The sequence below is a fragment of the Pristiophorus japonicus genome, chromosome 1 (assembly GCF_044704955.1).
Source record: "Pristiophorus japonicus isolate sPriJap1 chromosome 1, sPriJap1.hap1, whole genome shotgun sequence".
NCBI lineage: Eukaryota > Metazoa > Chordata > Chondrichthyes > Pristiophoridae > Pristiophorus > Pristiophorus japonicus.
This window is the reverse complement of record NC_091977.1, coordinates 329366672-329438760: the sequence shown is the minus strand read 5'-3', so window position 1 is coordinate 329438760 and position 72089 is coordinate 329366672.

The window sequence follows — 72089 nt, the reverse complement described above, 5'->3', positions numbered from 1 at the left end:
GGCAAATGCCGCCAGGTTGGCCCGCACAAAAGCCTGATAGATCATCGGGGTGCCGTCTACCAGAGCGCCGAGGTCATATCCCTCCTTCAGCTTTACAGTGCAGAGGGAACCCTTCCCCTGCTTCCCCTGGATGACTGCTGTACCTTCCCCCTCCCCGGTGTCAGCTGTGCCCCATAGACAGTGGTTCCTCAGGTCGACCAGAATTTTCTGGCCGCTGAGGAAATCTGCCCCATGGATGCCTTTACCCACTCCCTCCCACGGCAGAAGGACACACTTCCACATGGTGTAGAGGGTGCCTATGTGTATCTGCAGTGGTTTGGAGAAGAAGCCCTTGCATTCTTCTCCAGTGAAGCTGGTTAGGCAGGAGGGGATCCCACTGGATAGTGGTGAGGTGGTCAGGTCGTCTACATGAACCAGGGTGCACAAGGCCCCTGTGTCCAGCAGATACTCCCCCCAGACCCCCTTAACCACCATCATGACACGTGGTCTGTTCCACGCATCATAGGTGACCGGGCAGAGGTACACGGCTTCCTCGGGGTCTAGTCATTGGGGGGTGTTGGTCTGGGCCTGAAGGACTTCTCCCCTGGTCACGGCTGTGACCTTCCCAGTCTGGGTAAAGAGTGCCTGCAGAGCCATGAGGAGACCCTCGAGTGGGGCGGCAGGGCTGGGCACAGCTGGTTTGGGAGGGCTTGTGGCCGTGGGGACTGGGGCTGAGGTTGGGACCTGTGGACCTCTCTTTTCCTGCCTCGGATCCCGGCATTCCCTCCTCATGTGCACTGTCTTCCCGCACCCATAGCAAACCACCTCTCTGCCTGCCTGCCAATTCCCTTCTTGCCTTCACTCTCTCTTATCAGAACCGGGGCGGATCTCACACACCTTCCCCTTGGTGGGTTTCTCCCCCCCCCACCCCCCGATTCTGCCATTGCGAAAAGAGAGGGTCAGCTGCCTCGGCACCATCTCCTCTGTGGCTTGGGGGTCTCTGAAATCAGTTGGCCTGGGCGTACAACTCAGGTAGGCTGTTTGCCACCAGTGCACGCAGCCAGCGACCATGTTGATGTGCATCCAGCTGGGTTCGGTCCAAATTCCCTCCACTGGCTTCCTCATACACTGACCACAGTCGATCAGCGAATGCCTGGGGGGTCTCCCCGGGTCTCTGGACAGTGGCTTGTACCCGGTCGAACGACAGCCGTCGTTCAACCCCATGGCCTCCAGGATATCCTCCTGGAGAGCGGCCACTGTTCGCTGACCCCTCTTGCTCTCAGCAGAGAGAGCCTGACACAGGGCTGGGTCCAGTGAGAACAGGAGCAGTTTGCTCCGTTCGGCCTCATCGCAGTCCTTTGTGTCTCCTACCTGCTCTACTTCCATAAAGTGGACAGAGGGGTCTCCTTTTCAGGTAGGTTTATTCACATGGGCCACCATCTGCCGCAGCTGGATCACACTGTGGGGAACCACGTACTGGTCCTGTAGCGGACCCTCAGCCTGACTCACTGCGGGTGGTCCGAATCTACTCTGCTTGATGGGGCACGTTGGGGCTGGTCGCAGAGGTTTAGATTCCAGCATTTCACCCTGCCTCTCCTCCGGGATCCCTAATAGAGCTGTGGGAGAGGGCCTGTAGGATTCTTCCTCCCCACAGCCTGTTTCACTATGCTCCCCCCTCCGCACCTCGGCTGGGCTGATAAGGCACACCACTCCTTTACTGGGTGCCTTGCTTTCAGCCCAGCCAAGGGCTTTTGCCTCAGCTAGGGCCAGAGCTTTGGTGTCGGGCAGGGTGGGGATTCGAGTCTCGGGCACTTCCAGAGCTTTTGCTCCGGCTAGAACAAGGGCTGTTTTGACTTCAGCCAGAGCCAGGGTGAGCCGATCAATTTGTTCCTGAAAGGAACGATGATCCGCCTCTGCCCTGCTGTGGCACGCCTGAAGCGCAGCCTGTAGCTGGAGACTCATACCCTCCCCCAACTTTCCCTGGTTCTGAGCCTGGGCAAGTTCCTCCTGCAATCCCCTGATGTGACCTTTTCCCTCAGTTACCTGGGACTGAAGGTACTCCCTGTGGTTGCGATAGCTTTCTCTATCTCTCTCTCTCTTTCCTGCCTCTCCCACTTTAAATCCTGATCCAGCTTTTCCCTTTCTTTGCTGGTCTTTACTAGCTCCTCTCTCTGCTCAGCTAACTCTGTCTGCAAGAAGTCTACCTGCCTGTCCAAAACCTGTATTTGCTTCTGAAAGCAAATCAGCCACACTGCCTTTTCCACTGATCTTTTATGATCTTTACTCTGGGTCCACCTGGCTGCTGCGTCCTCAGGCCGTTCAGCCTTCAGCAGCGCCTGCACCCACTTCCTTGAACAGTTTATCCTTGCTGTTACATACTTAGCAATCCTACCCTCCATTTTATACTCCTCTTCACCAAGACTGACTGTCTCTTCACCCTCACTCATCGCATGTCCCTTCGTGGTCGCCATTCTGTAAGGGGAGCTTGGGGTGTGGGTTCGAATCCACACTCCCCTTGGGTTCTGAACGTGTGATTTATGAGGGTGGGTGAGTAACGAGGCACCAGACACAGTGGGTAAGAGGACAAAGTGGCTAATGTTGTTTATTTAGAATAGCAAGCACAAAGGTAGAGGGCATAGGAAGAGGTCATAAAATGGCAGTAATGGCAAAATTTCATTCAACAACCCGAAAAATCTCACAACAGGGAAGCTGAAAACAAGAGGTTAAAACATCCTACTCACACACAACCACACCTCCCACTCCCACCCTTCCTACCAATTCCTATCCTAAATTGAGTCTGTGAGGGGGTTTGGGCTATACTCTCAATCCTATCAACTCCGGGGTTCTGTAGCACTTATTTCAGCTCGGGGTCCCTCTGGGGTGGGTTTTATGTTGTTGTTCGGTTTTCCTCTTCGATGTTGCGTCGGTTTCTTCTATCTGCCTCTCGGTTATTGTCAGACTACAGCTGTGAATCCAGGTTATTGAACCAGGTGTCCAGGTCTGTACAGCTCTGTGTGCCCCAGCCTGATGCTTCGGCTATTCTCACCCTGTCCAGTGTGTTCAGGGCTAACAGCAGCACCTGCTGCCACTTACTGACCAGGAGGTTGGCTCGTGGGTTTTTAGTCTCGACCAAAATCAAAGTTTGCAAAACTCTCTCAGCTCCTTTCCGCCCAGCAGCCAGCAACCTTTCAAGAACTGACCCCAAACTGTTTTTCCTACTGCTCCAGCTGCATTCCCCCTCCAGCAGCCAGCAGCCTTTTCAAGAACTGACCCCAAGCTGTTTTTCTCCACAACCCCTGCAAGTCTTTTCCTCTCCACACCTTTCCTCCCCTGTGAACTCTGCCCACAACTCTTTTTGGTCCACAACACCCTTCTCTGGTGGTTCTGTGTCCTATATTTGTATTCAATTCAGTTCTGGTCTTTTCACGCTCAAACCCAGTGGGTGGTCCATTGAGTAAGTTTGGGCGGGGAGATAGCTTTGAATATTTAATCAGAAGATGTCACAGGTACACGCAGGTGTGAGGACCAGGTATTGTTACGGGGCACATAGGTGCCTGAAAGTCTGTGGGTCCTTTGTTATTGTCCTGGGAGTCAGTGGGCCATTCCTGCAGTGATTCATAGTTTTGATTCAGAGCTATTGTCCATATTAATTAGGTAGATAATGGCCCACATTCGTAGTTTGATTTGGGGGGGGAAGTCATTTTCAAACTGGGCTGGGGAGTCCTTATTGGTTGAGGATTTCCCCACTTCAGGCCTGACTCGATCGCTGATTGGCCTGCCAGAATGCACTTTTCCCCAGTTGGCCAGTGCCTCTGTCTCGCTTGTGAGCCCAGACTCCACAATGTCTGTATCCAATGTCGCTATCCGCCCATACAATTTCCCAGCCTGCTTTTAACTTGGCCAAAAATGTTCATTTAGTGTATGGAACAATCCCATGTTAGTTTTCTTGTCCTTAGGGTATTTCAAATGCGGCCGTGGATTTTCGAACCTTACAGGGCGAAAGTGTAGATCCATTTAGTTCCCGGTACGCGACCCATCCACCACAAGGCACGGGCGGTACCATATATGATGTGTGAGAAAGTGGAAATTAAACTGGACAGGCTGCAGCGAGAAGGCAGCATCGCGCCAGTGGAATTCAATGAGTGGGCTAGTCCGATTGTCCCAGTACTTAGAGGACGGCACGGTCAGAATTTGTGGGGACTATAAAGTAACGATTAACCGTTTCTTGCTGCAGGACCAGTACCAGCTACCCAAGGCAGACGACCTATTTGCGACCCTGGCTGGAGGGAAGACCTTCACCAAGCTGGACCTGACCTCGGCCTACATGACACAGGAGCTGGAGGAGTCTTCGAAAGGCCTCACCTGCATCAACACGCACAAAGCTTTGTTCATCGATAACAGATGCCCGTTCGGGATTCGGTCGGCCACGGCAATCTTCCAACGGAACATGGAGAGCTTGCTAAAGTCGGTTCCTCGCACCGTGGTTTTCCAGGACGACATACTGGTTACAGGTTGGGACAACATTGAGCACTTGAAGAATCTGGAAGAGGTTCTTAGTCGGTTGAATTGTGTGGGACTCGGGTTGAAACGCTCGAAGTGTGTTTTCCTGGCGCCGGAGGTCGAGTTCTTGGGAAGAAGAATCGCAGCAGACGGCATCAGACCCACCGACGCCAAGACGGAGGCCATCAAGAATGCGCTGAGACCACAGAACGTGATGGAGCTGCGGTCATTCCTGGGACTCCTTAAATATTTCGGTAATTTCCTATCTGGGTTATGCACCCTGCTAGAACCCCTACATGTGCTACTGCGCAAGGGAGACGACTGGGTATGGGGGAATTCACAAGAGGCTACCTTTGAGAAAGCCAGAAATCTGTTGCGTTCAAACAAACTGCTGATCTTGTATAACCCTTGTAAACGATTAGTGCTAGCTTGCGATGCGTCGTCACATGGGGTCAAGTGTGTGTTACAACAGGCTAACGAATCGGAGATTTTGCAACCTGTCGCTTATGCGTCCAAGAGTTTGTCCAAGGCTGAAAGAGACTACAGCATGATTGAAAAAGAGGCTCTGGCGTTCGTTTATGGGGTAAAAAAAATGCACCAGTACTTGTTTGACCTCAAGTTTGAGCTTGAAACTGACCACAAGCCGCTCATATCGCTGTTCTCTGAGAGCAAAGGGATTAACACCAATGCCTCTGCCCGCATCCAAAGATGGGCGCTCATGCTGTTGGCATACAACTATGTAATCTGTCACAGACTGGGTACAGAGAACTGCGCTGATGCTCTCAGTCGGCTACCATTGCCCACATCGGGGTGGAAATGGCACAGCCTGCGGACTTGCTCATGGTAATGGATGCATTCGAAAACGAAAAGTCACTCGTTATGGCCCGCCAGATCAGGACCTAGACCAGCCAGGATCCTTTACTGTCCTTGGTAAAAAAAATTATGTCCTCCATGGGAACTGATCCAGTGTCCCAGCGGTGATGCAGGAGGCCATTAAGCCGGTCCACAGGCGCAAAGACGAAATGTCCCTGCAGGCGGACTGCCTTTTGTGGGGCAATCGCGTGGACTGCCCAAGAAAGGCAGAAATACGTTCATTTGTGAACTGCACAGCACCCACCCGGGCATTGTAATGATGAAAGCCATAGCCAGATCCCATGTGTGGTGGCCCTGCATCGACTCAGATTTAGAATCATGCGTGCGCCAGTGCAACACTTGCTCTCAGCTGAGCAATGCACCCAGAAAGGCACTGCTAAGTTCGTGGTTATGACCCTCCAAACCATGGTCGAGGATCCACGTGGACTATGCGGGCCCATTTCTAGGCAAAATGTTCTTGGTTGTCGTGGATGCTTACTCAAAATGGATTGAATGTGTAATAATGTCTGTAAGCACGTCCACGGCCACCATCGAAAGCCTACGAGCCATGTTTGCCACACACGGCCTGCCTGATGTCCTAGTCAGCAACAATGGGCCGTGTTTCACCAGTGCTGAATTCAAGGAAATCATGAGCCGCAATGGGATCAAGCACGTCATATCATCCCCGTTCAAGCCCGCATCCAATGGCCAGGCAGAACGGGCAGTTCAGACCATCAAGCAAAGCTTGAAACGTGTGTCGGAAGGCTCCCCGCAGACCCGACTGTCCCGAGTGCTGCTCAGCTACTGCACCAGACCCCACTCACTCACCGGGGTTCCCCCAGCTGAGCTGCTCATAAAAAGGGCGTTCAAAACAAGGCTCTCTCTGGTCCACCATGAGCTCCATGATCACATGGAGGACAGGCGGCATCAACAAAGTGTGTCCCATGAGCGCACAAATTTGTCACGTGATATTGAGGTCAATGACCCTGTGTTTGTACTCAATTGTGGACATGGTCCTAAATGGCTCACTGACACGGTCATAGTCAAAGAGTGGAGTAGGGTGTTTCAGTTCAAATTGGCCAATGGACTAACGTGCAGAAAACATTTGGACCAAATCAAATTGCGGTTCACCAACAGCTACGAACAATCCGAAGAAGCCACCACCAACTTTGACCCTCCAACACACACACAAGTGGCAACTGACATCATGGTTGACCACGAAGCCGAACTCACCATCCCCAGCAGCCCAGCAAGGCCGGCTGCCCAGCAGCCCAGTGAAGAACTAACCAACTCACCCACACCCGCATTTGTACTGAGACGATCGACAAGGGAACGAAAAGCCCCAGATATTCTCAACTTGTAAATAAGTGTACTGTTAACTTTACGAGGGAGTGATGTTATGTATTTAACCCCTTACAACCTGTATCACACTACCACCAGAGGGCCTACCTGTTGGAGTCCCAAAGGATCTCAGCATCCCTTGGGAGCACAGTATATAAGCAGGCCACCCACAAGGTACCTGAACTCTGGAGTCTTATTAAAGGAGCTAAGGTCACACTTGCTCATTGTTCACAGTACTCAGTTTCACCCTTTTATTATGAGTGTATCAACTACATACATTAAAGTGCTGGTCACCACATTACAGGAAAGATGTGACTGCACTAGAGAGGGTACTGAGGAGATTTATGATGATGTTGCCTGGACTGGAGAATTTCAGCTATGAGGAAAGATTGAATAGGCTGGGGATGTTTTCTTTGGAACAGGGGAGGCTAAGGGGGAGATTTAATTGAGGTGTATGAAATTATGTGGCGCCTAGATAGATTGGTTTAGAAGCGGCGAGCTGCGGGCCCTGGAGCACCGTGGCGGCCCTGACCTGCAAGAGACTATCAGTAACAGGTTGGGGCCATAAAAGGAGTGGCGAGTGCCCCTGGAGCAGCGTGGCGGCCATCTACTCATAGGTGGTCCCACGAACGAGGATGATTTGCTTCTATGAGTTCACAAGTGTTTCGATGAAGGACCCGATGTTCCCGTCCTCAACTACAATTGAAGGGTGGAAAATGCCTGTGCGTGGATTTTTTTTAATGTGTGGTGACCGTTGCACATCAGCCATCATACGGGCTTGACAGAGTTAGGTCTGGGTCCAGTGGCAAGACAACTGGAGACATACTCTGTTGCACGGACCCAGCGCGCACACATATTGCATTGGGGGCTGGCCCATCTGCCCTCGGGCCCTCGGCTCTTCTGGGCCCCGTGACTGTTGCACTGCTGGGTATCGTGTCTGTCTTGTATAAGAAGCTTGTATTATTGGTGGCGAAAAAAGGTATGCATATGGCCTAATAACGATTAAAAACTGATTAGTCTGAAGTATCTTTAAACCACTACTGGTTAGTCTAAATTAAATTTAAAAGGCTCTAAAACTGTTCTTATTAACTCAAATTATCTCATTACCAAGACAAATGAATAAGCTGTAATTATTGTGCTTAAACAATACCGAGGGAACACTGGACCATTCAGCTGAGTAGTTGGACCAATAATGAACTTATTTTGTATCAGTGAAGAAACTAAATACATGAAGTGGTTCACAATTGCAATGTTTACACAATACTATGTTAGGTAAAATACTGGAAGCCATGCCACCATCGCGTATTTTAACAAAATACTTCAGTATTAAAATCCTCCCATTGATACTCAAGGTTTCAACTATTTTGCAAGGACTTGTAATATGATGAACATACACTATCAAAAAATCCTCCCATTAATGTACTGTAGATGTAAAAAGTACATAAACGAAAAGCTTTCAGAATTTTTACAATCAGGTTATTGGGAAAGTTCACATAGAAAATGAAAGAGAGGACAGTGTTAAAGCTAACTGCCCCTAGATATACAATAAAAGTGCAAGTGTAAAGGAGGCAAAACCAAGTGAAATATAAAATAGTATTTGTGTAATCCATTTAAAAATAAAATCCTATTGTAAATATATTAACTGTAAAATTGAAAGCAGCGAGAATATTCAGCTTTATAAAGTTTAAGGAATTATATTTCACTCATGAAGAAACTTGACAAGCCGTTGAGGCACTGATTTGTGGAAAAGATACTGCCTAATCTCTGTTCCCTACAGTAGCAAATCTACTGTAGGCATACTCAATCACGATGGAATCCTTGCAGATGGACCTGGGGCTTTCAATTTTTAAAATGAGTTGTATGGCTATAGAGTCTGTCCACTCCTCACTTTCAATCACTTTAGGCTAATCAATGTATCTGGGCAAATTGTTCACTACAGGATAGGACACACGTACTAGGGGACATGAAAGATCTAAATAGTAAGGGAAATCAGATGAAAAATTTTCATCCAAAGAGCAATAGTCTTATGGAATAAGTTACCAGGGAAAGCCAATGAAATGGACAGAATAAATGGATTCGAGAGACATCTAGAGAGAGAAGGGATTGAGGGATATGGCAAAAAGGTGGGTAGGATACTTTGATCTATTTAAACCACAGACTTGTGTCTAAAGGTCTTCTCTTTTTCCTTAAAAATCTTAGATTCTCTATGTGCCCATGGTCTAAAAGTATTGGTTCGTCAAATAGAGAAATCCCTACCAACTTCAAGCCAACATCATTCATTTAAGTTGAAACTTATTTTGTTGGAAACATTAACAATTTATCTTGATTTGACACCCGTGGACTATAACCTGTGTAGGTTGTAACTGCAAAAAGAAATGTAGCAGATGATATTCATTTTAATTACCTGGAATCAACATGAAAAAGATGAAACCTCATTGCTACATTGTCCGACTTTGCCCAGATTAAAATTATAAAGGTATTTGCTTTTGTAAAGCAAGACCAGCAGGATTTATTAAACCTTTTAAATACAGCATGAAATGTTTTAAACAGTAGGTGCATAATCTCAAACACAAAGAGAAGCAATTATGAACTGTCAATTAATATTTTTATTGGCCCTGAAATTCCGGCCTCCCTGGATCCGTATGGAGTGTGTACGGACCCGGGAAGGCATCGCAAAAGCCGGTTTTCTGCGCGCAATGCGCATGCGTCGAAAACCGGCTTTTCCAATCTGTCAAGTTCGTGGCGGCCATACCACTGCAAGGTACAGCGCGAGCTGGTGCAGGACGGCATCGGCAGCCAAGAGTGTGACTGGATTGGATGGTATCAAGGTCCAGGTCGGTGATTGGAGCGTGGGCAGATAGAGCAGGAGTGGCGAGGTTGGAGCGTAGGAACGGCGAGAGATCGTAGAGCGACACGATCGGGGCACAGGAAAGGTGTGCGTTTGGGGCCAAGAAGCGGCATGGGCCCTGGGGCAGCACGGGCCAGTCCTCACTGTGATATGTGTGTGCACTAGATCCATGAAGCATAGCTAGTCTCCAGTCGTCTTGCCACTGGACCAAGACCTAGCTCTGTCAAGCCCGTGTGATGGCTGGTGTGCAAAGGTCACCACGTTAAAAAAATCCACGCACAGGCATCTTCCACCCTTCAGGATGTAGTTCTGGACCTGGAATATTAGTGATATGTCCTTACTATACAGTATAAATGCACACGAGACCCATACTTGAGAGAAGATCACTCTGTGACCAGTTACCTTTATTACCAAGACCTCAAGTGATGAAGGTGGGTGGAGCTTCCCCTTTTATACCTGAAAGTCCAGGTTAGGAGTGTCTCCCACAAGTTCGCTCCTTGTGGTCAATGTTCTCAAGGTCAGCTTATACATGGGTTACAATGATAGTTGAATACATGATAATTAGGTCCTTCATTGAAACACCTGTGAACTCATCCCTTTTTGCAGTGGAAGCAAGGCATCCTCGATTCGAGGGACAGCCTATGATGATGGTGGTTTGGAAGGATCTATTTCTCTTAGCAAATAGGTCAATAACCAGGGGGCATGGATTTAAAGTAATTGTTAGAAGGATTAGAGAGGAGTTGAGGAAAACTTTTTTCACACAGAAGTTGGTGGGGGTCTAGAACTCGCTGCATGAAAGAGTGGTAGAAGCAAAAACCCTCGTCACATTTCAAAAGTGCTTGGATATACACTTGAAGTGCCGTAACCTACAATGCTTTGGAGCAAGAGCTAGAAAGTGGGATTAGGCTGGATTTTGACTGGCACAGACACGATGGGTTGAATGGCCTCCTTCTGTGCCATAAACTTCAATGATTCTATGATTTATATAGTGCCTTTCACAGCCTCAGGACGTCCCAAAGCGCTTTACAGCCAATTAACACTTTTTGCAGTGTAGTCGCTGTTGTAATGTGGGAAACGCGGCAGCCAATTTACATACAGCAAGCTCCCACAAACAGCCAGAACACCTGGCTAATATTTATCTTTGAATAGTGCAATGGGATCCTTTACGTGCATCTGAGAGGGGCCCTCGATTTAACATCTCCTCCTAAGCCTACTGTGGTAACAGGGCCTTTAAACTAGGTATCAATCTAGTGGCCCTCCTCTGGCTTTAAATTGCAGTGAGAGGTTAGATGGAGACTAGACTGGCGAGTACTCTCAGCTCTGAAAAATGTCCCTTAACATTTGATATTGACACAAGAATCAAATTAATTCTAATTTTGGTGGGATCCCCTAATTCATTTGTTTCCCCTTCCCCCAATATTTCTCCATTCCCTGATGTCCCTGGATCAAGTGCTGAAAGATTACTTCCACTGATCAGTGAGTCAGTAACAAGGGGATGCAAACTCAGGAGTAATTGTCTAAGCAATGATGGGGAGGTTAGAAAAATTTTTTTTCATGAGATATTAAAGTGGTTATTGAAATCAAACCACTCGAGATTTTAAAAGGGAGTTAAATAAACACTTGAAGAAAAACATTAAAGGGGATGGAAAAGAGCAGGGAGATTATTGCTAAATGGCTTCCTGTGTTTCTAAGATTTTATGTGGCTATGTTTAGCATGTATTTTTGTATCATTTTTATACAGAAACCATTTTATATGGTTGCGATTAGAATTCTGTTCTGATTTTCCATCTAGATTCATGAACCCAGGCCGCCTTCACTCAAAGAATTGTGAACCTGTGGAATTCTCTACCACAGAAAGTTGTTGAGGCCAGTTCGTTAGATATATTCAAGAGGGAGTTAGATATGGCCCTTACGGCTAAAGGGATCAAGGGGTATGGAGAGAAAGCAGGAATGGGGTACTAAAGTTGATAAAATAATCAGCCATGATCATATTGAATGGCGGTGCAGGCTCGAAGGGCCGAATGGCCTGCTCCTGCACCTATTTTCTATGTTTCTATGTTTCTAAAAGACAGCACATCTGATAGTGCAGCCCTCCCTCAGTCCTGGTACCAAGTATGTTGGCCTATGTATACTACTCTAACTTTTAAAGCGCTAAATTCTCTGAAGTTACAATTGTACTTTTTACAATCCAATCAAATAACAAATTATAGAAAAATAGGTGGAAACATTGGGGGTGAATTTCCTCAGGATTTCTCCCGATTCACCACCGTAACTTTGGCGGAAATCCCGTTGATGCATGTGAACGGGGTACCGATTAAGTTACAGCAGTGGAACCGGAGAAGCTTAAGGGAAATTCCCAGCTGTTATCATTGCCACATTATAACTTCCAGTGGGATCAGGATTAACAGACCACAGCGGGTTAACACAACTGCGGTTGAGTTGGTTGAACTAATGTTGCATTGGTAGCAGTTTATTTCAGTTCTGATGCAATTGTGCACATTTTCATTTCTTCAATAATTTCATCTGGGACCGAGTTATGAGGTTTCAGGCTAATTGCTTTTAGATAATGTCAATGAGCCACTCAGGATAGTTCAAATAGTTTACAAATTTAATCCGAACCCTGGTATCAGATTGTAGTCTTTCATTTACTATGATTTATCAATTGATTTGTACAAAATACACAGTCCAAATATTGAAAGAAAAGGGCTGGAATTTTCTCAAAGCGATCAAAGACAAAGGGCTGGATTTTTGGCTTTGTTGATTTTGGGGCGGTGATGGCGGCAGGGCGGTAAAGTTTGCACCCGGGAAAGGTTTGCAACTTATTCATCAAAATTGGGCAGCTGGGCCCTGAGTGTGGGGTGGAGCTCTAAGGGAGGCATTGTACACCTCTCTTTAGGCGCTAGGCCGGCTGAGCATGGGAAAATCCCAAGCTAAAGAGCCGACCATGGAGCACTCTGAGAGAGGCCTGGGAGAAAAAATACCCTGAAAAAAACCCAACGAAAACATTCCCAATCCAAAGCCCATGTCACCACAACATAAATCGCAAGAAAACTTACCTGAGCTCGGCATTACTTACCTCACTGCTGCCGGTATAAGTCGGAAGGCCCGTTTTCACAGGCGGTCCCAGCAGGGTGTGCTGCGCGGCGTATGGGTCGAGAGGGACTCAAAAAGCGAGCCGGTGTCGCAACCAGGAGCGTTGCACACTGGCTCAACTCTGCCGGGCATTACTGCTCTGTGCCCCCGCACAACGGGCCCCGTAAGCCCCCGCAGGGCGCTGGTAGCTGACCATCTGCTCAGAAGACCTCACCGCTGCCATTGCCGCCCCTCTGGGGCAAAAACAGAAGCACAAATCATGGAAAATCCACCCCAAAATCTATTTGGTTGGAGTTGAGAAAGAATAAAGGAGCTATTATGCCAATTGATGTGTTTTATAGGCCACCAAATAGTGGGAAGGAGATCGAAGAGTAGATTTGCAAGGAAGTTACTGAGAGGTGCAAGAACTATAGAGTAGTGATAATGAAAGAAGAGAATAATGGGAGACTTTAACTATCTAATATTGAATGGGGCAGTGATTGTGTTAAGGGCAGAGAAAGGGAAGAATTTAAGTGTGTTCAGGAGAATTTTCTTGATCAGTATGTTTCCTGCCCAACGAGGAAGGAGGCATTGCTGAATCTAGTCCTGGGAAATGAAGTGGGTCAAGTGGAGAATGTCACAGTCGGGGAGCATCTCGGGAATAGTGATAATAGTATCAAAGTATCATAAGGTTTAGATTAGTTATGGAGAAGGTCAAGGAGCAATCTAGAATAGAAGAACTTAACTGGAGGAGGGCTAATTTTAGCAAATTGAGGAGTGATCTGGTCCGGGTAAATTGGAGTCAAAGACTGACAGGCAAAAATGTAATGTAAAGTCAGATTCAATAGTGACTTTCAAAAGGTAATTTGATAAGTACCTGAAGGAAAAAGAATTGCAGGGTTACGGGGAAAGGGCGGGGGAGAGGGACTAGCTGAAGTACTCTTGCAGAGTGCCGGAATGGGCTCAACAGGCCAAATGGCCCCTTTCTGTGCTGTAACCTTCTATGATTCTATGATTTTATAAAAAGGAGCAATCGGAAGCCTTTAAAAGGAGATGGTTTGGGTACAGTCTAGGTACATTCCCACGAGGAGAAAAGGTAGGGCAACCAAAGACAGATCTCCCTGGATGACAAAAGCGTTGGACAGTAGGATGAAAGAGAGAAAGAAAGACTTGAATTTATAAAGCACCTTTCACAACCACCGGACGTCTCAAAGTGCTTTACAGCCAATGAAGTGCTTTTGGAGATGTAGTCACTATTGTAATGTAAGAAACGCGACAGCCAATTTGCGCACAAGCCAACCTCCACAAACAGCAATGTGATAATGACCAGATAATCTGCTTTTTTTTGTTATGTTGATTGAGGGATAAATATTGGCCAGGACACCAGGGATAACTCCCCTGCTCTTCTTCAAAATAATGCCATGGGATCTTTTACATCCACTTGAGAGAGCCTCGGTTTAACATCTCATCTGAAAGATAGCACCTCTGACAGTGCAGTGCTCCCTTAGCACTGCACTGGAGTGTCAGCCTAAATGTTTTTGTGCTCAAGTCCCTGGAGTGGGATTTGAACCCACAACCTTCTTATTCAACGGTGAGAGTGCTACCGACTGAACCACAGCTGGCACAGCTGAAGCAGAAAAAGTGGGCATATGACAGATGTCAGCTTGATAATGTTATGTCCAGAATAAAGTAATATGATTGAGTATTGTAGATGTGAGTAAGTGTGGCCTTAATCTCTTTATTCTAACTCCAGAGTGCTGCTTATATACAGTGCTCCCAAGGAATACTGGGATTCTTTGGGACTCCAACAGATACGCCCTCTGGTGGTGGTAGAATGCTGGTTACATCGGGTTGCACACATAACATCACTCCCTCCCAAAGTCAATAGTACACTTATTTATAGGGTGAGACGATCTGGGGCTTTTCGCTCCCTAGTCGATCATCCCGGTACAAATGCAGGTGCGGGTGAGTTGATTGGTTCTTCGCTGGACTGCTGCACAGCTGGCCTTTTTGGGCTGCTAGAGATGATGAGTTCAGCTTCGTGGTCAACCGTGATGTCGATTGCCACTTGTGTGTGTGTCAGAGGATCGAAGTTGGTGTTGTCCTCTTCAGGTTGCTTGTGGCTGTCTGTGAATCGTAGTTTGGTTTGGTCCAAATGCTTTCTGCAAGTTAGTCCATTTGCGAGTTTAACGTGAAACACCCTACTCCCTTTGGCTATGACAGTGTCAGCAAGCCATTTGGGACCATGTCCATAGTTGAATACAGACACAGAGTCATTGACTTCAATATTGCGTGACAAGTTTGCGCGATCATGGTACATGCTTTGTTGATGCCGCCTGCCCTCGACATGATCATGGAGATCAGGGTGGACGAGAGAAAGCCTTGTTTTGAGCGCCCTTTTCATGAGCAGCTCGGCTGGGAGAACCCCAGTGAGCGAGTGGGGTCTGGTGCGGTAGCCTTCCGACACGCGTTTCAAGCTTTGCTTGATGGTTTGGACTGCTCGTTCTGCCTGGCCATTGGATGCGGCTTGAACGGGGCAGATGTGACGGGCTTGATCCCATTGCAGATCATGAATTCCTTGAATTCAGCGCTGGTGAAGCATGGCCCGTTGTCGCTGACAAGGACATCAGGCAGGCCGTGCGTGGCACACGTGGCTCGTAGGTTTTCGATGGTGGTAGTGGACGTGCTTGCAGACATTATTACTGTCATGTATGTAAACCTGTAAATACCATGTCTAACCACCAGAGGGTTTATCCCTTGGAGTTCCAAGGGATCCCACAATCCCTTGGGAGCACCTGTATATAAGGAGGCCTCACAGGCTGGAGAGACACTCTGAGATCTGCAATAAAGGACTACGGTCACACCTTTGAGCTTGCAGTATCTAGTCTTGCTCTTTATTCAAGACATAATAACTGGTGATGAGATACAAATGACGAACCCCATCGCAACAATGCAGAGAACCGTGGGCATCCTGGAGAAATTTTCAGAGGGAGATTGATAGAGAATTCAAACAGGCTGCATTTCTACAGGTTGAGAAAACACAGACTCCAATGACTACATGCAGTTCAGCATGTTGCATTAAGTCATCAATCAACTTGACATTTTAGGACCTTGGGTAGCGAGCCAATTAAAAGGTTAAAAGACTATTAATTGAGCCAATAAGGTCAAAGAAGGCGAGTTCTTTTCTGTAAATTGATCCAGGTATATGTACAGCTATTTTGACCATGTGGTCTCAGAAGGACAAAGACCTGGCTTAAAGCCAAGAGCTTGTTACTACTGTCTGCTAAAATAAAGTGACATTAAAACTAAAATCGGAGTTCGTATTTCATTGGAAATTAAGAGATTTAACAATTTTGGCGTCACGAACAGGATCGCTGAGGAAAGAAACTGAATTTTGGACATCGGACCTACATACTGAGGTAAGGACTCTTCTTTATAAAAAAGTCCTCGGTCAAAAGTCTAAATTCGCCTCTCCTTCTACGCGATTCCGAAAGCCTCCGGTTTGTGAACCCTCCGGTTGGTAGTCGGCTCGAGGTCCCATAGACGTCTAAACTTCGGCGGTGTGTTAGTTAATTAATCACCGACCCACTGATCGGCTAGAAAGCCTACGACTCGAGACCCCAGTAAAGAAATCAGTATTATGGCAGCAGGAGATAAGAGCAAAAATTGCCTACAACCGTTAAAGGTGGGCAGGCACCACCTGAAGTTTCAATAGATAAAATTCTCGAACAGTTGAAAGAATACATAGAGCAACAATTCAACTTATCTAAAACCTATATTAAGATCGAACAAAAGTACGGAACCTCCAAAGGACAATGGTCCTTGGACGAGATTAAAAAGGTCTGGGGAAAAACGACCCGTATGAAAAATAAAGAGCGAACTAGATGGTCCTTAGCTGTTATGGGAAAGATCCGAAACCGGAATGAAATTATAATGCGTTCCCAACATGATCGAGAACTGACCAGTACAAAGGATCAATTGCAAACTGTTTGTGAATAGCTCCGACAGAAAAAACTTGAACTTGAAAAGTCGGAAGCGGAAGTTAAAGATCTTAAAGGTGAAATTAAAGAATGGAAAAAATCATTAGGTCAAGAGACAGTAATAGGAAAAGGAAAATGTATCGGTCAATTCCTAGGGTACCTATGTTTGGCTAAATTAAAAGCGCAAACCCGAAGACACGACCGAGGAATAGATACGGATTCTGAATCCTCCGACGATACAGGGTCGGAGGATGACGAATTAGGGGTGCGCTTTGCCCCGTTTAAAAAAAAGACGAGTTGTAGTCAAATCAGAAGAGACTGCGGATGAGGGCGGAACCAAAAAAACGAAGAGAAGGGTGTATGCAGAACACTTATTTCATGATCCGGCAGACCCAGAGAAAATTGATAAATGGTCCAAGGAATTGCCCAATCCAAAGAAAGGGGGAGTAAAAACGTGGGACCAATTGGACCGCTTAAGAAATATATATCAACTTCATCCCTGGGACGGAGTGCAAATTATGGTGCCAAAAACACAGGAAAGAAAATTGCACGACAAGGTAGAAGAAGCTTTGGGGCAGGATGAGCAAGAATTAGATGCAGGATGGGAGGCGATTAAACACTGGCTGCAAGCCTTCAGTCCAGCTAAGACAGATTGGGGAAAAATTGCAGCCTGCCAACAGAAAGGAACAGAGGAGGTCCTGGAGTATGACGAGCGGTTTAGATGCACGTGGCTAGAACATTCGGGTATGAATAATACGGATGAGGAAATGGATGAACAAGTGTTTGGACCCCTGAAAGCAGCTTTCGTGGCAGGTCTAAAGCCAGAACTGTCCAAAATGCTTAAGGTACCTGTTACCGGACTGGGAAGGTAGAGGAACTACCTTTGCAGCATTGGTGGATCGATGTAACCAATTAGATCGGGATATGGGAGCTAAAGTCCGAGCTGTACAGGCTATGGGATGGAAATCCCAGGATTCCGATAAACAATCATTAGGAAAATTACCCGGAAAATGTCATTATTGTGGGAAAGAAGGTCACTGGGCCAAGACGTGCAGGGTAAAACAGAAAGGTTGTGGCTGGAGAAGAGGACGCAGCCAGGGATACAATTCAGCCAATAAACCAGGCTTGTCACAAGATAATGACTTCAAAGAAGCATTTAAGTGACTGACAATACAACAACAAAAGGAGTTACTTGGGATAGCAAAAAACGGTTAGAGCCCATCCTGGCCCCCCTCCTCGCACTAATACAACAAAGGGAAGATGGGCTATATATAACTGTGAGGGTGGGCGATAAGGATGTGGACTGTCTTTTAGACACAGGGGCGGAATTAACATGCTTACCCCTACAATATGGAGACGTTTTGCTGTTGGATGGTAGGGCACGTACAGCCTATGGAGTTGGGGGCCATAAAATGGAAATTAAAAGGACAACACCGGTACGAATAGGGCTGGGTCCACATGAACTAACCACGCCGGTCTGGATAGGCCCACTAGATCAACCTCTTTTTGGAATGGACGTTCTAATCCAAATAGATTCATCGTTGCATTTCGAGAATGGTCGGGTGACATGGTCAATTAGAACTTTGAAGAAAGAAGAATTGAAGGAACACCTGATATGGGCTAAAGATAAGAACGATTGTGGCCTACTCCAGATGGAGCCTGCATCATTTACCGGGACCAAGCCTCCATGCACTAAACAGTATCCCATCAGTCCAACTGCCATCGCGGGAATCTTACCGGTTATTCAGCAATTGGAGAAACAAGGGGTGCTTATTAAAACGCATAGCTCCTCCAATAGCCCCGTGTGGCCGGTACAGAAATCTAATGAGACTGGCATTTGACTGTCGATTATAGAAAAGCTAACCAGTGTATTGATCAAAAAGCTCCTTTGGTCGCAGATCCCTCCACCATTTTTAATGCCCTCAAACCGGAACATAAATATTTCTCGGTTATAGATATGGCCAACGGATTTTGGTCGGTGCCTCTGGCACCGGAGGTTCGACAGTGGTTTGCTTTCACGGTCCAAGGACAACAGTATACTTGGACCCGGTTACCGCAGGGTTTCTACAACAGCCCTACGGTATTCCACATGGCTTTACAAAACCATTTGCGAGAATTACCTCCCCTGTCATCCACAGCCATCCAATATGTAGACGATATCCTGCTAGCTTCAAACACGGAAAAACAGCATGAACAAGATTTACGAGCTTTGCTGGACCACCTTTGGCTGAAAGGACATAAAGCCAGCATCGACAAAGCACAAATATCCCAAGAAGAGATTGTATACCTGGGACAAAAGATTTCACAAGGAAAGAGAGAACTTACCCAGGATAGAACTGCAGCCATTCGGGCTGCTAAAAAACCCACCACTATTCAGGAACTAAGGTCTTTTTTGGGATTGTGTAACTTTAACAGAAATTGGATTGACTCCTTCACACAGCTTGCTCAGCCACTGAATGATATTTTAAAGGGGAAACGTGCCTCTAAAGAAGCCATCACCCTCACTAAGGAACAGCAAGACGCCTTCCTGAGTTTGAAAAAGGCTGTGTGTTCAGCACCGGCTCTGGGAATCCCCGACAGTGGTAAGCCATTTACCCTGTTTGTCCATGAGAAGGAAGGATATATGACAGCTATACTGACACAAGAACATGGGGGTCGGCAAAGACCTATTGGCTATTATTCGGCAAAACTGGATGCGGTAGCCCTCGGATGGGGAAGTTGCCTAAGGGCCATGGAAGCTACATGTCGAGCGGTAATGACCACTGCGGGTCTAGTCCTCGACCAAAAGCTGATTGTCAAGTGTCTCCACACCGTACATGCTTTGCTGTCTATGAATAGAATGTCTCAGGTGACAGCAGCTAGATGGACCCGCTGGACAGCAGTTTTGGAAGCTCCTAATCTCCATATCGTCTGGGCCAGCCCGGTTAATCCCGCAACTATGCTCCCGATGTCAGAATCGAGGGAGCAAGAGGGGGGAGAATGTGAAGAGCATGACTGCGTGGAGATTTTAAAAGAAACAGAAGAAGCAGCCTTAGCAGCAGAGGAGCCTCTGCACAACCCAGACCTCATCCTGTTTACAGATGGTTCCTCCTTTGTTGACAATGGTACCAGAAAAGCAGGATGGGCAGTTACAACCTTATATGAGGTAGTGGCAAAAGGATGTTTACCCTCAGGAACGTCAGCACAACAGGCCGAGTTACGGGCCCTGTCAGAAACATGTCGAATAGCAGAAGGACAGACAGCTAATGTCTACACAGATTCGCGTTATGCTTTTGGAGTCGCTCACGACTTTGGTCTGTTGTGGCGGAAAAGAGGATTCCTCACTGCTGCTGGTACACCTATCCGAAATGGAAAGTCCGAGACTTACTGGAGGCCATACAATTACCTCAGGAAGTGTCCATCCTGAAGTGTAAGGCCCATACCAAGGAAAATACCACAGAAGCACAGGGAAATGCCCTAGCCGACCAGGCAGCTAAAGATGCCGCCTTACAGGGCGTTCCTCCAGAAGAGCCAACACAGATGTGCAGATTGAAAGCACTCAGGACTCTGACACGAGACCTTCAAACAATGCAAGGCGAGTGCTCCCGAGAGGAAAAATGGACATGGATTAAGGCAGGAATTAAGCTATGTGAAGATGGTGTCTGGAGACAAAGAGTTACCGACAAGCCAGTCGTGCCACAAGCGCTTATGCCTTTTTTAGCCCAACAGATCCACTCGTGGGGACACTTGGCCTCACAACAGATGACGGCACGGTTCCAGAAAAGCTGGTGGGGTCAGGGATTTAAAAAACATGCCCAGCTGGTAACAGACCGCTGTGTGGTCTGCCAGAAAAATAATTCTGGACCCATCACGGTAATGCCCCAACTGAGGCCCCCTGCCCCTGTCGGACCATTCCAGCATCTGCAGGTTGATTATATATCTCTTCCTTCATGCCAAGGATATACTAACATTCTTGTCATGGTCGACAGATTCTCTAGATGGGTAGAAGCTGTCCCAACTAAAAGAGCCACAGCCAATCACACTGCAAAAGTCTTGTGTAAGGATTACATTCCCCGATGGGGAGTCCCGATTAGCATTGACTCAGATCAGGGAACACACTTCACAGGTGCAGTCTGCCAAAAAGTCTGTAGGTTACTGAACATTACGTGGGATTTACACTGTCCTTATCATCCACAATCATCAGTACAAGTAGAACGAATGAATCGAACTCTGAAACAACGGCTTGCCAAATATCACCAAGCAAGAACACCATGGCCCCAGGTGCTACCAATAGTGCTATGTAGTATTAGGGCAACCCCGAACAGAACTACAGGTCTAAGCCCATTTGAAATTATAACAGGAAGACCCATGTCGCTGCCAGGAACTATCGATTTACGGAAAGCTGATGTTCACTTAATGAGTGACACTTTGCATTTAATGGCACCTATTGGGTGTGTAGCCATAAGGCCTACCCTTGGCTGCCCCAGAATTGGATGGGATCCTGCTATTTAGCCTACATTGTGCCTTATATGTATCATATAAAGTCACTGTCGGAACATTTACACCGTCCTAAGAGAGCTAACACAGAAACAGAGAGGTTCTTTGCCATTCTGATCCCCAGGTATGGGACCGCCAGACTGGCAAGGGAATCCATTAACATGGCATCCGTTGTGAAACAGGTAGCCAATGATACCTCAGAGGCCCTAGTTAAAATCAATGCAGAAATAGTAGCAATCCGCACAGTAGCCCAACACAATAGACTGGCCCTTGATTACATCCTGGCTGAAAAGGGAGGTACTTGCGCCCTACTCGGAACTGAGTGTTGCACATATATCCCAGATAGCTCCGAAGAAATTACCCACTCAGTGGAGCATATCCAAAAGGAGGTAGAAAAACTTAAGCAACCCCCATCATTCACTTTGTGGAGTGGAGCCACTGACTGGCTAGGTTCAATAGGAACTTCATTGGTGGGAGGTTTAATTCTATTTGTTGTAATTGTTTTACTTTTATATTGTTTGTTTATGTTGATTAAATGTTGTTGCGACCAGGCGGCTGTAGCTGCTGTCCCGCAGGTGAGACACCTTGCAGGTCCCAGAAGACCGTCTGTACATGGCACAGGGGTATGTTATGCTTAAGGGAAGGTTGTTTACTGGTTGAATTAAGATATTGATTTGGATTAAATTGGAATAAGGTTAATTAACCTACTAAAAACCAGATTTCCATTGTGGCCACGATGGAACTCGGGTTGGTGTAAATTTGTGTGGAAGCTATTAGTCCGGACATGTGGCGAATTTTAGAAGGAAACTCTATTAACATGTATGAAATTATTTTGTAGCATGTTTAACCAGTGATACCTGATGTTTTATGATTCAGTTTGTGAAAGAATCAAAGCGGGGATTGATAGAGAATTCAAGCAGGCTGCATTTAGACAGGTTGAGAAAACACAGACTCCAATGACTGCGTGCAGTTCAGCATGTTGCATTAAGTCATCAATCAACTTGACATTTTAGGACCTTGGGTAGCGAGCCAATTAAAAGGTTAAAAGACTATTAATTGAGCCAATAAGGTCAAAGAAGGTGAGTTCTTTTCTGTAAATTGATCCAGGTATAAGTACAGCCATTTTGACCATGTGGTCTCAGAAGGACAAAGACCTGGCTTAAAGCCAAGAGCTTGTTACTACTGTCTGCCAAAATAAAGTGACATTAAAACTACAATCGGAGTTCGTATTTCATTGGAAATTAAGAGATCTAACAGAGATGATTGGGAAACCTTCGTGAAGTGACTCGACCAATACTTCGTAGCCAACAAGCTGGAAGGAGAAGCGAATGCTGCCAAATGAAGGGCGATCCTCCTCACCGTTTGCGGGGCACCAACATATGGACTCATGAAAAATCTGCTTGCTCCAGCGAAACCCACAGACAAGTCATACAATGAGTTGTGCACATTGGTCCAGGAGCATCTAAACCCGAAGGAAAGCGTTCTGCTGGCGAGGTATCGGTTCTGCACGTACAAGAGGTCTGAAGGCCAGGTATTGTTGAGCTATGTCGCTGAGCTAAGGCGCCTTGCAGGACATTGCGAATTTGAAGGAAACTTGGAGCACATGCTCAGGGAGGTCTTTGTACTTGGCATTGGCCATGAAGTAATACTTCGCAAACTTTTGACTGTAGAGATCCCAACCTTGAGGAAAGCCATAGCGATAGCCCAGTTGTTTATCGCCATCAGTGACAATACCAAACAAATTTCTCAGCACACGCATGCTGCTGCAAGTACTGTGAACAAAGTAATGTTGTTTTCGAATCGAAATGTACAGGGCAGGACTTACACGCCTGCAGCTGCACATCCGCAGATGACTGAGTCCACCATCAAGGGTGTTGAATACAAGACTATTAACACCTTGTTGGCGCTGCGGGGGGTGATCATCATTTCCATTCATGCCACTTCAAAGGATACATTTGCAAGGGCTGTGGAACAATGGGACATCTCCAACGTATGTGCAGGTGAGCTGCAAACCCTGCTAGTCCTGTAAACCACTATGTTGCAGAGGAGGACAGACCCATGGTGGATCACGATGAACCAGAGCCTCAGACCGAGGAGGCAGAGGTAGATGGGGTGCACACATTTACCACAAAGCGTCCCCGATAATGCTGAAGGTTGAATTAAATGGGCTCCCGGTGTCCATGGAGCTGGATATGTGCGCAAGCCAGTCCATAATGAGCAAAAAGACTTTCGATAAATTGTGGTGCAGCAAGGCCTCAAGGCCAGTCCTGACTCCCATTCGAACAAAACTGAGAATGTACACAAAGGAACTGATTCCCGTAATCGGCAGTGCTACCGTAAAGGTCTCCTATGATGGAGCGGTGCACGAGTTACCACACTGGGTGGTACCGGGCGATGGCCCCACGGTGTTCGGTAGGAGCTGGCTGGGAAAGATACGCTGGAACTGGGATGACGTCCGAGCGCTTTCGGCCGTTGACAACACCTCAAGTGCAGGGACTGAGGCTCCTGCAATCATCATCGTAGGCGGTCCCTCGAACGAGGATGGCTTGCTTCCACAAGAGTTCAGAGGTTTCAATGAAGGACCCGATGTTCCAGGCCTGAATTCCAATTGAGAGGGTGAAAGATGCTTGTGCGTGGATTTTTTTAACGTGAGGAGATCATTGCACAACAGCTACCACATGGGCTCGACAGAGCTGGGCCTTTATCCAGTGGCAAGGGTTAATCAGGACGACTGGAGACCTGCTCTGCTGCACGGACCTCGTGCGCACAACATATTGCAGTGTGAGCAGGCCCGTGCTGCCTCTGGGCCCTCGGTTCTTCTGGGCCCTGTATCTTCATTCGTCGCACCTCCGCCACGGTGCTCCAGGGCCCAGCGTTCCAGCTCTATTTATAGCCCCGACCTGCGGTGGTGTTCTCATACAGGCCAGAGCGGCCCATGATGTGGCCTGCAATACTACCTCCTGGATCCCCATACCTGCCTCACTCGCAGTCACATCCTCCTGTCCCTGACCACGTGTCAATTCTAAAGTATTTAATCCAGAGGGTGTGGCTGCGTCCTGGAGCAAAAGGTCCAGGTAACTTTCTCCCTCCCTGATGTCTCGCAATGTCTGCAGCTCGGACTCCAGCTCCTCAACTCAGAGCCGAAGTTTATCGAGCCGCAGATATAGTCGCCCTGGACCAAGACGTCCAGAAGTTCCCACATATTGCAGCAGCAACACATTTCCTATTTTCCCATTATTTAATTTAATTAATTAGTTTAGTGTTAATCAAAGTATGTACCTTATATAGTTTATTAAATTAGTTAAACAAATAAATGTTAGTTTTTAAAATTTAGTTATATGCTATATGTTAATTTAAAAGAAATATATAATATAAAACCAGAAAATGCTGGAAATCTCAGTGGGTCAGGCAGCATCTGTGGAGAGAAAAACAGAGTTAACGCCTTCGAAGGAACTTCAACCTGAAATGTTAACTCTGTTTTTCTCTCCACAGATGCTGCCTGACCCGCTGAGATTTCCAGCATTTTCTGGTTTTAGTTCAGCTTCCAGCATCCGCAGTATTGTGCTTTTGTATTAAAGTCAACCATGTTGGTGTGGGACTGGAGTCACTTACAGACCGAGATTGGAAAAAGTTGGCAGGTTTCCTTCCCTAAAGGATATTAGTGAACCAGTTTGGTTTTTACGACAATCCAACAGCTTCGTGGGCACTTTTACTGGTACAGGTTGAACCTCCCTTATACAGAACGCCCTTATCCGGAACCAACCCTTGTCCGGCACCATTCCCGGCCGCTCCGACATGAAAAAATTGAACAAATTGAAGTCCTTCCTCGTTGCCGACTCCCACAATCGCTGGCCTGACCCCGTGATCCACCGCCCTCCCCACCACGATTTCTCTGCCGCACTCCCAGCCACAAGCCAGCCAGCCCCGATATCCGCTTGCTCAGTACCTGTACCATCCAATTTAACATGACTTCCCCTCTTCCGGCAAAATCCCTTATCCGACACAGGCCAGGTCCGAAGGGTGCCGGATAAGAAAGGTTCAACCGTTTAATTCCGAGTTTATCAAACTGAATTCAAATTTTCAAACCACCCATGGTGGGAATTTGAACTCACGATCTCTCGATTACTAGCCCTCCAACATAAGCACTATGCTATCGTACTCATCATTAAATCTGCGGAGATAAAGGAAACATTGGCCACAACTGATCAAATACCTTGCTGTTAAACTTTGCACAAAGCATATTGTAAACAGCTCAGGGGGGGGTCACAGTCTCAGGGTAAGGGGTCGCCCATTTAGGACTGAGATGAGAAGAAATTTCTTCACTCGGAGAGTTGTGAAATTTTGGAATTCTCTACCCCAGAGGACTGTGGCTGTTGAGAATGAACGATAAGACAGAAAAGAAAAGGAGGTGGGGTAGCGTTGCTGGTTAAAGAGGAGATTAACGCAATAGTAAGAAAGGACATTAGCTTGGATGATGTGGAATCTGTATGAATGGAGCTGCGAAACACCAAAGGGCAGAAAACGCTAGTGGGAGTTGTGTACAGACCACCAAACAGTGGCAGTGAGGTTGGGGATGGCATCAAACAGGAGATTAGGGATGCGTGCAATAAAGGTACAGCAGTTATCATGGGTGACTTTAATCTACATATAGATTGGGCTAACCAAACAGGTAGCAATACGATGGAGGAGGATTTCCTGGCGTATATAAGGGATGGTTTTCTAGACCAATATGTTGAGGAACCAACTAGAGAGCAGGCCATCCTAGACTGGGTCTTGTATAATGAGAGAGGATTAATTGGCAATCTTTTTGTGTGAGGCCCCTTGGGGAAGAGTGACCAGAATACCATCAAAGTCATGGTCTACAGGGCTGTAGTAATACCCGTCCTCCTGTATGGGTCTGAGGCATGGATGATGTACAGAAGGCACCTCAAGTCGCAGGAGATATATCACCAACGATGTATCCGCAAGATCCTGCAAATCCCCTGGGAGGACAGGCACACCAACATTAGTGTCCTCGACCAGGCTAACATCGCCAGTATTGAAGCACTGACCACACTCGATCAGCTTCGCTGGGCAGGCCACATAGTTCGCATGCCAGATACGCGACTCCCTAAGCAAATGCTTTCTGCGGAGCTCCTTCATGGTAAATGAGCTAAAGGAGGACAGCGGAAATGTTTCAGGACACCCTCAAAGCCTCCCTGGTAAAGTGCGACATCACCACTGACACCTGGGAGACCCTGGCCGCAGACCACCCGAGGTGGAGAAAGTCCATCCGGGAGGGCGTTGAGCTCTTTTAGTCTCGACGCAAGGAGCATGAAGAGACCAAGCGCAGGCAGCAGAAAGAGCGCGCGGCAAACCAGCCCCACCGACCCCTTCCCCCGACGAATGTCTGTCCCACCTGTAACAGGGTCTGTGGCTCTCGTATCGGACTGTTCAGCCATCAAAGAACTCACTTTGGGAGTGGAAGCAAGTCTTCCTCGATTCCGAGGGACTGCCTATGATGATGATGGTAGAATTCTTCATTAAGACGGAGAGTGACACAGTTAATTCAGAGACTAGGATCCTGAATTTAAAGAAAGGTAACTTCAATGATATGAGACGTGAATTGGCTAGGATAGACTGGCGAATGATACTTAAAGCATTGATGGTGGATAGGCAATGGCAGACATTTAAAGATCACATGGATAAACTTCAATAATTATACATCCCTGTCTGGCATAAAAATAAAATCTGGAAGGTGGCTCAACCGTGGCTAACAAGGGAAATTAGGGTTAAATCCAAGGAAGAGGCATATAAATTGGCCAGAAAAAGCAGCAAACCTGAGGACTGGGAGAAATTTAGAATTCAGCAGAGGAGGACAAAGAGTTTAATTAGGAGGGGGAAAATAGAGTATGAGAGTAAAGAAGACACAAATAACCTTCCGGAAATACTAGGGGACCGAGGGTCTAACAAGAAGGAAGAACTGAAGGAAATCCTTATTAGTCAGGAAATTGTGTTAGGGAAATTGATAGGATTGAAGGCCGATAAATCCCCAGGGCCTGATAATCTGCATCTCAGAGTACTCAAGGAAGTGGCCCTAGAAATAGTGAACGCATTGGTGGTCATTTTCCAACATTCTATAGTATGGATCAGTTCCTATGGATTGGAGGGTGGCTAATGTAACCCCACTTTTTAAAAAAGGAGGGAGCGAGAAAACAGGGAATTATAGACCGGTCAGCCTAACATCGGTAGTGGGGAAAATGTTGGAATCAATTATTGAAGACCTAATAGCAGCGCATTTGGAAAGCAGTGACAGGATCTGTCCAATTCAGCATGAATTTATGAAAGGGAAATCATGCTTGACAAATCTAGAAATTTTTTGAGGATGTAACTAGTAGAGTGGACAAGGGAGAACCAATGGATGTTGTGTATTTGGACTTTCAAAAGGCTTTTGACAAGGTCCCACACAAGAGATTAGTGTGCAAAATTAAAGCACATGGTATTGGGGGTAATGTATTGACGTGGATAGAAAACTGGCAGACAGGAAGCAAAGAGTAGGAATAAACGGGTCCTTTTCAGAACGGCAGGCAGTGACTAGTGGAGTACCACAAGTTTCACTGCTGGGCTCCCAGCTATTTACAATATACATTAATGATTTGGACGAAGGAATTAAATGTAATATCTCCAACTTTGCAGATGACACTACGCTGGGTGGCAGCGTGAGCTGTGAGGAGGATGCTAAGAGGCTGCAGGGTGACTTGGACAGGTTAGGTGAGTGGGCAAATGGATGGCAGATGCAGTATAATGTAGATAAATGTGAGGTTATCCACTTCGGTGGCAAAAACAGGGAGGCAGAATATTATCTGAATGGTGACAGATTATGAAAAGGGGAGGTGCAACGAGACCTGGGTGTCATGGTGCATCAGTCATTGAAAATTGGCATGCAGGTACTGCAGGCGGTGAAGAAGTCAAATGGCATGTTGGCCTTCATAGCGAGAGGATTTGTGTATAGGAGCAGGGAGGTCTTACTGCAGTTGTACAGGGCCTTGATGAGGCCACACCTTGAGTATTGTGTACAGTTTTGGTCTCCTAATCTGAGGAAGGACATTCTTGCTATTGAGGGAGTGCAGCGAAGGTTCACCAGACTGATTCCCGGGATGTTAGGACTGACATATGAAGAAAGACTGGATCGACTCGGCTTATAATCACTGGAATTTAGAAGAATGAGAGGGAATCTCATCGAAATATATAAAATTCTGACGGGTTTAGATAGGTTAGATGCAGGAAGAATGTTCCCGATGTTAGGGAAGTCCAGAACCAGGGGTCACAGTCTAAGGATAAGAGGTAAGCCATTTAGGACCGAGATGAGGAGAAACTTCTTCACTCAGAGAGTTGTTGGCCTGTGGAATTCTCTACCACAGAAAGTTGTTGAGGCCAGTTCATTAGATATATTCAAAAGGGAGTTGGATGTGGCCCTTACGGCTAAAGGGATCAAGGGGTATGGAGAGAAAGCAGGAATGGGGTACTGAAGTTGCATGATCAGCCATGATCATATTGAATGATGGTGCAGGCTTGAAGGGCCGAATGGCCTACTCCTGCACCTATTTACTGTGTTTCTATGTTTCTATATGCTGCGATAGATAGATAGATTTTTGGGCGCTAATGGAATCAGTAGTTATGGGGATTGGACAGGAAAGTCGAATTGATGTAAATGTTCAGCTATGATTTTATTGAATGGCAGAGCAGGCTCGAGGGGCCCTATGGTTGACTCCTGCTGCTATTTCTTGTGTCTTATGAATATTGGAATAAACGGGACGAGGCATATGTGGAGTGGTGTACTGCAGGGAGGCTGTCAGTCTTGATGCTGGAGCCGGAATGTTCTCTTTGTAATTTATTGCTAAGGCACAGTTCCTGTAATGTATTCCGAACACACCGCAGGAGTTGTACAAATTCATCACTTGATTCCGAAGCTACTTCATGACAGTAATGTTATAAACAAAAACATGAAAAATAAAAAGTTGCTTATAAATGTATCTTTATTACCTTGGGATTCTGCTGTGCATGAGATGTGCTTAATTCATGAATTATCAAAAGAACAATTTTGATCTCCTACCGCACTGAGGGAATTATCCCTCAAAGTTACTATGAATCAGAATAGATTCAGCTATTACCTATCAATACTGAGATACTTTTATGATCCCATTATAGCCTAGAGCAATGTCCTGCTTGTGATTAAACACGAAACATGGAGGCTTTGCCTTGTGTCCTTTAAAAATGAATGCCCTTGAACAGTGATTTATGACGGTCATAAAATTGTCACCCCAATTTTAACTCCTCACACCCTCCCCCAACTGATGGCAACTGGAGCAGGAGTTTGGTGGGGTGGGGCGAGGAATGACAGTTAAAATGAAAGAACAGCATAACCCCTCCTGTCCTGCTTTCTTCCCGACAGGCCCCCAGTTGGCAAGGTCATCTGGAACATCATTGGACCTGATCTGCTATTTTAGTCCCAGGCCTGAGCAGGGGAGAAGGGGAGGCCTGAGCGGGGGAGGGGGGAGGCCTGAGGGGAGGAGGGGGAGGCCTGAGGGGGGGAGAGGGGGAGGCCTGAGTAGGGGAGGTGGAGACCTGAGTGGAGGGAAGGGAGTCTGAGTGGGGTGGGGAGGGGGAGGCCTGAGCGGGAGAGGGGGGTCCTGAGTGGGGGAGGAGGAGGCCTGAGTAGGGGAGGAGGGGGCCTGAGTGGGGGAGGGGTGGCCTGAATGAGGGAGGTGGGAGCCTGAGCGCGGGAGGGGGAGGGGGAGGGGGCCTGGGCTGGGGAGGGTGGGGCCTGAGCGGGGAAGGGGGAGGGGGAGGCCTGAGCAGGTGAAGGGTGGACTGAGCGGGGGAGGGGGAGGGCCTGAGCGGGGAAGGGGGATCCTGTGTGGAGGAGGGGGATGGGGAGGCCTGAGTGGGCGGGGCCTAAGTGGAGCAGCGGTGACCAATGTTCCCTCTAAGGCTGTGCGTCAATCGCGAAGTCCCACGCAGGCCGCTAACCACCTACTGCTGCTCGAAGAGATATCGCACATGCGCGGCCACACAGCAAATTTAAAGAGCTCGCTCAGGAAAAAGAAAATGAGGGGAACATTGGCTATGACAATTTTTCTGTCAGGCCAGACTTATCCAAGGTGGTTGGGAGTGGGGGTTGCGGGTGCGGGATCATGGGCCAGTTGTGGGCCGGGCAGGTAAGTTATGCCATTTTTTAGTTTTGCTTGTGGTCCTGGGTGAGCAGTGGTGTGCGCTCCGGGCCTCACAAGGAAAACTTGGGCCTCCCTTGCCCCAGGCTTCTCGCACTCCCTCGATCGCACCCCCACTCCCCCTGCCTACGCCCCTCCCATTAACACTTAACTGACTGCTGGGCACCGATCCTGGGGGTCCTCCAGTGTGTGGCCTCCTGCCTGTGATCTCCCGCTCCCGCCAGCCAGTACCAATAGCCATGTTTGGTTATGGCCCGAGCCACCACTTCCCTGCACTCCCTGGGGATTGTTGCCTCCTTTGAAGCTCCCACTAACCGTACCCGCCCCCACCCCTGCTTTAAAACAGAGTTCTCTGTTCCTGGAACAGACCCTCGCCTATATTGGACAATCGGCCGGAGAGGCTAATTTGCCCAATTCCCAGTAGTCCAGATTTTTCAGTTATTGGTCGCACTGGCAGGAAGCTCGGGCAGGTTGGTGATGGGGGGTAGGTGGGGGCGGGGGGGTTGCTGCCAATCGAGGTTCCTGAAAACCATGGTCGGTTCTCTGAAATAAAATCAGAAAAACACTGGAAACACGCAGCAGGTCAGGCAGCATCTGTGGAGAGCTGAAAGGGTCCGAAATTGCTCTCTGCCCATTTTCGGCGGATAATTCAAATTAACTGGTGAATTTCTGCCAGTACTGATGGGGTGGGGAAAAGAGGGATATTGCCCACTTTTGTCTTTAAAAATCAACGGGGCGGTGTTGGGGGCGGGAGATGGGCGGAGCGAGTCGGGTGTGGGGCGGAAGGTGGGCGGTGTCATCAGCGTGACGCAGACGTCCCGCGTCGTGCCGATGCGTAGCAACATCGCTCCCATTCACTTAAAGGGAAGGGACACTGCGATGCCTGGCAAGGCCTCCTTGGCACTCACTGAGCTAACAGAGAGGGCTTCGGCCGGGCCAGCGGGCTAGGGGGGGGTTCCCAGGCTGGCCAAACCTGTGGCCACCATTGTCGGGCTGACAGCAAAGTCGGCTGACAATTAAAATAAATGCCGACCACGGCGGTGCACCCTCCCCTTTAAAGATGTATGCCCCGCCCAGCCACTGGCAGCTTCCCACTGCGCTGAGCTGTTGGAGGCACTGACTGATGGCGGTCATGCTCCCGCCGGGCAACTTCCCTCGCGGGGTGGAAAGGGGTCCCCGCTCGGCCACCAATGGGGCGGAGCACAGGCGGGGTGGGAACCCACAGACCATCCACCTGCACCCCCTTAAAAAAGGGGGCAATTTCCTCCCACCCAAAAGAGATATGTTTCAGGTTGGTGACTTTTCATCAGAACTGGAAAAACTTTGAGATGTAATAAGTTTTAAGCAAGTGCAAAGGCAGGGAAAGCCAATGTAATATATTCTTAAGACATCACTAACAGAAGCATACACACAAGATGGCTCTACACAGAATCTGTCATCATGTGACCTTGCCACATGGGCACTTTTTTTCATCAGTAGTTGCAGTGCACCAGTATTCCACTAAGTGGAGCTCTCTATTACAGTGTGTAGCATCTACAAGATGCACTGCAGTAACTCACCAAGGCTTCTTTGGCAGCACCTCCCAAACCTGCGACTTCTACTACCTAGAAGAATAAGGGCAGCAGGCGCATGGGAGTACCATCACCTGCAAGTTCACCTTCAAGTCACACACCATCCTGACTTGGAAATATATCGCCGTTCCATCATCGTTGCTGGGTCAAAATCCTGGGACTCCCTCCCTAACAGCACTGTGGGAGTACCTTCACCACACAGACTGCAGCGGTTCAAGAATGTGATTCACAAACACCTTCTCAAGGGCAATTAGGGATGTGCAATAAATGGTGGCCTTGCCAGCAACTACACATCCTGGAACGAATATATTAAAAAAATCTCCAGCTTGACATCATCTTCTGATGCACTGATCCTCTGATTCTGAATTTCTGTGCATCCTTTATCTCACCATCGATGGCAAAGCCTTTAGCCATTACACTCCTACTCTTTGAAACTCTCTACTTTAATCTCTGCCCCTCTCTTTCCATCTTTAAAAGTCTCCTCAAGACCCATCCCGTTGATCAATTCCTTCCTGCTCAGTGTCCAATCCTCTCCTTATTTGTGAACCGCTTTGGGATGCTTTTTTACATTAACGGTGCTATATAAATGCACATTGTTGCAGATAATATACAACCCCAGCCTCACCTAGTAGCTGACCATACCTTTCTGTATATATTAATTTACATGTTCGAAGGTGTTAGCTGTGGCTCAGTTGTAATGGAAGGAGGGAAAATGAATATAGTTTGTGCACTGTAGAAAAAAAACATGAGGATAAGTGTTCACCTTCAGTGCTCCAGGAGCATTACATGTTGGGAATGCGGGTGAGGGATGAAATTCCTGATATGCTCTCCCAGTGTGCAAAGCTTTGCACCATGCTCCTGGGGTCTATGCTGAAATGATGGAAATAAGATGGACTCCCACATCTAAGAGCAGGACATGCTCTGGTGGTAAGGGGGGCTGTGGTTATCCATTTGTTCAGCATCAGTTTGAGCTTGTTGCCAAATAAATGGGAGCTATCTCCACATTAATGCTATTAGTTCTCCATATGCTGCTTATATGCAATGTGTGTTGCTAGGCATTATTAATAACACAACTGACTGCACCAGGAACTTGTTGATTTATGACTTGACAGATAATAATTCACGAATGTTATTAGTTTTTATCATGTAATAAATAAGACAATTCACACAGACAGAAAAAACACATTGACTGACTCTCCAAAGTATTAGCTTTCCTTCACTGTATGCGAGCCACATTGGTGAACTAGAAAAGAACCATAGCCAGGCACTTGAGGTAGATTAGACCATTGTTTCCATGTTATCTCCCTTTTCTCCAGTTAAATAACACTGGGTAGAACTCCGTACATCCAGAAACAATGATGGCTTTCTACAAAAAATACCAAGTTCACCTTATCGTTCTCTGTCGATTAGTTTACAACAGACCCAGACATGAGGCAAGGAAAACCCCCAGTGGTGGACAGCTTTGGAAACCATAGGTCCAAAGTCACTGTTTTCATCTCAGTGGTCAAGAGAGCTTCCTGTCTGCCAACCTATTCTTTATCCACGTCAGTGCATTAACCCCAATACCATGTGCTTTAATTTTGCACACCAATCTCTTGTGTGGGACCTTGTCAAAAGCCTTTTGAAAGACCAAATACACCACATCCAATATTTTTCCCTTGTCCGGTCTACTAGTTACATCCTCAAAAAATTCCACAAGATTTGTCAAGCATGATTTCCCTTTCATAAATCCATGTTGACTTGGACCGATCCTGTCACTGCTTTCTAAATGCACTGCTATTTCATCTTTAATAATTGATTCCAACATTTTCCCCACTACTGATGTCAGCCTAACCGGTCTATAATTACTCGTTTTCTCTCTCCCTCCTTTTTTAAGAAGTAGTGTTACATTAGCTACCCTCCAGTCCATAGGAACTGATCCAGAGTTGATAGACTGTTGGAAAATGATCACCAATGCATCCACTATTTCTAGGGCCACTTCCTTAAGTATTCTGGAATGCAGACTATCAGGTCCCGCGGATTTATCAGCCATCAATCCCATCAATTTCCCTAACACAATTTCCCGCCTAATAAGGATATCCTTCAGTTCCTCCTTCTCACTAGACCTTTGGACCCCAAGTACTTCCGGAAGGTTATTTGTGTCTTCCTTTGTAAAGACAGAACAAAAGTATTTGTTCAACTGGGATGCCATTTCTTTGTTCCCCATTATAAATTCACCTGAATCTGACTGCAAGTGACCTATGTTTGTCTTCACTAATCATTTTCTCTTCATATATCTATAGAATCTTTTGCAGTCAGTTTTTATGTTCCCAGCAAGCTTCCTCTCATAATCTATTTTCCCCCTCCTAATTAAACCCTTTGACCTCCTCTGCTGAATTCTAAATTTCTCTCAGTCCTCAGGTTTGCTGTTTTTTCTGGCCAATTTATATGCCTCTTCCTTGGATTTAGCACTATCCTTAATTTCCCTTGTTAGCCACGGTTGAGCCACCTTCCCCGTTTTATTTTTACTCCAGACAGGGGTGTACAATTGTTGAAGTTCATCCATGTGATCTTTAAATGTTTGCCATTGCCTATCCACTGTCAACCCTTTAAGTATGATTTGCCAGTCTATTCTAGCCAATTCACGTCTCATACCATCGAAGTTACCTTTCCTTAAGTTCAGGACCCTAGTCTCTGAATTCACTGTGTCACTCTCCATCTTAATAAAGAATTCTACTGTATTATGGTCACTCTTCCCCAAGGGGCCTCACACAACAAGATTGCTAATTAGTCCTTTCTCATTACACATCACCCAGTCTAGGATGGCATGTTCTCCAGTTGGTTCCTCGACATATTGGTCAAGTAAACCATCCCTAATACACTCCAGGAAATCCTCCTCCACCGTATTGCTACCAGTTAGGTTAGCCCAATCTATATGTAAGTTAAAGTCACCCATGATAACTGCTGTACCTTTAATGCACGCATCCCTAATTTCTTGGTTTATGCTGTCCCTAACCTAACTACTACTGTTTGATGGCCTGTACTCAACTCCCACTAGCGTTTTCTGCCCTTTGGTATTCCGCAGCTCCACCCATACAGATTCCACATCATCCAAGCTAATGTCCTTCCTTACTATTGCATTAATTTCCTCTTTAACCAGCAATGCTACCCCACCTCCTTTTCCTTTCTGTCTATCCTTCCTGAATGTTGAAATCCCCTGGATGTTGAGTTCCCAGCCTTGGTCACCCTGGAGCCATGTCTCTGTGATGCCAATTATATCATATTCATTAATTGCTGCCTGTGCTGTTAATTCGTCCACCTTATTACGAATACTCCTCGCATTGAGGCACAGAGCCTTCAGGCTTGTCTTTTTAACACACTTTGCCCTTTTAGAATTTTGCTGCAATTTGGCCCTTTTTGATTTTTGCCTTGGGTTTCTCTGCCCTCCACTTTTACTTTTCTTCTTTCTATCTTTTGCTTCTGCCCCCATTCTACTTCCCTCTGTCTCCCTACATAGGTTCCCATCCCCCTGCCATATTAGTTTAACCCCTCCCCAAAAGCATTAGCAAACACTCCCCCTAGGACATTGGTTCTGGTCCTGCCCAGGTGCAGAGCATCTGGTTTGTACTGGTCCCACCTCACCCAGAACCGGTTCCAATGTCCCAGGAAGTTGAATCCCTCCCTTCTGCACCACTCCTCAAGCCACATATTCATCTGAGCTATCTTGTGATTCTTACTCTGACTAGCACGTGGCACTGGTAGCAATCCTGAGATTACTTCCTTTGAGGTCCTACTTTTTAATTTAACTCCTAGCTCTCTAAATTCAGCTTGTAGGACTTCATCCCGTTTTTTACCTATACCGTTGGTACCTATGTGCACCACGACAACTGGCTATTACGTATTTTCTGCTGTCAACTTAACTTGCACTTCACTGATCTGCTGTCCAACGTGCCAGCACTCTGAAGTGAGAGTTGACAAACATCTTTTAATATTAAAAGCCACAGAAGGGAATGTTCAACAACAGATGTTGACACGTGTGTGAGATACAAACCAATTCTTTGTGATGTTTTTTTGCATAAAAAGTCATCACACTCTATGTGGGTGTTCAGAGTGCTAGGCTACATCAGCAATAAGCTTAAAGAAAGAATATAGCAAATATTATCTTAAAATTAAAGTTAAGCACTCACTCCTATTTCTGTTGTCTACATTTGTCATCCTAAAGCAGTTTACTTTGGTTGCTAACGGAGACTGAAAATCAATGTTTTCACTGTCCTGTTGAACTAAGCTAACTCTATTGCATTGTTAATGGGAAAACCAATCATGTATTACATTATTTTATTATTCCCTGGTTTTCTATTCATTTCACAATAAAATATTTGCCCCTACCAATTGACTGATCTTTATATATTTTTATTTAATCTCGGTGTCACTGGCAAGGCTGGCATTCATTGCCCAGCTGCCCTGATGACTGAGTGGCTTTCTCGGTCACTTCAGAGGGCAATTAAGAGTCAATCACATTGGTGTGGGACTGGAGTCACAAATCGGCGTAGACTGGGTAAGGATGGCATGTTTCTAAAGGGAGAGACCTGGGGTGTATGTGCACCAATTGTTGAAGCTGGCTGGGCAGGTTGCGAAAGCGATTAAAAAAGCTTACAGGATCCTGGGCTTGATACATTGAGGCATGGGCCGGAATTTTGCTGTTGCTCAGAGCACGGGAACGGTGGTGAGTCAGCTATTCAATTTAAAATGATTGACAATGGGTCGGGACGCTTAACAGACCCGAAAGGTAGTGGCAAGGGTGGCAAGTTACGTTATTATGATCTTGTTCAGAGCCTATTAAAAATAATTTTGAGCTGAACTTACCATCTTACCACGTTGTCCACGCGGAGCTGCTTGGGGATCATTTCAGGTAAGGACATCGGGAGTTGTGACGCCATGAATTCATTTCTTTATTTGACAGCTACAATTGTGCTATAAAAGCTCCCATCTCACAACTGTTCACTTTCCAAGATCAAAAGCTCTTGCTTACAGCATTTGGAAGGCACATTGAGCTTTATGCAGGTTGCAAGTCTTTGGAGCAATCTCTCTATCCAGTGTCACCTCATTGGAACAACCTCTCTCACCACTGGCAGTTCACCTGCCATCTATTACATTAGCATCAGTGCCCTTGAAACTCTCACACCTTGTCCTCAGAGTCCTACAACGATCAGCCACAACACCAGCAGCATCAACAACAACACCAACACCAACCTTCTCTGCAATCACCTGATGCTGCATCAGCACCCAACCACATTGCTGTATGGGACACCAGGGATGGCCTCAACATGGCCAGATTTACTTCACTTGATGTGGTACACCCTGGCTGCCACATGATGCTCCAGATTGGCACCATCCTGCACCAACACCATAAAGCATCCCTACAATGTCCAAGCAATTCCTTTCACGCTCAGCACCATTGCGGGGTTACCGTTAAGTCTCATCATTCACTGCAACTCACAAAGCCACTTCCAAAGGTGCACACAAATCTGTCCAAGAATGCCATGGCCCTGATATTGGTGGCCTTACTGCCCGCTGCCACCTGCTGGCGCCGCCTGCCGCCGACTTTTGATGCTGTTTTCCTCTCGTCGTGATCCCCGAGCAGCACCTCATGGAGAACATGGTAAGATGATAAGTTCAGCTCAAAATTCTTTTTAATAGGCTCTTAAGGTCATAATAACCTAAATTGCCATTTTCCACTTGGGCTGGAGCGGGCAGGAGGGGCGTACCGTCAGGAACCACCTGCTGACATACTCTGGCGGCCAAGTAGCATAAGTAGCCTCCTGCCCACCTAGCCAGATTGGTGCGGGTGGGAGTTGGCACCAGCAGGGCGAAGGGCCACCATGTGGAGGCTGTTCTAACCCCAACGGTAGGTAAGCAGAAGGGAAAAAAAGGTTAGTGAAAATATTGTAAAACATTTTTTTACAGCAATTTACCTGGATGAAGTCCCCTGAAGGTGTTCTGGTGTTTTTTTTTGTTTCCTTTGATTTTATTTTCAGGTCTTCTGGGCCCGACTCCATCCTTGGCGGCACTTGGGCGGCAAGAGCCTTTGCTGCCGGTGTAAAGTCCTTACTCTACCGCATGAAACCACACGAGGCACATTCTGGGGACAAGGTCACTCCATGACCTTAACTCTTTATTTACAGGACTCCAAAGACGATGACCCTGCACGGGACCTCCCTTTTTATACCTGTGTGATCAGGTAAGGAGTGTCTCCCACAAGTTCACCCCTTGTGGTCAAGGTGTGCATCTAGGTTGAGAGTAATCAGTAATACAGTGGTGTTACATTGTGGTTACATACATGACATCACCTCCCGCCCCCCGCCAAAGTCTTATTGGGATCATAGGTTTAGTCTTTCAGGTGGTCTACGCTCCCTCGTGGAGCGCCACAGTTGGGACTCTGGTTGTTGGACACTGACGTGAGTGTCTGTCACCCGTGGTGATTCCGACCTGTCCGGGCTGACCGCAGGGACTGTGCATTCTTCTGATTGCTCTTGTTGCTCGTTCACTGGCGGTGTTGTGAGCTCCATCTCATGGTCTTCTTCAGGTTCCTCCATGTCGATGCTGAACCTTTGTTTTACTTGGTCCAGATGCTTACGGCATATCTGACCATTGTTGAGTTTTACCACGATGATCCTATTCCCCTCTTTGTCAATTACAGTGCCCTCAAGCCATTTGGGCCCCATGGCGTGATTAAAGATGAATACAGGATTATTTATTTCTATATATCTCCCTCTCGAATTACGGTCATGGTACTCATTTTGTGCCTTGCGCTTGCCCTCAACTATGTCGGTCAGTACTGGGTGAATGAGGGACAACCGAGTTTTGAGTGTCCGTTTCATTAGTAGCTCTGCGGGCAGGATCCCCGTGAGCAAGTGCGGTCGGGATCTATAGGCCAGCAGGAGACGCGATAGGCGGCATTATAGGGAGGGTCCTTGAATCCTGAGGATACCTTGCTTAATGATTTGGACCGCATGTTCCGCCTGGCCATTGGAGGCCGACTTGAACGGTGCAGTCCTGACGTGGTTGATGCCATTGCCCAACATAAACTCTCGGAATTTGTAGCTTGTGAAACATGGGCCATTATCACTAATCAGGATGTCCGGCAAGCCATGGGTTGCAAAGATCGCACGTAGGCTTTCCACAGTGGTGGATGACGTGCATGAATTCAGAATGATGCACTCGGTCCATTTCGAGTACGCAGCTACCACAATAAGGAACATCTTACCCATGAACAGGCCCACGTAATCAACATGAATGCGTGACCATGACCTGGTGGGCCAGGGCCACGGGCTGAGCGGGGCCTCCCTGGGGGCATTACCTAGCTGGGCACATGTCATGCACCTGCAAACACAGTGTTCCAGGTCTGAATCAACCCCAGGCCACCAAACATGTGACCGGGCAATGGCCTTCATCAGCACAATGCCTGGGTGCTCGCTGTGGAGTTCCCTGATGAATGCCTCTCTGCCTTCTGGGGCATAACTACCCAGCTGCCCCATAGTAGGAAGTCGGTTTGGATGGAAAGCTCATCCATCCGTCTATGGAATGGTCTGACCTCCTCAGGGCACGCTCCGTGTGCGGGCGCCCAATCCCCAGTCAGGACACATTTCTTAATCAGGGATAGGAGGGGATCTCTGTTTGTCCAGATTTTGATCTGACGGGCTGTGATGGGGGAGCCTGCGCTGTCAAAGGCTTCGATAGCCATAACCATCTCGGCGCTTTGCTCCGCTGCCCCCTCAGTGATGGCCAGTGGAAGCCTGCTGAGTGCGTCAGCGCAATTTTCAGTGCCGAGCCGGAGCCGGACGGAGTAGTCATAAGCAGCCCACGTGAGAGCCCATCGCTGTATGCGAGCTGATGCATTGGCATTGATAGCCTTGCTGTCTGACAACAGGGATGTTAATGGCTTGTGGTCCATCTCTAATTCAAACTTCCTACCAACGAGGTACTGATGCATTTTTTTTTTACACCATAGACACATGCAAGCACTTCCTTCTCGACCATCCCATATCCCTGTTCTGCTTGAGAGAGCGACCTGGAGGCATACGCCACAGGTTGTAGTTGACCCTCAGCATTGCCCTGCTGCAACATGCAACCAACCCCATAGGACGATGCATCACATGTCAGAACCAATTTTTTACCGGGGTCGTACAGGGTCAACAACTTGTTTGAACAAAGTAGGTTTCGCGCCCGATCGAAAGTCCGTTCCTGACAGTCCCCCCAAAACCAATCGCAACCCTTACGTAGGAGCACGTGTAGTGGCTCCAACAACGTGCTCAAGTTCAGCAGAAAGTTCCCGAAATAGTTCAACAGTCCCAGGAATGAACGCAACTCTGATGTGTTGCAGGGCCTGGGTGCTCGTCGAATCGCCTCTGTTTTGGATTCGGTGGACCGAATCCCATCTGCAGCAACCCTCCTGCCCAGAAACTCAACCTCAGGAGCTAAGAACACACATTTAGACTTCTTGAGTCGCAGGCCTACCCGTTCCAGTCGACGTAGCACCTCCTGCAGGTTGTGGAGGTGTTCCTCGGTGTCTCTACCCGTGATTAGGATGTCGTCCTGGAATATGATCGTTCCAGGAATGGATTTAAGCAGGCTTTCCATGTTTCGTTGAAAAATCACAGCCGCTGATCGAATGCCAAATGGGCACCTGTTATAAACGAACAGTCCCTTGTGCGTGGTGATGGTGGTCAGTACTTTAGATTCGTCGGCTGGTTCCTGGGTCATATAGGCTGAAGTGAGGTCCAACTTGATGAACAGCTTGCCACCTGCCAGCGTGGCGAAGAGGTCCTCCGCTCTCGGGAGCGGGTATTAATCTTGTCGGGACATCCAGTTGATGGTGGCCTTGTAGTCACCACGGATCCTGACAGAGCCATCCGCTTTTAGAACGGGAATGATGGGGCTCGCCCAGTCGCTGAATTCAACAGGCGAGATGATGCCCTCTCTCAACAGCCGGTCCAATTCGCTCTCAATCTTTTCCCGCATCACATATGGCACCGCTCTGGCTTTGTGGTGCACTGGCCTGGCGTCCGGGGTGATGTGTATCATTACTTTAGTGCCTTTGAAAGTCCCGACGCCAGGTTGGAATAGTGAATTGAATTGTTGTAGGACTTGCGAGCATGAACTTCGCTCCACAGATGACATTGCGTGAACATCCCCCCATTTCCAGTTCATCTCGGCTAACCAGCTCCTCCCCAACAGTGCGGGACAATTCAGAGCGGCAGTCGATTCACTAACCCATTGTGTGTGACAGCCAACATTGCACTGCCTAGCACCGGAATGATTTCTTTAGTGTAAGTCTGTGATTATGTCTCAATACGTGCTACTTTGGATCTACTGGCTTTAAGTGGCCATAGCTTCTCAAATTGCTGAACGCCCATGAGTGACTGGCTGGCCCCAGTGTCCAGCTCCATGCGTACAGGGATACCGTTTAATAAAACCCTCATCATCATTGGTGGCGTTCTGGTTTATGAACTGTGAATATTCGCCACTTCGTCCATCGATTTGCCCCAAAAGTCATCCTGCCTTAGAGAACCTCTACTGGTCCATCCGCCTCATATATTAGTCTGGTAGCAGACTTCCTGCACATTCGAGCTAAGTGGCCACTGAGATTGCAGTTCCTGCAGGCAAACTGTTGAAATCTGCAAGATCTAGCTGAGTGTTTTCCTCCACACCTCCAGCATGAGTTAAAGTTTCCATTGTTGGGAACAAAGGAACTATAGCCAGGCATTCCGCGCTGACTGTCCCTTTGACTGCTCTGAAGTACCCTATTAGTGGGTTCAATGGCCCCATCCCGGGCCGCATTGTCCACTGTGGTGGCGTGAATGTCCGTTCAACCTGCCACTGCCTATGTTGAAGTCCTACTCTGGGGTCTATTGCTGCCTGGGGAGTGTCGGACTGCCCCTGCCTGCCTGCGGGGCTCTGAGTTGCATTGATGATGTTGACTCCCTGATCCATCGCCGCGTTAGAGGCAGAATTGCGCGTGTATATTATTTTCGTCTCTTCCTCCCCCGCCTTGAAAGTTTGAGCCATCAACGCCACCGCTTCCAAGGTTAAATCCTTGGTCTCAATTAATTTGCGGAAAATTCCCGCATGACCAATGCCTTCGATAAAGAAGTCCCTTAGCATCTCCCTAGCATCTCCCCACTGCAGGCATCTGTGAACTTACAGAGGCTGGCCAAACGCCGGAGGTCCGCTACAAAGTCCGGTATGCTCTGTCCTTCACGACGTCAGTGTGTGTAGAATCTGTGTCGGGCCATACGTATGCTACTCGCTGGTTTGAGGTGCTCCCCAATCAATTTGCTAAGTTCTTCAAAGGTTTTGTCCGCCGGCTGTTCGGGTGCTAGTAAGTCCTTCATGAGCGCGTAAGTCTTTGGTCTACAGCTGGTCAAAAGATGAGCCCTTCGCTTGTTGGCCACTGCATCCCCCAGCCATTCTTTCGTAACGAAGCTTTGCTGAAGCCTCTTGACAAAATCGTCCCAGTCTTCCCCAACACAGTACCGTTCCTCTGTGCTACCGGTGGCCATTCTCGTGGGTCGTGAATTCCCGTTTCTCGTCGCCAATGTAAAGTCCTTACTCTACAGCATGAAACCACACGAGGCACATTCTGGGGACAAGGTCACTCCGTGACCTTAACTCTTTATTCGCAGGCTCCAAAGATGATGACCCTGTTTGGGACCTCCCTTTTTATACCTGTGTGATCAGGTAAGGAGTGTCTCCCACAAGTTCACCCCTTGTGGCCAAGATGTGCATCTAGGTTGAGTGTATACAGTAATACAGCGGTGTTACATTATGGTTACATACATGACAGCCGGAACTGAGAGCTCCCACCCACTGCCACCCAGATTGAAGGTGTAAGCCATTGTTTGGCCGCCGGGCGGTACTGCCACGTCTTTTAGAGGAATCTTCCAGGCAAAGTACTGCCCGGTCTCTTGGCGGCCATCGGCAGTCCTTTGGGCGGCACTTGGGCGGGCCTTGGCCTTCATCAATTTCAGCCCTAAAGTGTTGAAAATAAAGATTTCAATGTTTGACAGCACATTAACAGAAACTTTACATGAACATTGGCTAAAACACCCAAGAGCCTACCCTTGTGTGTTGTAAGTTGGTATGATTGGACTAGGATGAAGGTGATTGTGAGGTGAGAAAGTGATAATGTAGATAGAGAGGGATGGGTGGAGGTGTGAGTACGTCAGTGTGAGTAAGGATGTGCAGGAGTAGGGTAGAGAAGACAGAGTGATGGGGATGTGATGAGTGGCACAGTAGGATGAAGTTGAGTATGGTTTTGCAGTAATGTTTCATGATCTACTGAGATCATTGAAAGGTATGCGCGACTGCAGCCTGGTCTTTCTAACAACATCCCGGCTTGTGTCCTCCTGTGCAATGTGTAACCAGGCTGCATTAATCTCTTTATCTTTCAAAAGGGAATTGGATATGTCCTGAAAGTCGATCATCCGACCGGATCATGGATCCATGCGGTAAGAATATAAAAAAAATCACAGGTTCACCAGTTTTCTTGCGCTACTAAATTTCGGCCCCTTAGTGTTCCTGGAGAATATGTGAAGTATTTAATTTTCTCCAACAATCCAGCAGCTTTTATGGTCAAACGAGCCACACTCCCTGCTGCCGGCAAACTCTCAGCATGATGCTCAGCATGTGTAGCTTGCAATTGATCTCCAGCTGAGCTCTCTGTCGGTCCCCAAGTTGCTGCTGCAGTAGGTGGCAGAAGTGGACCGGATCCCCCGATAGGAAAAATAGGGGTGGGCAATAATGTAAGGCAACAGAACCATTCGCAGTGCGCACTCCCAGCAGACAGCATGACACACATCTGTATTAAGTGTAGGCTCTGCTTCTTCACAAACTCTTCCTGATAAAAAACAACAGGCAGTGCAATTTTTAACATCATTAGTTTGAAAGAATGAGTGTACATGAATTTAAATAAGTCCCTTTCTAATCATGTTGCTGGCAGTCAAACATAAAGCTTTGGAAATATTCATTAACTCAGTCAGGCGTATCAATATCTAATTCCCTTTCACTTCTGCACATCCCATGAGCACAGCGTTATTTGCGATTTACATCCGAATTCTACTCAGTGGTGTCAGCGCCCTACTCTGTGTGGGAAGCACCTGGTAACACCTTTCCAGGGGGCAACTGTGACTGTCAGAGGGAAGGAGCTGTGATTCCCTCCTCTTGTTGTTCATAGAGCAACGTGATGGAATTGAGAATATAGAAACATAGAAAATAGGTGCAGGAGTAGGCCATTCGGCCCTTCGAGCCTGCACCGCCATTCAATATAATCATGGCTGATCATGCAACTTCAGTACCCCACTTCTGCCTTCTCTCTATACCCCTTGTCCCTTTAGCCATAAGGGCCACATCTAACTCTCTTTTGAATATATCCAACGAATTGGACTCAACAACTTTCTGTGGTAGAGAATTCCACAGGTTCACAATTCTCTGGGTGAAAAAGTTTCTCCTCATCTCGGTCCTATATGGCTTACCCCTTATCCTTAGACTGTGACCCCTGGTTCTGGACTTCCCCAACATCGGGAACATTCTTCCTGCATCTAACCTGTCCAATCCCATCAGAATTTTACATGCTTCTATGAGATCCCCTCTCATTCTTCTAAATTCCAGTGAATATAAGCCTAGTCGATCCATTCTTTCTTCATATGTCAGTCCTGCTATCCCGGGAATCAGTCTGGTGAACCTTCGCTGCACTCCCTCAATAGCAAGAATGTCCTTCCTCAAGTTAGGAGACCAAAACTGCACACAATACTCAAGGTGTGGTCTCACCAAGGCCCTGTACAACTGCAGTAAGACCTCCCTGATCCTCTCGCTATTTGCCATTTGCCTTCTTCACTGCCTGCTGTACCTGCATGCCTACTTTCAATGACTGATGTACCATGACACCCAGGTTTCGTTGCACCTCCCCTTTTCCTAATCTGTCACCATTCAGATAATAATCTGCCTTCGTGTTTTTGCCACCAAAGTGGATAACCTCACATTTATCCACATTATACTGCATCTGCCATGCATTTGCCCACTCACCTAACCTGTCCAAGTCACCCTGCAGCCTTTTAGCATCCTCCTCACAGCTCACACTGCCACCCAGCTTAGTGTCATCTGCAAACATGGAGGTATTACATTCAATTCCTTTGTCTAAATCATTAATATATATTGTCTAAACTCGTCAATGATTTTCGAGAAGTCAAGTCCTCTCAGTACTTCGCTCTCGATGTTCATGATTGAAAGACTGTTAAGTCGATCTTGTCCCATTTTTGTTCCTGACCTCATCATTGATGCGTTTTAGTTTTGAGAAGGCCCGCTCACCACTGTAATTTGATACCATCACCGACAGATATATCCGAAGAGTTATTTCAATGTTAGAAAAAGGCTTGGGCAAGGGCGTGTGTATCGAGGAATTGGTATATTCTCAGCTCTGCTGACTTAGTTTGTTTGACACAAATTGAGGTTTGAAGCTTTGTTGAGGATGCCACCAAGCTAGAAAACTGGATGAATTCACTTTCAATCATAGGTTCCAGATCTTTGCGATAGGAGCAGGCAAGATTTGCTGTGGCTTGCTTGATCTCATGAGTCGAGAGAGCAGCTAGCTTGGACAAGAATTCAAACTTACAGTTGATTTCCTGTATGCTTCAATGCAGTGTTTCAAGGTACTTTTTTTTTTTTTTTCGTTGCCAATCTTTCCAATTCTTTGTCAAATCACAAACGCCAGAGGTCACCTTGCACACATCAAGGATCACTCTGCGCCAATGCTCTTAGCCAAAAGGCCGAGAGCCACTGCACCGTTCCTGGAAGTACTGCAATATCAGGTTCGTGCCATGGAGGTGGATGGGTCAGGCCCCCCACACACCTCCGTGGAGATGGATGGGTCAAGCCACTTGTTTCAAGGTACTGATTAGTTGATCAATGATAACAAGGAACACTTTAGTTTTGAATTTCTCCTTGGGTGACAGTACAGTGTTTTCAGCACCTTCATTATCATAGCGGCGGTTGCATACCCTGATGCGCCTCTGAGCTGAATTGTACTCATTGTGGCCACACAGTTTAATCCCTAGGTCTTCGAAGCCCTCAAACTCTGTCTGCTGGGTTTTGACAAAATCGTAAAGGGACTTGAGTAAGGACACCGTGACATTTAGATTCAAGCCGGTCTCTTGAAGCGAGAGATTGGTCAGGTGAAAGCAATTCAAGACTGTGTTCAAAATAACAATGAGAATTGTTGAATCCAGTTCGCCCAGTTTGTCAAGGATCAACTGAGCTTCATTTCGGCATTCAACTTTCTGTTTCACATCAGTTGCCAGGGATTCCAACACTTCGCATATGGGACTGTAACCTTTGAGCAGGGCTGATGCTGCTTCATACCTTGCTGACCATCAAGTAGCAGAAAGCTTTTTGACAACAGACAGCCCTAAAGGCTTTAGTTTTTCATAAAGCAGTCACCAGTGATAGGTCGATGCAGAGAAGAAAGTTGTACAATGTCAAAAAATCTGGCAATCACTAGGCTGCATTCAGCATTGCTTTTCCCCCACAAGGTTGAGTGAGTGCGATGCACATAGTATAAATGTCACATATGGGCATTGCTCTTTGATGATAGTTTGGGAACCAATGTATTTCCCACTTATAGTTGAAGCATTATCATAAAATTTTCCACAACAAGTTTGTATGTCAATCCCGTTCTCATCCAGAAACGCCAGTATTATTACTGCTATTTCTTGCCCAGTATGACCGATTATCGGCAAGAACTTTAGAACCCTTTCCTTAGGAGCAGTTGGTAGAACATAGTGGACAACAAATGTCAGCTGATCTGAGTGTGTGACATCTGGCGTTGAATCAACAAATATTGAATAGAATTTCGCTAATTCCAATTCCTGGATAAACGTCTCAAGTACTTTGCCATCTATCAGACTAATCAATTCTTCACAAGTGGTGGAAAACAAGTATGAAGTATGCCCTTACATTTGTTGGCGAACTGCTTGATGTGTTCAGCAAGTAATGCATCGTAGTTTGTGAGAACCTCCAACACACCCAGATAATTGCCATTACTTGGAGACCCAACGATTTCGTCTCTGCCTTGCAATGAAAGACCTTGTTCACAGAGAAACGTTATCACACAGACAGCCCACTCTAGCACCTTGCGCCAGTACTGCCATTTATTTTCAAACTGGAAGACAATATGACCATCCACACAACCAGTGCCTGCTTGTCTAGTGCACATTACTACCATGGCTTCTCGATGCTGGTGGCTTTTTTCGTGAGATGAAATCCTCTTATCTCCATGCTTCCATTCATTAAACCCATGAGTAAAGTGGCTACTTGTTCGTGTTGTGACCTTGCAAGCAAAGCAGTATGCTCTACCATTTGAAGGTGAATAACAAAGCCACGTTCGCTCCCCTGTCAGCTGGTGCACATGTGTGACGAAGGACTTCAAGCAGTATCGGCGACATCTTTCCTTGGCATGAATCACATCGGAGTTTTGGAAGTCTTTATCAGAGTTTCGGCAGTCCTCACTACCTTTCACAATCCAGTGGCTTTGCATGTCTTCTGAGATATTGTCTCCCCACAGCCCAGTGTCATTCATAAGTTGCACCTCTTTCAGCTCAGTATGCACCAGTTGGTTTTCATCTTCTTCAACTTTTTGGACTTGGAGCTCCAACTTGGCCAACTCCGGGTCTGGTGCCACTAGTGGTTTTGTTGTTGAAGTTGACTGAAGTTGTCTTGGCCTTCATCTTTATGATCTTCAGTTTTTGTTGGAAAAAATTATCTAGTTTAAGCAGTTTAGCTACTTCTCGCCTCTTTTGCTCCTCGCGTAGCTGGTGCTCTTTCCTTTTTTTTCCCCTGATTTATATGTGGAATGCATCTCTAAAAAAAGTGCATCGAGTGTCTGTTTACATCAAGTCGAGCAAACATGCGCCAAAGGCCTCACGGCTTTGCTCCGCTCTTGCTACATCACTTATGTCAATACTGTTTACCCTTACCCTTAATCTGACCCTGTATGGCCCCTACTCTAAGCTTGGGCCCCGGGTGACTGCCCCATCTGCCGCCCTTAATCCATCCCTGTGCCCATTGATTCCTGGATAATTGATAGTAATGGTCTGGCCCATCTATTTCCAGTCTTAGAATCATAAGAATCATAGAATGGTTACCGCACAGAATAAGACCATTCGGCCCATCATGTCCGTGCCAGCTCTCAGCTAGTCCCACTCTCCCACCCTTTCCCTGTAGCCCTACAATTTTTTTCCCTTATACTTATCCAATTTCATTTTGAAAGATAAGATTGAGTCTGCCTCCGCCACCCTTTCAGGCTGTGCATTCCAGATCTTAACCACTCGCTGCGTAAAAAAGTTTTTTCCTATGTCGACTTTGGTTCTTCTGCTAATCACCTTAAATCTGTGTCCTCTGGTTTTTGACCCTTCCGCCAATGGGGACAGTTTCTCTCTATCTACTCTGTCTAGACCCCTCATGATTTTGACCACCTCTATCAAATCTCCTCTCAACCTTCTCTGCTCTAAGGAGCATAACCCCAGCTTCTCCAGTCTATCAATGTAATTGAAGTCATTCATCCCTGGAATCATTCTTGTAAATCTTTTCTGCACCCTCTCGAAGGCCTTCACATCCTTCCCAAACTGCAGTGCACAGAATTGGACACAAAACTCAGTTGGGACTTCACGCATGAACATGCATGGCGTACGCCTACTACCCATATAAATACGTTCTTCCCCAGCGGAATTCTGAATAAATCTGAAAGTATCACTCAGTTCCTGCTGTCAGGAAGTTTGCTACAATAAATCAGAGGAGGGTACTGGGCTAACTCTTTATCCATACCCCGTATCTGAACCTATGTCTCCCTTTCTCTCCCACCGCATTCCCAAGTCTGAACTTGTCTCCGTAAAGTTCTGTGGTTTTCCCTCATCCCCCCCCCAAATTAGGTACAGTTCCCAAGCCACCCTAGGTGATCAATATTCCTTAACAGTGTGGATCTCTACTGGTGTTGCTCATGTTAACTCACTGCATACCTTGTCTGTTTTACCTTTCTATGTCACATTTGGATTGCTTTGTTTGTGAGTGTCTCCTCTCCACTTCTCATTCTCGTTTTGTCAGCCCATACGCACCTCTCTCCACTGTTCACAGTCCATCCCTACCCCCTCACTTAACACTCTGACATAGGAACATCAGTAGGCCATTGAGCCCTTTGGGCCTGCTCTGTCATTTAATTAGATCCTGTCTAATCTGTACCTCAAATCCATTTACCCACATTTGCTCCATATCGGTTGATATCCTTACCTAATAAAAATCTATTGATCTCTGTCTTGAAAGCTCCAATTCACCCCCCAGCCTCAACAGCCTTTTGGGGAGACAGTTCTAGATTTCCACTATCCTTTGTGTGAAGAAATGGTTCGTGACATCACTCCTGAACGGCCTAGCTCTAATTTTCAGATTATGCCCCTTTGTTCTGGATGCCCCCCACCAAAGGAAATAGATTTTCCCTATTGAATCCCTTTTGTCATTTTAAATACCTTCTAAACTCAAGGGAAAACAAGCCAATTTATGTAATCTGGCTTTATTTACCCTGTCCACACGGTGCCTCTCCGGTTTAGGTGAAGGCCATCCCATCTGTAAAGCCTACTCTGGCCCCAAAAGTAGTCACTTTTCGTCCAAGTGTCCCAGGAATGTGGAACCTTCCCTTCCAGGCATGTGTTGACAATCCTAATCTTTCTCTCCCTGTCTCAGGCAGGCTGTGATAACGGGAGTGATCCAGAAATTACTAACCTGGAGGCTTTATTCTTTAATCTAGAATTTAACACCTTGAAATCTTTTTGCAGAACCAATCAATGTCATTCATTCCCACATGAACCCTGGCCTCTGCTTGCTCGCCCTTCCATTCCAGAATCTTTTGCCCTGAGATGATGCATCCCGATCCGCTCACCTGTCACTGTGACCCATCCCAACCCCCTCACCTGCCACTGTGACCCATCCTGACCTGTTCATCAGTCTCTCCTGTCAGGACTGCATTGGATAAGCTTCTGTTAATATTCATGATGGTTCAGCACATGTGAGTTGTGAGCACATTTGTACGGGTGCTCCGTATTCAATTGTGTACTTCAATAGCTTTTCTCAACTCAGCCATCTTTTTCTTGCCCAGTGTCCAGGCCTTGGTTTACACCAATAATTTCTGGGGGGCTGGGGGAGGGGGGGGGGGGAGGATTTGCCGATTGTTATATATGTAAACTTGTATTTACTCTGTACAGCCACCAGAGGGCTCATCCCCTGGAGCCCAAAGGGATTAAAAAAGGGGGCAGACAAAAGGCAGGTAACTATAGGCTGGTTAGTTTAACATCTGTAGTGAGGAAAATGCTTCAAGCTATCATTAAGGAAGAAATAGCGGGACATCTAGATAGGAATAGTGCAATCAAGCAGACGCAACATGGATTAATGAAGGGGAAATCATGTTTAACTAATTTACTGGAATTCTTTGAGGATATAACGAGCATGGTGGATAGAGGTGTACCGATGGATGTGGTGTATTTGGATTTCCAAAAGGTATTCGATAAGGTGCCACACAAAAGGTTACTGGAAAAGATAAAGGTACGCGGAGTCAGAGGAAATGTATTAGCATGGATAGGGAATTGGCTAACTAACAGAAAGCAGAGAGTCGGGATAAATGGGTCCTTTTCAGGTTGGCAATCGGTGGTTAGTGGTGTGCCACATGGATCGGTGCTGGGACCACAATTGTTTACAATATACATAGATGACCTGGAAGAGGGGACAGAGTGCAGTGTAACAAAATTTGCAGATGACACAAAGATTAATGGGAAAACGGGTTGTGTAGAGGACACAGAGAGGCTGCAAAGAGATTTAGATAGATTAAGCGAATGGGCTAAGATTTGGCAGATGGAATACAATGTCGGAAAGTGTGAGGTCATCCACCTTGGGAAAAAAACAGCAAAAGGGAATATTATTTGAATGGGGAGAAATTACAACATGCTGCGGTGCAGAGGGACCTGGGGGTCCTTGTGCATGAAACTCTTTTAGAGTCTACCTGCAAAACATAAAACATGTATCCATGCCACCCGACCTGGATGACACACACAAGACATTTACAAGGCCCTTTTTTGTTTTTTTTTGTGTTTTTTTTTGGGCACTAAAATCAAATTTTTCCTTTTTCCAGTGCCCCCTATAAAAGGAGAGGGGGACACTAAAAGCACCGGCAATTAAAACAAATTAAACTTTAAAACGTAAAATCAAATTAAAATTTGGTTGCCGGGCGTGATGATGCACTCCAGTCCCTCCGGTGCCCACCTCTCGCGGAAGGCCGCGAGCGTACCGGTGGACACCGCGTGCTCCATCTCCAAGGACACCCTGGACCGGATGTAAGAGCGGAAGAGAGGCAGGCAGTCAGGTTGAATGACCCCCTCGACCGCCCGCTGCCTGGACTGGCTGATGGCACCCTTGGCCGTGCCCAGGAGCAGTCCTACGAGGAGGCCCTCGGACCTACCCGCTCCCCTCCGCACAGGGTGCCCAAAGATCAGGAGAGTGGGACTGAAGTGCAGCCAGAATTTCAGGAGCAGCCCCTTCAAATAATGGAACAGGGGCTGCAACCTTGTGCACTCAATAAAAACATGGAACACAGACTCCTCCAGACCGCAGAAATTGCAGGCGGCCTGGGAGTCCGTGAACCGGCTTAAAAATTTGTTGCACGGCACTGCTCCGTGCACCACCCTCCAGGCCAAGTCCCCGATGAATAGTGGGAGGACCCCTGCGTAGAGTGCCCTCCATCGGGGACCCCCGTCTCCTCCGGACGGCAAGATGGTACGCCATGGCGTGTCCGGACGGCCGGCGAGGATGGCAAAGTTGAGGGTGTGCAGGAGCAGCCCGTACAGGAAACCCCTCCGCGCGGAACTGAAAGGCACGGAGGGGATTTCCCCGAGGCGGCTCAAGTTGTGAGGCGCCGGCCCCCGAGGGAGGTTCCGGGGTTTGGCGCCGATGAGGAATTCCGTCCGGACGGGGGTCAGTTCGGACGGGATCTCCCCACGTGCTTGAGCCTCCTCGATGCACCTAACGGAGTCAGGGCCCAGAGCTGTTTTTAGCGACTCGATGGCATCGGCCGCGTGGCGGACGTTGGCAGAATTTAGGCGCCGCGCCAGCGTGTCTGGCGCCATCCAGCCCGCTCCTCCGCCATCGAGCAGGTCCCTGACCCTGGTCACCTCACCAGCCACAGCCCTCTCTTCCGACCGCCACATAAAACCTCGGCCGCGGAGGTACGGATTCCCGAGCAGCGGTTCCTGCAGGACGGCCGCCACTCCAGCCGGCGGAGAGCTGCGCTTGGTGGAGACTTTGTTCCAGACCCTGATGAGTTCCCTGTAAAAGACAGGCAGCTCCCGGAGGGCGGTCCTGGCACCCCCCAAGTTCACAAACAGGAGCTGCGTGTCATAATTGAGGTCGAGCTGCTGGCGGAAGAAATACCTCGCCAGAGCACACCACCTAGGAGGGGGCTCGACGTAAAGGTATCTCTGCAGGGTCTGAAGACGGAAAGTCGCGAGCTGGGCGCTGACGCACACCAACGACTGACCGCCCTCCTCAAGCGGGAGACTCAGGACCGCGGCAGAGACCCAGTGCTTCCAGTTGTTCCAGAAGAAGTCCATCAGCTTCTTCTGTATCTTGGCGACAAACGCAGGGGGAGGGGTCAAAGTGACCAGCCGGTACCACAGCATTGCGGCCACCAGCTTGTTTATGACTAGCGCTCGACCCCTGTAGGACAGCACTCGGAGCAGTCCTGTCCAGCGCCCTAGGCGAGCGGCGATCTTGGCCTCCAGCTCCTGCCAGTTCGCCGGCCAGGCTCCCTCGTCGGGGCTAAGGTAGACTCCCAGATAGAGGAGATGGGTCGTGCTCCAGGCAAAAGGCCTGAGCTCCTCCGGCAGGGAGTCCACCCGCCACTGACCCACCAGGAGTCCGGAACATTTCTCCCAGTTGATCCTGGCGGAGGACGCGGCCGAGTAAATCTCCTGGCACTCACGCATCCTCCGCAGGTCAGCGGGATCCTCTACCGCGAGGAGCACGTCATCGGCGTAAGCCGAGAGGACGACCTCCACGCCCGGCCCTTGCAGAGCCAGTCCCGTCAACCTCGTCCGCAAGAGGCGCAGGAAAGGCTCCACGCAAACAGCATATAACTGGCCGGACATGGGGCATCCCTGGCGCACCCCTCTCCTAAAGCGAAGGGGCGCCGTCAAGGACCCGTTAACCTTAATCAGACACTCCGCGGCGGCGTACAAAAGTCGGATCCGGGCGACGAAATGCGTCCCGAACCCGAAAGCGCGCAGAGTTCCGAGCAGATAGTCGTGATCCACCCTGTCGAACGCCTTCTCTTGGTCGAGGGATAGGAAGGCGACCGACAGACCAGCCTCCTGGGAACAATGGATGAGGTCCCGGACCAGATGGATGTTATCGTGGATTGTCCGGCCCGGGACCGTGTAGGACTGGTCGGGGTGGATCATGTGGTCCAGCACGGCACCAAGGCGAGCAGACATCGCCCTGGCGAAGATTTTGTAGTCCGTGCTGAGGAGGGAGACCGGGCGCCAGTTCTTAAGGAGGCGGAGATCGCCCTTCTTAGGCAGCAGGACGATGACTGCCCTGCGCCAAGAGAGGGGCATCTCCCCGGTCGCCAGACCTTCCCCCAGGACCCGCGCGTAGTCGCTCCCCAGGACGTCCCAGAACGCCCTGTGGAACTCCACGGTCAGCCCGTCCAGCCACGGGGATTTTCCCCTCGAGAGCCGGGCGAGGGCACCGGTCAGCTCCGCCAGGCTTAGCGGAGCTTCCAGATTTTCGGCGCCCTCCGGGCTGACCTTCGGCAGGTCCTCCCACAAAACTCGACGCGCTTCCTCGCTGGACGGATCCAGAGAGAACAGAGCCCCGTAATATTCACGGACCCTGTTGTTGACGCCCTCCGGATCCGAGACGAGAGAGCCGTCGTCGGCCAGCAGCGTCAAGAGCTGCTTACGGACACTCTGCCTTTTTTCCAGCGAGTAGAAGAAGGGGGAGCCGCGGTCCAGATCCCGCAGGAACCGGATCCGTGACCTCACGAACGCGCCTCGGGACCCGACGAGCTGCAGGTCCTTCAGCGCGGCCTTCTTCGCTTCGTACACCGTCCGCAGGGCCGGGTCCTGGACGACTTGACCGAGACGGGCTTCCAGGTCGAGCACCTCTTTTTCTAGGCGCCCGACTCTGGCCGCCCGCCTCTTGGTCGACCCCCTCGCGTACTCTTGACAGAAGACGCGGACGTGAGCCTTGCCCACGTCCCACCATAGCCTCAAGGAGGGGAAGCCCCCCTGCTTCCTTCTCCAGTCGGACCAGAATCGACGGAACGAGTCCTGGAACCGCACGTCCTCCAGCAGCCGGTTGTTAAAGTGCCAGTACGCGGACCCCGTCCTCGCGCGGAGCGAAGCGAGCTCCGCCCACACCAGGTGGTGGTCCGAACATGGCACCGGCCGAATGGAGGCCGCCGGGACGCAGGAAACGTACGCCCGAGACACGTAAAGGCGGTCGACTCTAGACCATCCAACTCCAGGCCTCACCCAAGTAAAGGCGCTGGAGTCGGGGTGGAGATTTCGCCAGACGTCCACCAAGTCGAAGGACCCGACCAGGTCCCTCAACTTCTCCATCGCCGTCATGCACTGCGGGGCACCAGAGCGGTCCCGCGCCTCGAGGGTGCAGTTAAAATCCCCCCCGAGGACAATGCAGTCGCCGACGTCGACGGAGCCAAGAAGAGCGGACACCTCTTCAAAGAAGCGCGTTTGCTGCGGGCCGGGCTGAGGGGCGTACACGTTCACGAGATGGAGCGGCACGTCCCCCAGGCGAACCGTTACGTGCAGCAAGCGGCCTGGCACGGGCTCCTCGACCCCCAAGATCTCCGGCTGAAAATGCGGGCCCAGCAAGATGGCCACCCCACTAGAAATGGCGGTGAGGTGGCTCATGCGGACCTCTCCTTGCCATTCCAGGAGCCACGTGGCTTCGTCTCCCGGAACGGTGTGGGTTTCTTGCAGGAAGCACACCGCATATTTCCCCTCCCGCAGGAGCGAAAAATTGTCAAATCTACGGCGTGCCCCTCTGCCGCCGTTGATGTTGAGGCTGGCTATGGTTATCTTCATGGCAAAAGCATAGTGCAACCTCTACCTTAACCTATTGTGGGGGAGGGAGCGGAGTCTTTTGTTGAACTCCGCTCCCTCCGCAGCCCAGCGAGGAGTCCCTCGAGCTCGCGCAGCTCAAGGTGTTGCGCCTTTGTCAAAGGCCCGCCCGTGGCCAAGGTTTTGACGGCGGCGCGGACGGACTCCTTGATCAGCTCTGGCTCGGACCATTTTTCCAGGGCCAGTCGGGCTTGGTTGCAGCGACCCCGGCTCTGGGCCAAAAAGTCCCGGAGTTCCCTTGCAGGAATGAGGATGGTCTCGGCGGCGGCCGCGAGCAGATCCACCGCCTCGCTGGCGGTGGTCTCTAGGTCTTCACCCGCGTCCCCCACCGAGTCCCCGTCCTCCTCCGGGAGGTGGCCGCCAGCAGCCGGCCCATCGACCGCACAAGGTACGGCAAATGAACCGGCCGCTCCAACTGGCCCTGGCTCTGCCCCGATCCCACCCCCAGGATCGTCGGCAGAGGAGTCGCCACTGGGCTCTTTTAAAAATGGTGCTGGGCCGGGAAATGACAGCGGAAGGGGTTCCCCCTCCGCCCCAGGAACTGGGGAACAAGGATAGACCCGGCCATAGGAAATCCCCAGGCTCCCCAAGTGCACCAGCTCCAAAGTAAGGGGCGAAGGTGGGTGTTCCTCCCCCTCCCCGCTGCCACCCCCCGGCCCAGCATCTACAGTTTCATTAAAATCAGTAAATTGTGTTTCTGCCGGGTCGAGCGACTCCCGGGGGAAGTTGGGTATTGGCTGGGCGGGCTCAGGTTCGGCCTTTTCGGCCCCGCCCGCCTCACTCCCCGGGACGCCCGGCCCGGCGGCAATGCATTCTTCCGCTGGCCCCACGCCCCCCACGACAGGCAGATCTTCCACGCCATCCCCGGGAGGCAGAGGCTGGGCAGCCTCGACTGTCTCACCCTCCCCGGGGACAGACTCTTCGCGCCTGCAGCGCAATTTGGGAGCGCTGGTGGGGGACGCGGGACACGCGGCGGGCACCGACTCCTCCGCGGAGGGATGTTGTTCCCCCTCCGCCTCATCGGAGCCGCGCCTCCTTTTGTTCCTGGGGGCGCGCGGAGGCAGGGAGACCCCCATGTCTGCCGAGGCCTCCCGCTCCGCCCCCCCCTTTTCCTTTCCTTTCCCGCGCCCGGGCCCCTCTGTGGTGTTATTCAAGGGCTTGGGCACGGGCTCGGGGCACCACGCGCTCGCCGGTGACTGGGTTGGGCTGAGCGCGGTGGTCAAACTTTCCGGCGCACTGAGGGGACCCGCCTCTAGATGTTTCGTCTTTTTCCGCGCCTTCCTTCCGTTCGGACGCTCTCCCTCCCCCCCGCCGGAGGCCCTGAAAACAAAGGCCCCCGACGATGCCCGCGCACCCATGGCTCCCGGCACGCGGACGCAACTAGGGGGAGGGGTGGCGGCGGCGCCAGCCTTGGCCGCCTTCGGTGGTTTGGCGGCCTTGGAGGCGGGGCAGTTCTTGCGAACGTGCCCCACCTCCTTGCAAGCATGGCACCGCACGCCGTCCGACGTCCAGAAGACGCGGTAGGCAGTCCCCTCGTGCACCACATTAAAACTTCCCTCCGTCGTGTCCTCCCGCGCCAGCCGGACAAAGAGCTGGCGGCGGAAGGAGAACACGTGGCGCAGGCTGTTCTCCCTGAGGCCGAGCGGTATGGGGTTGATCCCTGACCTTACCTCCCCCAGTTGTTGTAGGTGAGGGAGGAGGAGCTCAGCGGGAACAAAGGGCGGGACGTTCGACACGATGACCCTCTGCGTGGTGGCCTCGAGAGGGTCCACCGGCAGGAACGTCCCGCCCACCGTGAGCCCCCTTACGAGGGCCAGGGACACCGCTCGCTCCGACCCCAGGAAGAACACAGCCTTCCCAGACATCTTGGAGGCTGCGACAATGGCCGAGGGGCCGACTACCCCAGCCATCGCCCGCACGCACTCCTCGATGCTCATTGTGGGGTGAGTGTAGCTCTTGACCCCGTTTTTCCTGGTTATAAGTCTGAAAGGTGGCAGGGCAGCGGGTGGCGCAGGAGGTGCCGTGGAAGCGGTTGCCACCTGTGCATACGTCTTCGCTGGCCCTGCCACCGGCGTGGATGGGGTCGCCATCACGAGGTCCCTTTAAGGGCTACACCCACCCCAAAGTCACAGGCCTTAATGGTCTTTAATGGCCTCGTTTGGTTTGACTGAGCAGAGGAGCTCTTAATGAGGCACCTCTCCCCTAGTTGGTAATTGGGGAGGGGCCTTGCTCCCTCTGCTCAGTTGTCTTAATTGGTTTTTTTTTTTTAAATTAGGAAGAAAGGGCTCTCAGAGAGAGAGGGGAGAAACAGAGAGTAACGGAGAAAGAGAGAGAGTGGGGTGGGAAGGGGGGGGGGGACTGCGAGGGCAGGTCTCCCCTCGCAGCTGTGGGTGGGTGCACTCCCCAGATGGCAAAACACACTAGCACAGTCTTTGGGTTGGTCTTCAGGTGGGGGGAGAAGACGTCTTCACCTGGGGTAGCTAGAGCCACCAGGCACACACTCCTAACGATGTTAATTGGTGATTTAAAGAAACTTCAGCCTGGTAGCTCCAGCTATCCCAGGCTAGGCAAATGTGGGGGGTGGGGGGGGTTCCAATTGTGGGGGGGGCCTAGTTGTAAGCAAGGCCCCCACACACACTTCCACACACACACACACCCCCCGCGATGTTCCGGCCCTCAGTGGTCTTCTTTCCTCTCCCCACCGATACAACAAAGTATTTTTGGGAAATGCACCGACACCCACCTGTAGAAGATGTAGAGTCTCCCTCCTTCCACACTGGGTGTTGTTTTGGTCTTTTCCCCCTCTCTCCAACTCCTTGCAGAAATGGTAAAGTTGTTAAAAAAGTTTTCTGTTCTCCTCCTCTCCCTCTGGGTAAAAGTTGGTGGTGAAGCCCCTTCCCTCCTTCTCCTCCTGGGCTGGTCTCAGGGCTCTCCAGGCAGGAGCTCAAGTTGATAGCAGCTCTCCTCACTGCTCACAGCTCCAACTGAGCAGGACACGCCTCCACTGCTCTACCATTGGTCCTTGTGCATGAAACTCTTTTGAGTTAACCTGCAAAAGATAAAACATGTATCCGTGCCACCCGACCTGGATGACACACACAAGACATTTACAAGGCCCTTTTTTGTTTTTTTTTGTGGTTTTTTTTTTTTTGGGCACTAAAATCAAATTTTTCCTTTTTCCAGTGCCCCCTATAAAGGGAGAGGGGGACACTAAAAGCACCGGCAATTAAAACAAATTAAACTTTAAAACGTAAAATCAAATTAAAATTTGGTTGCCGGGCGTGATGATGCACTCCAGTCCCTCCGGTGCCCACCTCTCGCGGAAGGCCGCGAGCGTACCGGTGGACACCGCGTGCTCCATCTCCAAGGACACCCTGGACCGGATGTAAGAGCGGAAGAGAGGCAGGCAGTCAGGTTGAACGACCCCCTCGACCGCCCGCTGCCTGGACCGGCTGATGGCACCCTTGGCCGTGCCCAGGAGCAGTCCTACGAGGAGGCCCTCGGACCTACCCGCTCCCCTCCGCACAGGGTGCCCAAAGATCAGGAGAGTGGGACTGAAGTGCAGCCAGAATTTCAGGAGCAGCCCCTTCAAATAATGGAACAGGGGCTGCAACCTTGTGCACTCAATAAAAACATGGAACACGGACTCCTCCAGACCGCAGAAATTGCAGGCGGCCTGGGAGTCCGTGAACCGGCTTAAAAATTTGTTGCACGGCACTGCTCCGTGCACCACCCTCCAGGCCAAGTCCCCGATGAATAGTGGGAGGACCCCTGCGTAGAGTGCCCTCCATCGGGGACCCCCGCCTCCTCCGGACGGCAAGATGGTACGCTATGGCGTGTCCGGACGGCCGGCGAGGATGGCAAAGTTGAGGGTGTGCAGGAGCAGCCCGTACAGGAAACCCCTCCGCGCGGAACTGAAAGGCACGGAGGGGATTTCCCCGAGGCGGCTCAAGTTGTGAGGCGCCGGCCCCCGAGGGAGGTTCCGGGGTTTGGCGCCGATGAGGAATTCCGTCCGGACGGGGGTCAGTTCGGACGGGATCTCCCCACGTGCTTGAGCCTCCTCGATGCACCTAACGGAGTCAGGGCCCAGAGCTGTTTTTAGCGACTCGATGGCATCGGCATGTGGCGGACGTTGGCAGAGTTTAGGCGCCACGCCAGCATGTCTGGCGCCATCCAGCCCGCTCCTCCGCCATCGAGCAGGTCCCTGACCCTGGTCACCTCACCAGCCACAGCCCTCTCTTCCGACCGCCACATAAAGCCTCGGCCGTGGAGGTACGGATTCCCGAGCAGCGGCTCCTGCAGGACGGCCGCCACTCCAGCCGGCGGAGAGCTGCGCTTGGTGGAGACTTTGTTCCAGACCCTGATGAGTTCCCTGTAAAAGACAGGCAGCTCCCGGAGGGCGGTCCTGGCACCCCCCAAGTTCACAAACAGGAGCTGCGTGTCATAATTGAGGTCGAGCTGCTGGCGGAAGAAATACCTCGCCAGAGCGCACCACCTAGGAGGGGGCTCGACGTAAAGGTATCTCTGCAGGGTCTGAAGACGGAAAGTCGCGAGCTGGGCGCTGACGCACACCAACGACTGACCGCCCTCCTCAAGCGGGAGACTCAAGACCGCAGCAGAGACCCAGTGCTTCCTGTTGTTCCAGAAGAAGTCCACCAGCTTCTTCTGTATCTTGGCGACAAACGCAGGGGGAGGGGTCAAAGTGACCAGCCGGTACCACAACATTGCGGCCACCAGCTGGTTTATGACTAGCGCTCGACCCCTGTAGGACAGCACTCGGAGCAGTCCTGTCCAGCGCCCTAGGCGAGCGGCGACCTTGGCCTCCAGCTCCTGCCAGTTCGCCGGCCAGGCTCCCTCGTCGGGGCTAAGGTAGACTCCCAGATAGAGGAGATGGGTCGTGCTCCAGGCAAAAGGCCTGAGCTCCTCCGGCAGGGAGTCCACCCGCCACTGACCCACCAGGAGTCCGGAACATTTCTCCCAGTTGATCCTGGCGGAGGACGCGGCCGAGTAAATCTCCTGGCACTCACGCATCCTCCGCAGGTCAGCGGGATCCTCTACCGCGAGGAGCACGTCATCGGCGTAAGCCGAGAGGACGACCTCCACGCCCGGCCCTTGCAGAGCCAGTCCCGTCAACCTCGTCCGCAAGAGGCGCAGGAAAGGCTCCACGCAAACGGCGTATAACTGGCCGGACATGGGGCATCCCTGGCGCACCCCTCTCCTAAAGCGAAGGGGCGCCGTCAAGGACCCGTTAACCTTAATCAGACACTCCGCGGCGGCGTACAAAAGTCGGATCCGGGCGACGAAATGCGTCCCGAACCCGAAAGCGCGCAGAGTTCCGAGCAGATAGTCGTGATCCACCCTGTCGAACGCCTTCTCTTGGTCGAGGGATAGGAAGGCGACCGACAGACCAGCCTCCTGGGAACAATGGATGAGGTCCCGGACCAGATGGATGTTATCGTGGATTGTCCGGCCCGGGACCGTGTAGGACTGGTCGGGGTGGATCATGTGGTCCAGCACGGCACCAAGGCGAGCAGACATCGCCCTGGCGAAGATTTTGTAGTCCGTGCTGAGGAGGGAGACCGGGCGCCAGTTCTTAAGGAGGCGGAGATCGCCCTTCTTAGGCAGCAGGACGATGACTGCCCTGCGCCAAGAGAGGGGCATCTCCCCGGTCGCCAGACTTTCCCCCAGGACCCGCGCGTAGTCGCTCCCCAGGACGTCCCAGAACGCCCTGTGGAACTCCACGGTCAGCCCGTCCAGCCCCGGGGATTTTCCCCTCGAGAGCCGGGCGAGGGCACCGGTCAGCTCCGCCAGGCTTAGCGGAGCTTCCAGATTTTCGGCGCCCTCCGGGCTGACCTTCGGCAGGTCCTCCCACAAAACTCTACGCGCTTCCTCGCTGGACGGATCCGGAGAGAACAGAGCCCCGTAATATTCACGGACCCTGTTGTTGACGCCCTCCGGATCCGAGACGAGAGAGCCGTCGTCGGCCAGCAGCGTCAAGAGCTGCTTACAGACACTCTGCCTTTTTTCCAGCGAGTAGAAGAAGGGGGAGCCGCGGTCCAGATCTCGCAGGAACCGGATCCGCGACCTCACGAACGCGCCTCGGGACCCGACGAGCTGCAGGTCCTTCAGCGCGGCCTTCTTCGCTTCGTACACCGTCCGCAGGGCCGGGTCCTGGACGACTTGACCGAGACGGGCTTCCAGGTCGAGCACCTCTTTTTCTAGGCGCCCGACTCTGGCCGCCCGCCTCTTGGTCGACCCCCTCGCGTACTCTTGACAGAAGACGCGGACGTGAGCCTTGCCCACGTCCCACCATAGCCTCAAGGAGGGGAAGCCCCCCTGCTTCCTTCTCCAGTCGGACCAGAATCGACGGAACGAGTCCTGGAACCGCACGTCCTCCAGCAGCCGGTTGTTAAAGTGCCAGTACGCGGACCCCATCCTCGCGCGGAGCGAAGCGAGCTCCGCCCACACCAGGTGGTGGTCCGAACACGGCACCGGCCGCATGGAGGCCGCCGGGACGCAGGAAACGTACGCCCGAGACACGTAAAGGCGGTCGACTCTAGACCATCCAACAACAGGCCTCACCCAAGTAAAGGCGCTGGAGTCGGGGTGGAGATTTCGCCAGACGTCCACCAAGTCGAAGGACCCGACCAGGTCCCTCAACTTCTCCATCGCCGTCATGCACTGCGAGGCACCGGAGCGGTCCCTCGCCTCGAGGGTGCAGTTAAAATCCCCCCCGAGGACAATGCAGTCGCCGACGTCGACGGAGCCAAGAAGAGCGGACACCTCTTCAAAGAAGCGCGTTTGCTGCGGGCCGGGATGAGGGGCGTACACGTTCACGAGTTGGAGCGGCACGTCCCCCAGGCGAACCGTTACGTGCAGCAAGCGGCCTGGCACGGGCTCCTCGACCCCCAAGATCTCCAGCTGAAAATGCGGGCCCAGCAAGATGGCCACCCCACTAGAAATGGCGGTGAGGTGGCTCATGCGGACCTCTCCTTGCCATTCCAGGAGCCACGTGGCTTCGTCTCCCGGAACGGTGTGGGTTTCTTGCAGGAAGCACACCGCATATTTCCCCTCCCGCAGGAGCGAAAAATTGTCAAATCTACGACGTGCCCCTCTGCCGCCGTTGATGTTGAGGCTGGCTATGGTTATCTTCATGGCAAAAGCATAGTGCAACCTCTACCTTAACCTATTGTGGGGGAGGGAGCGGAGTCTTTTGTTGAACTCCGCTCCTTCAGCAGCCCAGCGAGGAACTTTTTGAGCCGGCGCAGCTCAAGGCCTTGAGCCTTTAACAAGGGCCCGCCCGCGGCCATGCTTTTAGCGGCGGCGCGGACGGACGCGACGAGCAGCCCCGGCTCGGACCATCTTTCCAGGGCCAGACGGGCTTGGTCGCGGCGACCCCGGCACTGGACCAAAAAGTCCCGGAGTTCCTCTGCGGGAATGAGGAGGGTCTCAGTGGCGGCCGCGAGCAGATCCACCGCCTCACTGGCGATGGACTCGAGATCTTCACCCGCGTCCTCCACCGAGTCCCCGTCCCCCTCCGGGAGGTCGCCGCTAGCAGCCGGCCCGTCGACCGCACGAGGTACGGCAAACGGCCCGGCCGCTCCATCTGGCCCTGGCTCTGCCCCGATCCCACCCCCAGGATCGTCGGCAGAGGAGTCCCCACTGGGCTCTTTTAAAATTGGTGCTGGGTCGGGAAGCGACAGCGGAAGGGGTTCCCCCTCCGCCCCAGGAGCCGGGGAACACGGAGAGACCTGGTTTAGAAAATTCTCCAGGTCCACCAAGTCCCTCAGCTCCAAAGTAGGGGGCGAGGGTTGTTGTTCTTCCCCCTCCCCGCCGCCTCCCCCCAGCCCAGCGTGTACGGATTCATTAAACTTTTCCATTTTTTCAGTTTCTACCGAGTCGAGCAAATCCCGGGGGAAGTTGGGTATTGGCTGGGCGGGCTCAGGTTCGGCCTTTTCGGCCCCGCCCGCCTCGGTCCCCGGGACGCTCGACCCGGCGGCTACGCATTCTTCCTCTGGCCCCACGCCCCCCACGACAGGCAGATCTTCCACGCCCTCCCCAGGAGGCAGCAGCTGGGCAGCCTCGACTGTCTCACCCTCCCCGGGGAAAGAATCCTCGCGCCTGCAGCGCAATTTGGGGGCGCTGGTGGGGGACGCGGGACACGCGGCGGGCACCGCCTCCTCCGCGGAGGGATGTTGTTCCCCCTCCGCCTCATTGGGGCGGTGCCTCTTTTTGTTCCTGGGGGCGCGCGGAGTCAGGGAGACCTCCATGTCTGCCGAGGCCTCCCGCTCCGCCCCCCCCTTTTCCTTTTCTTGCCCGCGCCCGGGCCCCTCTGTGGTGTTGTTCAAGGGCTCGGGCACGGGCTCGGGGCACCCCGCGCTCGCCGGTGACGGGGTTGGGCTGAGCGCGGTGGTCAAATTATCTGGCGCACTGAGGGGACCCGCCTCTTGATGTTTTGTCTTCTTCCGCGCCTTCTTTCCGGTCGGACGCTCTCCCTCCCCCCCGCCGGAGGCCCTGAAAACAAAGGCCTCCGACGATGCCCGCGCACCTACGGCTCCCGGCACGCGGACGCAACTAGGGGGAGGGGTGGCGGCGGCGCCAGCCTTGGCCGCCTTCGGTGGTTTGGCGGCCTTGGAGGCGGGGCAGTTCTTGCGAACGTGCCCCACCCCTCTGCAGGCATGGCACCGCACGCCGTCCGACGTCCAGAAGACGCGGTAGGCAGTCCCCTCGTGCACCACATTAAAAGACCCCTCCGTCGTCTCCTCCCGCGCCAGCCGGACAAAGAGCTGGCGGCGGAAGGAGAACACGTGGCGCAGGCTGCTCTCCCTGAGGCCGAGCGGTATGGGGTTGATCCCCGACCTTACCTCCCCCAGTTGGTGTAGGTGAGGGAGGAGGAACCCAGCGGGAACAAAGGGCGAGACGTTCGATATGATGACCCTCTGCGCGGTGGCCTCGAGAGGGTCCACCGGCAGGAACGTCCCGCCCACCGTGAGCCCCTTTTCGAGGGCCAGGGACACCGCCCGCTCCGACCCCAGGAAGAAAACAGCCTTCCCAGACATCTTGGAGGCTGCGACAATGGCCGAGGGGCCGACTACCCCAGCCATCGCCCGCACGCACTCCTCAATGCTCATTGTGGGGTGAGTGTAGCTCTTGACCCCGTGTTTTTTTGTAATGAGTCTGAATGGTGGCAGGGCAGCGGGTGGCGCAGGAGGTGCCGTGGAAGCGGTTGCCACCTGCGCATACGTCTTCGCTGGCCCCGCCGCCGGCGTGGATGGGGTCGCCATCACGGGGTCCCTTTAAGGGCTACACCCACCCCAAAGTCACAGGCCTTAATGGTCTTTAATGGCCTCGTATATTAACTGAGCAGAGGAGCCCTTAACGAGGCACCTCTCCCCTCGTTGGCAATTGGGGAGAGGCCTTGCTCCCTCTGCTCAGTTGTCTTAATTGGTTTTTTTTTAAATTAGGAAGAAAAGGGTTCTCAGAGAGAGAGGGGAGAAACAGAGGGTAACGGAGAAAGAGAGAGGGGGGTGGGAAGGGGGGGGGGGGGCTGCGAGGGCAGGTCTCCCCTCGCAGCTGTGGGTGGGTGCACTCCCTAGATGGCAAAAACACACAAAAAACACAGTCTTTGGATTGATCTTCAGGTGGGGTGAGAAGACGTCTTCACCTGGGGCAGCCAGAGCCACCAGGCACACACTCCTAACGATGTTAATAGGGTGATTAAACGATCTTCAGCCTGGTAGCTCCAGCTATCCCAGGCTAGGCAATTGGGGGGGGGGGGTTCCAATTGTGGGGGGGGCCTAGTTGTAAGCACGGCCCCCACGCACACTACCACACACACACACACCCCCCGCGATGTTCCGGCCCTCAGTGGTCTTCTTTCCTCCCCCCACCGATACAACAAAGTCTTTTTGGGAAATGCACCCACACCCACCTGTAGAATGTAGAGTCTCCCTCCTTCCACACTGGATGTTGTTGGTTTTTCCCCCTCTCTCCAACTCTTTGCAGAATGGTAAAAAGATGTTGAAATGTTTTCTTTTCTCCTCCTCTCCCTCTGGGTAAAAGTTGAAGGTGAAGCCCCTTCCTTCCTTCTCTTCCTGGGCTGGTCTCAGGGCTCTCCAGGCAGGAGCTCAAGTTGATAGCAGCTCTCCTCACTGCTCACAGCTCCAACTGAGCAGGACACGCCTCCACTGCTCTACCATTGGTCCTTGTGCATGAAACTCTTTTGAGTTTACCTGCGAAAACATAAAAACATTAAACGGTGCCACCCGACCTGGGTGACACTCCAGACATTTACAAGGCCCTTTTTTTCCCCCCTTTTTTTTTTTTTTGTGTTTTTCTTTTTTTGGTTTTTTTTTGGGCACTAAAATCACAATTTTTCCCCAGTGCCCCCTATAAAAGGGAAGGGGACACTAAAAGCACCGGCAATTAAAACAAATTAACTTTAAAACGTAAAATCAAATTAAAATTTGGTTGCCGGGCGTGATGATGCACTCCAGTCCCTCCGGTGCCCACCTCTCGCGGAAGGCCGCGAGCGTACCGGTGGACACCGCGTGCTCCATCTCCAAGGACACCCTGGACCGGATGTAAGAGCGGAAGAGAGGCAGGCAGTCAGGTTGAACGACCCCCTCGACCGCCCGCTGCCTGGACCGGCTGATGGCACCCTTGGCCGTGCCCAGGAGCAGTCCTACGAGGAGGCCTTCGGACCTACCCGCTCCCCTCCGCACAGGGTGCCCAAAGATCAGGAGAGTGGGACTGAAGTGCAGCCAGAATTTCAGGAGCAGCCCCTTCAAATAGTGGAACAGGGGCTGCAACCTCGTGCATTCAATAAAAACATGGAACACGGACTCCTCCAGACCGCAGAAATTGCAGGCGGCCTGGGAGTCCGTGAACCGGCTTAAAAATTTGTTGCACGGCACTGCTCCGTGCACCACCCTCCAGGCCAAGTCCCCGATGAATAGTGGGAGGACCCCTGCGTAGAGTGCCCTCCATCGGGGACCCCCGCCTCCTCCGGACGGCAAGATGGTACGCCATGGCGTGTCCGGACGGCCGGCGAGGATGGCAAAGTTGAGGGTGTGCAGGAGCAGCCCGTACAGGAAACCCCTCCGCGCGGAACTGAAAGGCACGGAGGGGATTTCCCGGAGGCGGCTCAAGTTGTGAGGCGCCGGCCCCCGAGGGAGGTTCCGGGGTTTGGCGCCGATGAGGAATTCCGTCCGGACGGGGGTCAGTTCGGACGGGATCTCCCCACGTGCTTGAGCCTCCTCGATGCACCTAACGGAGTCAGGGCCCAGAGCTGTTTTTAGCGACTCGATGGCATCGGCCGCGTGGCGGACGTTGGCAGAATTTAGGCGCCGCGCCAGCGTGTCTGGCGCCATCCAGCCCGCTCCTCCGCCATCGAGCAGGTCCCTGATCCTGGTCACCTCACCAGCCACAGCCCTCTCTTCCGACCGCCACATAAAGCCTCGGCCGTGGAGGTACGGATTCCCGAGCAGCGGTTCCTGCAGGACGGCCGCCACTCCAGCCGGCGGAGAGCTGCGCTTGGTGGAGACTTTGTTCCAGACCCTGATGAGTTCCCTGTAAAAGACAGGCAGCTCCCGGAGGGCGGTCCTGGCACCCCCCAAGTTCACAAACAGGAGCTGCGTGTCATAATTGAGGTCGAGCTGCTGGCGGAAGAAATACCTCGCCAGAGCGCACCACCTAGGAGGGGGCTCGACGTAAAGGTATCTCTGCAGGGTCTGAAGACGGAAAGTCGCGAGCTGGGCGCTGATGCACACCAACGACTGACCGCCCTCCTCAAGCGGGAGACTCAAGACCGCGGCAGAGACCCAGTGCTTCCTGTTGTTCCAGAAGAAGTCCACCAGCTTCTTCTGTATCTTGGCGACAAACGCAGGGGGAGGGGTCAAAGTGACCAGCCGGTACCACAGCATTGCGGCCACCAGCTGGTTTATGACTAGCGCTCGACCCCTGTAGGACAGCACTCGGAGCAGTCCTGTCCAGCGCCCTAGGCGAGCGGCGACCTTGGCCTCCAGCTCCTGCCAGTTCGCCGGCCAGGCTCCCTCGTCGGGGCTAAGGTAGACTCCCAGATAGAGGAGATGGGTCGTGCTCCAGGCAAAAGGCCTGAGCTCCTCCGGCAGGGAGTCCACCCGCCACTGACCCACCAGGAGTCCGGAACATTTCTCCCAGTTGATCCTGGCGGAGGACGCGGCCGAGTAAATCTCCTGGCACTCACGCATCCTCCGCAGGTCAGCGGGATCCTCTACCGCGAGGAGCACGTCATCGGCGTAAGCCGAGAGGACGACCTCCACGCCCGGCCCTTGCAGAGCCAGTCCCGTCAACCTCGTCCGCAAGAGGCGCAGGAAAGGCTCCACGCAAACGGCATATAACTGGCCGGACATGGGGCATCCCTGGCGCACCCCTCTCCTAAAGCGAAGGGGCGCCGTCAAGGACCCGTTAACCTTAATCAGACACTCCGCGGCGGCGTACAAAAGTCGGATCCGGGCGACGAAATGCGTCCCGAACCCGAAAGCGCGCAGAGTTCCGAGCAGATAGTCGTGATCCACCCTGTCGAACGCCTTCTCTTGGTCGAGGGATAGGAAGGCGACCGACAGACCAGCCTCCTGGGAACAATGGATGAGGTCCCGGACCAGATGGATGTTATCGTGGATTGTCCGGCCCGGGACCGTGTAGGACTGGTCGGGGTGGATCATGTGGTCCAGCACGGCACCAAGGCGAGCAGACATCGCCCTGGCGAAGATTTTGTAGTCCGTGCTGAGGAGGGAGACCGGGCGCCAGTTCTTAAGGAGGCGGAGATCGCCCTTCTTAGGCAGCAGGACGATGACTGCCCTGCGCCAAGAGAGGGGCATCTCCCCGGTCGCCAGACTTTTCCCCCAGGACCCGCGCGTAGTCGCCCCCCAGGACGTCCCAGAACGCCCTGTGGAACTCCACGGTCAGCCCGTCCAGCCCCGGGGATTTTCCCCTCGAGAGCCGGGCGAGGGCACCGGTCAGCTCCGCCAGGCTTAGCGGAGCTTCCAGATTTTCGGCGCCCTCCGGGCCGACCTTCGGCAGGTCCTCCCACAAAACTCTACGCGCTTCCTCGCTGGACGGATCCGGAGAGAACAGAGCCCCGTAATATTCACGGACCCTGTTGTTGACGCCCTCCGGATCCGAGACGAGAGAGCCGTCGTCGGCCAGCAGCGTCAAGAGCTGCTTACGGACACTCTGCCTTTTTTCCAGCGAGTAGAAGAAGGGGGAGCCGCGGTCCAGATCCCGCAGGAACCGGATCCGCGACCTCACGAACGCGCCTCGGGACCCGACGAGCTGCAGGTCCTTCAGCGCGGCCTTCTTTGCTTCGTACACCGTCCGCAGGGCCGGGTCCTGGACGACTTGACCGAGACGGGCTTCCAGGTCGAGCACCTCTTTTTCTAGGCGCCCGACTCTGGCCGCCCGCCTCTTGGTCGACCCCCTCGCGTACTCTTGACAGAAGACGCGGACGTGAGCCTTGCCCACGTCCCACCATAGCCTCAAGGAGGGGAAGCCCCCCTGCTTCCTTCTCCAGTCGGACCAGAATCGACGGAACGAGTCCTGGAACCGCACGTCCTCCAGCAGCCGGTTGTTAAAGTGCCAGTACGCGGACCCCGTCCTCGCGCGGAGCGAAGCGAGCTCCGCCCACACCAGGTGGTGGTCCGAACACGGCACCGGCCGCATGGAGGCCGCCGGGACGCAGGAAACGTACGCCCGAGACACGTAAAGGCGGTCGACTCTAGACCATCCAACTCCAGGCCTCACCCAAGTAAAGGCGCTGGAGTCGGGGTGGAGATTTCGCCAGACGTCCACCAAGTCGAAGGACCCGACCAGGTCCCTCAACTTCTCCATCGCCGTCATGCACTGCGGGGCACCGGAGCGGTCCCTCGCCTCGAGGGTGCAGTTAAAATCCCCCCCGAGGACAATGCAGTCGCCGACGTCGACGGAGCCAAGAAGAGCGGACACCTCTTCAAAGAAGCGCGTCTGCTGCGGGCCGGGATGAGGGGCGTACACGTTCACGAGATGGAGCGGCACGTCCCCCAGGCGAACCGTTACGTGCAGCAAGCGGCCTGGCACGGGCTCCTCGACCCCCAAGATCTCCGGCTGAAAATGCGGGCCCAGCAAGATGGCCACCCCACTAGAAATGGCGGTGAGGTGGCTCATGCGGACCTCTCCTTGCCATTCCAGGAGCCACGTGGCTTCGTCTCCCGGAACGGTGTGGGTTTCTTGCAGGAAGCACACCGCATATTTCCCCTCCCGCAGGAGCGAAAAATTGTCAAATCTACGGCGTGCCCCTCTGCCGCCGTTGATGTTGAGGCTGGCTATGGTTATCTTCATGGCAAAAGCATAGTGCAACCTCTACCTTAACCTATTGTGGGGGAGGGAGCGGAGTCTTTTGTTGAACTCCGCTCCCTCCGCAGCCCAGCGAGGAGTCCCTCGAGCTCGCGCAGCTCAAGGTGCTGCTCCTTTGTCAAGGGCCCGCCCGCGGCCAAGGTTTTAACGGCGGCGCGTACGGACCCCTTGATCAGCTCCGGCTCGGACCATTTTTCCAGGGCCAGTCGGGCTTGGTCGCGGCGACACCGGCTCTGGGCCAAAAAGTCCCGGAGTTCCTTTGCAGGAATGAGGAGGGCCTCAGCGGCGGCCGCGAGCAGATCCATCGCCTCACTGGCGGTGGTCTCTAGGTCTTCACCCGCGTCCCCCACCGAGTCCCCGTCCTCCTCCGGGAGGTGGCCGCCAGCAGCCGGCCCATCGACCGCACAAGGTACGGCAAATGAACCGGCCGCTCCAACCGGCCCTGGCACTGCCCCGATCCCACCCCCAGGATCGTCGGCAGAGGAGTCCCCACTGGGCTCTTTTAAAAATGGTGCTGGGTCGGGAAATGACAGCGGAAGGGGTTCCCCCTCCGCCCCAGGAACCGGGGAACAAGGAGAGACCCGGCCATAGGAAATCCCCAGGCCCTCCAAGTGCACCAGCTCCAAAGTAAGGGGCGAGGGTGGGTGTTCCTCCCCCTCCCCGCTGCCACCCCCCGGCCCAGCATCTACAGTGTCATTAAAACCCATAAATAGTTTTTCCGCCGGGTCGAGCGACTCCCGGGGGAAGTTGGATAATAGCTGGGCGGGCTCAGGTTCGGCCTTTTCGGCCTCGCCCGCCTCAGTCCCCGGGACGCCCGGCCCGGCGGCTACGCATTCCTCCGCGGTCCCCACGCCCCCCACGACAGGCAGATCTTCCACTCCATCCCCGGGAGGCAGAGGCTGGGCAGCCTCAACTGTCTCACCCTCCCCGGGGACAGACTCCTCCCACCTACGGCGCTGCTTGGGGGCGCTGGTTGGGGACGCGGGACACGCGGCGGGCACCGACTCCTCCACGGAGGGATGTTGTTCCCCCTCCGTCTCATCGGAGCCGCGCCTCCTTTTGTTCCTGGGGGCGCGCGGAGGCAGGGAGACCCCCATGTCTGCCGAGGCCTCCCGCTCCGCCCCCCCCTTTTCCTTTCCTTTCCCGCGCCCGGGCCCCTCCGTGGTGTTACTCAAGGGCTCGGGCACGGGCTCGGGGCACCCCGCGCTCGCCGGTGACGGGGTTGGGCTGAGCGCGGTGGTCAATCTTTCTGGCGCACTGAGGGGACCCGCCTCTAGATGTTTCTTCTTGTTCCGCGCCTTCTTTCCGCTCGGACGCTCTCCCTCCCCCCCGCCGGAGGCCCTGAAAACAAAGGCCTCCGACGATGCCCGCGCACCTACGGCTCCCGGCACGCGGACGCAACTAGGGGGAGGGGTGGCGGCGGCGCCAGCCTTGGCCGCCTTCGGTGGTTTGGCGGCCTTGGAGGCGGGGCAGTTCTTACGTACGTGCCCCACCTCCCTGCAGGCATGGCACCGCACGCCGTCCGACGTCCAGAAGACGCGGTAGGCAGTCCCCTCGTGCACCACATTAAAAGATCCCTCCGTCGTCTCCTCCCGCGCCAGCCGGACAAAGAGCTGGCGGCGGAAGGAGAACACGTGGCGCAGGCTGTTCTCCCTGAGGCCGAGCGGTATGGGGTTGATCCCTGACCTTACCTCCCCCAGTTGTTGTAGGTGAGGGAGGAGGAGCTCAGCGGAAACAAAGGGCGGGACGTTTGAAATGATGACCCTCTGCGCGGTGGCCTCGAGAGGGTCCACCGGCAGGAACGTCCCGCCCACCGTGAGCCCCTTTTCAAGGGCCAGGGACACCGCCCGCTCCGACCCCAGGAAGAACACGGCCTTCCCAGACATCTTGGAGGCTGCGACAACGGCCGAGGGGCCGACTACCCCAGCCATCGCCCGCACGCACTCCTCGATGGTCATTGTGGGGTGAGTGTAGCTCTTGACCCCGTGTTTCCTGGTTATAAGTGTAAATGGTGGCAGGGCAGCGGGTGGCGCAGGAGGTGCCGTGGACGTGGACACCGCCTGCGCATACGTCCTTGCTGGCCCTGCCACCGGCGTGGATGGGGTCGCCATCACGGGGTCCCTTTAAGGGCTACACCCACCCCAAAGTCACAGGCCTTAATGGTCTTTAATGGCCTCGTATATTAACTGAGCAGAGGAGCCCTTAACGAGGCACCTCTCCCCTCGTTGACAATTGGGGAGAGGCCTTGCTCCCTCTGCTCAGTTGTCTTAATTGGGTTTTGTTTTTTTAAAATTAGGAAGAAAAGGGGCCTCAGAGAGAGAGGGGAGAAACAGAGGGTAACGGAGAAAGAGAGAGGGGGGTGGGAAGGGGGGGGGGGCTGCGAGGGCAGGTCTCCCCTCGCAGCTGTGGGTGGGTGCACTCCCCAGATGGCAAAACACACAAAAAACACAGTCTTTGGGGTGTTCTTCAGGTGGGGGGAGAAGACGTCTTCACCTGGGGTAGCTAGAGCCACCAGGCACACAATCCCAAACGATCTTTAATAGGGTGATTTAAAGAATCTTCAGCCTGGTAGCTCCAGCTATCCCAGGCTAGGCAAATGTGGGGGGTGGGGGGGGTTCCAATTGTGGGGGGGGCCTAGTTGTAAGCAAGGCCCCCACACACACTACCACACACACACACACCCCCCG